Source organism: Condylura cristata, unplaced genomic scaffold (assembly GCF_000260355.1).
Source record: "Condylura cristata isolate star-nosed mole 26May11 unplaced genomic scaffold, ConCri1.0 scaffold00036, whole genome shotgun sequence".
Lineage (NCBI taxonomy): Eukaryota > Metazoa > Chordata > Mammalia > Eulipotyphla > Talpidae > Condylura > Condylura cristata.
In genome coordinates this window covers 9,491,932-9,564,020 of record NW_004567137.1, presented here as the reverse complement: position 1 = coordinate 9,564,020, position 72,089 = coordinate 9,491,932, and the positions used below count along the sequence as shown (strand labels likewise).

At 34.4% G+C, this 72,089-nt stretch overlaps 1 protein-coding gene across 1 annotated transcript; it reads right to left on the bottom strand.

Moving 5' to 3' along the window:
• Positions 1 to 58,343: 58,343 nt before the first annotated feature.
• On the bottom strand, positions 58,344 to 66,771 carry RERGL (RERG/RAS-like). Its single transcript, XM_012732819.1, has 5 exons — positions 66,685 to 66,771; positions 65,596 to 65,652; positions 62,094 to 62,167; positions 61,083 to 61,231; positions 58,344 to 58,664 (listed from the first exon to the last, which is right to left on the bottom strand). The coding sequence occupies exons 1-5, from the start codon at positions 66,734 to 66,736 to the stop codon at positions 58,382 to 58,384; spliced, it is 615 nt and encodes a 204-aa protein (XP_012588273.1). The 5' UTR covers positions 66,737 to 66,771; the 3' UTR covers positions 58,344 to 58,381.
• Between the last annotated feature and the right edge of the window lie 5,318 nt (positions 66,772 to 72,089).

The window sequence follows — 72,089 nt, the reverse complement described above, 5'->3', positions numbered from 1 at the left end:
ATGGATAAGGAAGTTGCAATGGTACACACACTCACACAGATAGACACAAATACTATTCATTCATGAGAAAAAAGGAAATCTTGTCATTTACAATCACATAGACTCAAATGTCCATCAACTTGTGAATGAAATTGGTGTATCCATACAATGGAATGCTCTTCAAGTATAAAAAGGACTGAAGAATGGAGCTTCAGTACATAATGCTAAGTAAATGAAGCTCAAAGGAGTAATGCTAAATGAAATGTCCAAAAGAAGTACATTTATAAAAACAGAAAACAAATCAATGGTGGCCTATGCTTGCGAGGACTGGAACAAAATAGTGACTGCTAATGACTAAAGGGTTTCTTTTTGGGATTATGAAAATGTTCTGAATTAAGGAATAGCGAGGGTCATAAAATTATATGCATATATATTAAAATTTGCAAACTGTATAGATTAAAAAATGTGGAATTTATGGTATGTAAATTATGCTTCAATAAAACATTTATGTTTCTTTAACTTAAGAGAGAAGGTCTTTAACAATCACTAAATTCTATTTTGTTACTTTTATAATGGTTAATTATATTTAACTTTAAACATATACATGCATTCATACTAACAATATATTTAATAAATATCTGTAGAATAAAATGTTTTATATATATATAAAGGCTGTGTGTAACATTCTTCAATAAAGCTTCTTAAACATGCAATTGCCTCCTCTTTTGTGTGTTATTTAAAGGACACTGGTTCCATCTTAATGCTAAATGATTGAATCAACAGAGTCATGTAGATACAGACACAAAATACATTACTTCTCTCAGTTCTATTGCCAACTTCCTTGTTGGTTTGGAGAAGTATCCCTTTTATAGCTTAGTTTCCTTGCCAAAGTTTTATTTCAATGATGCTGCTCTTGACACTGCTTTAAGTGAAAATGTTACTATACTACTTCATAGATATTCAGAACCTTTCAGGTTTTGGATGAAGAGGTTTGATTGAAAATCAGATACAGACACATATGGAGAATTCTAAGTTCCCAGTTGCCTTGAAGTTAACTGGAGTGGGCACTTGATTATTATGAAGGCTAGAATTGGATTGAAGAATCACACTTAAAGGTGTAATAGAGCTCAGAAAGTGCCAGACCTTAGAAGTACCTGGCCCTTGATTGTAGCAGCTGGAAGTGATTTAACAAGCACTTGAGGTGACAGAATCAAATGCTTTATATGATGAATGGGCTGTTTCAATATAGTAAATTATTTTGCTCTTTAAAAATCAGAATTAAATAGTTTATATGGGGTGGGGGAGTTCCAATAGCAGAATTCACTGTCATCTACATAACACATGGGGGTTCAAATCAGACACAGTAACATTTATCTTTGGCCCACTACACAGTTTTCTGCTCCATATTAGCTACATGCTCCAGTATTAACTCAAGGAAATGACAGCTCATTGTTTATCTCACTGGAGGCTCTGTCTTTGAAAGAAATAACATTCAATGACTCGAATGGAAAAGGAACTTAGGACTGCTTAGGATTTCCAGATACATTACTGAATTTTATCTTTTTCACTTTAGCATTTTATCATAGCCTTATTTCATATATTAATATTCTTCCATTATTTTCTAAATCAAAGACTACATTTGGTTATGTGTATATTTGAGTCATTCATTCATTCATTCATATGTTCATTGGGCAGTTGCCAATTCTCTGCAGCTTTCACTAGGCCCAGGAAGGTAAGAGGGTCTTTATAGCTAGAAGTGATTATCATACACACATATCAGTGCCTGTAAATCTTCTTCTTATCAAAAATACCTGTTTTTCTGGATTAATTACCGCTATGAATATTACCTTAAGTTTACTTGAATATTGTACTAAATCTTGATCATTCGTTATCCTTCATTTAATTAGTTGTATGCCAAATAAGCTGCTGCTTTGATACTCTCATTCCCAAGTACTAAGTTAATAAAATAAAATGCTCAAAGGACTCCCCTAATATTCAATAACAACTACACTTTTTAAAAGATGGAGGTAGGTTGGAAGAGGCTTTTTTGAATTACCCCATTTTACTATTAACTTTGATCAAATCAATCAAATCTACATGTGTTTGACCTGAAAAAGAAGCCACATCTTCGTTTGGAGTTCCATTTCTGCTCTAAACTTTTTTTTCTCAAAATTTAGTTTTTAATTCTTTAATTGGAAAGAGGAGTTGCAGGATTAAGTGTGAATTTGCTTTTATTTGGATTCACTGGTTTTATAGTGTATACTATACTCTCAAACATACTATATAGGAGGATGGATTTTTTTTTAATAAATAAGTGTGTGCTTCAAAAGTGATGTTGGTTACTATTAGAAAATAGAGACAAACTTGAAGTTATAGCTATTGATTAGTCATTCTGTACTCTAACTTTCATTATATAAATGTTTATAATTCTGCATTAATCTCCATATTTGTCTGCATATTTGCCTTATTCCATTGCAAGTTGCCTTAGTGATTTTTAATTCCATTTATCTTTTTAAATTCTATCATTCAACAAAACTAATGATACAACAGTTAAAATATATATTCCAAATTAAATATCAAAAATATTTTATATTTTATTAAATACTATGATATTTTAGGCATAAACCCTTTTTCAGAACTAATTCAAGATACATTTAATAGTTTTGCCAATGATTTTCATTGATAACATCAGAAAATTTAAGTAAACATACTGCACATATTTCTAGACTTTCTGCTGTTACATTATCAGGTTTCATGCTAAATTTAAATTTGGGTTCTTGCACTTGAAATTTTAAGTTAAATTTCATATTTTCAATAAATATGTGCCCTCTGAATTTTGTAATGACTTACTTATATAGTAGGTCCAATTAAATGACAGTTTTTTGTAGTTATAAATTCCACCATTCTATTGTTTTTATTTTTTATAAAGTACATTATAACAATGTATTATAACCCAGATAGCTACATTCATTCCTCTGACTTTATTTTCAAAATTATTATAACTGTTCTCAAGATCTCACTTAGAAAACTGATATAAAAATATATAAAAGAAAATAAAAAAGAACTTATTTATATAGTGGTATGCATTGAAGTTCTATTAAGTATATAATTCTGGAAGCTTCTGCATTTTTATAAACACCTAGTTTCCCAGCATGGGAACCAGAAAGCATCTTGCTTCTTTTCCCAAGAATCTAAATATATGTAGGTATACATCTTCATTAAATTACTAAATATTATTAAATAATAATTCCTGCTAAGGGTATATTATTTTTCCTAGTTATATTTATTGCAAAGGCCTTTTTCCATTATAATTTCTGTGATTATTTTTATATAAAGGAAAGCTCCTAAACTTCAATATTTTAATTTAGCCATATCACATTGGCATATTTCAGCTGATTCTCTTAAGTGTTGTAGACAATCATATTTATGAAACTGAAAAAAATTTGCCCCTCCTAGTACTTTAGTTATTATATTTCTTCAAGTGTTTGATTGACTAGGATAATGATTAAAATAAGGTTTTAATCATATAAGAGTTCTTCAAACCACTTCTAAGTGAATTATAAATAAATGATTTACAGATATAAGATCTTTAGGGTGTTTATTGGACAGTATCATAAACTGGAGTGTAAGGACAAATTTATTCCATAGAGGTTTAATTGAGCTGTTTCTTCAGTCCTCTTCAAGTCTTATTATTAAATATAGTTTTCATGACAATAACTTGGACAATATAAAATCATCAGAAAATGTAGTTGGAGTTATTGTTAATTGCCTGTCTAATACTTAACTTCTTCATACTTACCAGCAGATTCCCAATTTGCAGGAGGATGCTTTAGGTAGAGCAAAACACATAATTATGGACACCAACCTGCCAACACCCTTATGTCTATGAAAACTGACTGCTTCATGTCTCTTGAGAAAGACTGAAGGATTCAGCTGACACCTATTTTCTCTTTTGTTCCTGTTCCTGCCCCTATTTTTCATTATAAAACATCAACATTGTTAAAAGTTCTGTTGATATTTTGCTAAGACTATGAGGAGATTGGTTACCTATTTGTTAGCAGACCAGAAAGCTGAAATGTGCCTGGATTCTTCAACATCAGAAGCACAGTATCAGGTTCTTCTTACTAGTAAACTTCGTGTTTACTAGCAGGTTCTTGTCAGGCAGGCTAAAATGCAACAAGGAACACATCTAATTTTTTTTTTTTTAAGATTTACTTATTTATCCATACAGAACTGGGGTACAGGCCAGAGAAGATTTAGCAGCGACAGAGTGGGGAGCAGAACAGGCCAAATGAAGAAGTACACTGCTGAGGGCAGCAGCAGGTAGGTCAGGAGAGGTCTGCCACACCATGTGGGTCACCTCCAGGATGGGGATTGAAATCATGCTGAAGTGGCTTTAGCTTCTTTGTGCTGAGTTTTAACCTACTGTGCCACCAGGGAGGGCTTGGAACATGTCTAATTTTTAAAAGAACTCATTTATTACAACACAATGATTTTTTTTATATTTATTTGTAGTTGATAGATTTTTCATTTTAACATTTGGACAACTGGTCCTCAACTGTTAAACTTTTGGCATCAGAGATGCAATTATCCAGCTATATTTAATTTCTGCCATGGGTATTACTGATCCTACAAAAGAAAGGACTAACTACATCTTATAAATATATCCTACTCTCAGACTGTCTGCTTCTATAGAGAAGGGATTATTTACTGGTTGTCAAGACTGAAAAACTCTCATTTCTCTCCTTTTCTCTTTTATAATTCATTCAGAAGGAAGTAGTTTTTAGCACCCAAGTAGAAGACTAAATGGCCTTTTCCCCATCGTCTTCACAAAGTTTATTATACTACACACCTAAAATATATCACCATGTTAATTTAGTGTACCCTAAACACCTTACTAACTTCAGTTATACCCTGAGCTAGTAACTTCAATGAAGCCAGCCTAGGAGCTCGAGTCCACATTCTTTCACATCAGGATCTACTGTTTGAATGCAATTGAAATGGAAATTTCAGAAAAATTGTCCTTTGGATGACTTGGTTTCTATCTGCAGTAAGAGTGTTCAGATGTGAATTAATGCTGAATTGTCTCATAAGCTATAGGAAATAAACTCTTTGAACTTGGAATGATGCTTCAATTTTTTTCTTTAATGAAGAAATCAGCTTAGTTAAATCTTTACAAATATGTAATCTGAAAGGATAAAATTTAGATACATACCCATTTTTATAATAAACTAAAATTAAAGAATATAAAAAAGTTAATTATCTATTAAAAGGTTTAAAATACTCTAATCAGTGTAATAAAAAGTGGAGTTCATTAATTTATATAGCTGAACATCTGTTCCTGGTTATAATAAAGTTGGAGTTGTTGCAGAGTGTATTTTTGCTTTCAGATTATGTAAAATGAGGTGCTCTGAAAAATTTCAAGCGTATTAAACTTGATGAAAGATACCACTGTCTTTAGGAAAAAAAACTTGTATTTTGTATTGTTTCTATTGTCAATAACAGATGCAGAAAATCCCAAAGTAATTTGGAAGGCAAATATGGCTTTTGTAATTGTGCTAAGCTAAATATAAAGTTTTTATATATTTAAATAAACTTATTCAAATCACATTAAAGAAAAAAGGCATTCATTCACACAACATTCCTCTAACAATGTGAGGAATATGGAACACAGTTACTGGTCTGAGAACACAGTGCATAGATTATCTCTAATAATAATACATATTCTTTATACTAAGCAAATTTCATCCTAATACAAATAAAAAACACTATTGCTATACTGTTGGATTCAGTTTACTAAAATTTTATTTCTGATTTCACCATCTGTGTTCATTAGGGAGATTGGTGTTGGGAAAATTGGACTGCAACATGTAAAAGAATGAAACTACTATCTCACACCATACATAAGAACCACTCAAAATGGATAAAAGACTTAAATATAAGACATGAAACCATAAAATCTATGGAAGAAAACATAGGGAAAATACTCCATCACTTGAACTTCAAAAACATCTTGTGGACTCACCTACAGAAATGAGAAAAAAAAAAAAAGAGAAGATAAGCAACTCAGACTACGTAAAAATAAAAAAGCTTCTGTACAGCAAAAAAAAAAAAAAAAAAAGACAGTAACCAAAATGAAGAGACATCCTACTGAATATGAGAAAACACTTGCACACCATAAACCTAAAAAGGACTGATAACAAAAATCTGTACTGCAGGAGTTTACACAACTCAACAAAAGCAAAACAAGCAGCCCAGTCAAAAAATGGGCAGAAAAGCTCAAAAGGCAATTCTCCAAAGGACAAATGTAAATGGCCAGCAGGCATATGGTGTTATTCAACATCACTTATTATGAGGGAAATGCAAATCAAAAGCACGAGATACCACCTTATATCTATGAGAACAGTTCATAAAAAGCAAACAAAAACAGAAACAACAAAAGTTGAGGATGTGGTATAAAAGAAACGATGCTAGTAGGAATGTAAACTGGTAAAACCACTATGGAAAACTGTATGGAGGTTCCTCAAACATTAAAAATGGACCTTCCATGTGATCTAGCAATTCCACTCCTGGGAATAACTCCAATAGACACCAAAACAGTAATTTGACAGGAAACTTACACATAGCTATATTTATTGCAGAACTATTTGTAATAGATATGATGTGGAAATGACATAATTTGTACCAAAGCAGGTGACAGGAAGAAGAAATAGTATATAAACACACACACATACTTATGTGTACACACACACACACACACACACACACATATGTATATTCCATGGAATATTATTCAGTGATCAAAAAAGATAAACTTATGCTATTTGCAGCAACATGGAAGGGATTATTCTAAGACAGTAAGTTATAACAAAATAGAGTAAGTATCAGATGGTTTCACCTATATGCAGAATATAGAGAAACCAAATAAAGGGATAGGAAAAATGCAAAACTTGCATGCTGATCACAGATCTGAGGCGTACAGCAGCAGAGGAGAGGGAAGGAAAGGAGTCAAGCAGGGAAGAGAAAAACAAAAAGGATTCTGGTGATAGATTATGGGTGTTGTGGTGGTGGGAGAACTACAGGGAGAATTAAAAAACTGTACACAAAGAACAATGATACAAGAAAATAAATAAAAATAATAATTTAAACCCCAGTTCAAATTTAACTCCTTTGAAGCTTTCATTTATACTTCCACCACTTCACTCCTGCATAAAATGAATAACCTGAATGAATGAATGAATGAATGACTAAATAAGTACAGTAATTTTGGAATGTCTTTATAAATGGTATATCAAGAAGATAAAGTGGTTCAATGAGGAAATAATATTTCATCCTTACTGCTGCTTTAACAAGTTGCCATACACTCAGTTGCTTAAAACTTATTATTTTTTGCAGCTCGATAGTAAGAAGTCTGACTTACGTGTCACTGAGCTAAAGGCAAAGCTGCATTCCATTCTTGTTAACTTTAGTGGAAAATCTGTTAGTCTGCATTTTCCAGCTTCTAGAGGCTGCCTGAATTCCTTAGTATGTGGCCCTTCCTCCACCTTCACAGTCAGCAATATGTCACCCCACTAACCACAGCCAACTAAGGCTTTCTGCTTTTAAGGATTTATGAGATTAGATTCGACACACTCAAGCATTCAAGGATCATCTCCCCTTCTCAAGGCCTTCAGCCTTATTCACATCTACTAGATCCCTTTTGCCATGTAAGGTAAACTATTCACACGTTCCCCAGGGAGAAGGCAGAGAGGGAATATAATTCTATTTACCACAAGTAATACCATACAGATAATGCAATACATGAGTTATAAAGACTACTAGTAATAAGTAAAAATGGCAAGAAATTGAACAACTTGTAACAGTCAAGATATTGTAGGAATGTATCTAGTGAAGATATTTTTATATTGATGAGCAATTACATAAACAGATAATTGAGTAGATGGGGTCAATAAAAGTTAAAAAAAAAAGTAGATAAAATAGGTCTAGACCAAGTTTTTTTTTTTTCCCCTACAGAATTGATTTCTTTAGGATCTCAGTAGATAACTCAACTGAAAAACAGCAAGTATAAGAGCTCAAAAGTCTGTTTCCAGAATTTCAACTTCAGTTGTCAGATATCTTATAAGTTTTGAATGCACAGAAAAAAAGTAGATCTTTTGGAATTTCCCCAAAGAGGTCAAGTACTTTTAGGGCATTTGTTCTGATATCAAGACTGTGATTTCATTGGTTCAGTTTCAGTCCATCACTTCTACTTACATTCCCAGGAGCTACCCACTATAATTCCTCACCATCCTGATGAACACATCCGTCAAGTACTACTACTTGTCAATGACATCAATTTAATTTTATTGGAGACAGGGTCAGAAGCAAATATCCAATAGACTACTATCCTCTAAACCAGATCTAAAAATACCCATATTTGTTGCTGTCACCACCATTTATTTGAAGGCGAGAGAGAGGAAAAAAGAAAATTTACCCTTGTAAATGTCACCATTGAACAAAAATATGGATAAAAGGAGTATGGTGAATGTTCAGTGGTTGCTGAACTTAAATATTCAGGTTGAATGATGTTATGATTTTGGTTTTGAGAACAGTCATTTAACTTTTTAACATCTTATGAAACTGCCATTCAGACTATACGCTTTTGTCCATAAGTATACAAAACATGTCTATCTCCACAAATCAAATATTCAGTCCATTTATGTAAAATAAAGTTACAATCCTGTGTTTCATTAGAGGAGCAAAGCTATGCTACTTTCTTTGAATTATTATAAATGTAATAAGAAAATTTCAGGGTAAATCTGTGTTTTAGAAATGACCTCACTTAACCACATACTTTAGAGATAAGAAAACTGGTGATATTTAGTGATTTATGCTAGGTTATACAGTTACTCAGAGGTAAAACACGAAGTTGACTCACTTTAAATGGCAATACTTTCCCTTGTCACCATGTGAAGCTTCCTCTTTCTGCCACACCATCAATACTTGTACTTGTATTGTTCTATAACATACATTTATTCTCCCTACTAATTAGCAGGAACAGGTTAGAATGCTCTTCTTCAATTACTTGTATCTAGATGATATTTGCATGTTTTAAAGATTACTTCTATGGGGGGGGGGCAAAAGAAGAGATTAGAAGAGAGAGAAATAGTACAGAAAGAATAAAATGTTAAGACATTGTAGCACGACAGGAGAAAGTACTGTATTTTTGTCTAGGGGAGTATCAAGGTAGAAACAGAGGATGTGTCAAATTAGTTAAAACTAATAGTACTTGGAGATGAAATAGTCACTGTGAAGAGAAATGGTTAACAAAGGCAATTTCCAGATTATGCATCAGAAATACAATGGTATTATTCACTGAAATAAAAAATATGAGAAGGGCCAATGTATTAATTAGTTTCTGGTAGTTTCTGATGCAGTAGCAAATCATTCTCCAATTTTAGGAACTTTTATGAGAAACAAATTAACTTTTCCAACCATGACTGGAAATGCAAACTCTGAAGAGAGACTATATGATTGTGAATGCCAGTGACTACACTTTGTAAGTGCCTGTTCAAGAGTTTACTTGTAGACTCTATGTACATTTTTCTCATCTGTCAGATAAGAACATCAAATGAAGAAAATGGTGTTCTTAGTTAAATGATTTCATATGCACATACTAAAATATATACAAAATTCCATGCACACATAACTTCAAAATAAACATTTCTTCAAATATATATATACACATATATATGTATATACATGTATATATATATATGTATACTCACTATATTAGCTAATGTTAATATGATGAATACATGGCACTCAATACTGACAAAATTGGTAAACTTTCTATAAACATACTGCTAGTATAATGTGGAAAAATTGGAAATCTGATATATTCTAAAAATGCTGACTCTGCTAAGACTTTATAAAACATCATTGTATGTCAATTTTAAAAGGTGCCAACGTTATGGCCCAGTAAGGCCACTATTAGGCATGTACACTCAATGAAATTTCTCAAATGTGCACCTAATAAATGTATAGGATATCTATTACAGTGCTGTTCATGAAGCAAACAAATCTGATTGATGCTGTGAGGTGAATGCATTTATTAATATATTGTGCTACATTCATTCAGTGGTATAACATATACATGCACAATACTCGGAACATAATATTTAAGTAATAAACATGATGAAAAATTGTAATATTGTTACATACATGAGTATAAAAAGTTGGCATTTGCAGTATGCTTTAAAAGCTTTCAGTAAAGAAAATTCTAATCCTGTTTCCCTAAAAATAGAGTTTTAGCGTGGTTCTTAAGTTCTTACAGCCATCCTATTAAAATTCCGGGATATTGTCTCTAAATGTCCCTTTAGCTATCCCCATGTTTCCCTTACTGATCATGTGCACCCTGTCAAAAAAGACAGATAATGATTCTTGCTACAGCAAAATAGGGCTTTATGACATCACACTTCGAAGAACCAACAAATCTGTAATCTTATCTATTTTGACAGTTATAAAGGGCATTTCAAAAACTGATTGTATCTGCTATGATTTTAAGAGGGTTAGCATACAACTTGGGGGAAAAAATCTTCTTAAAACCTCTTCTCTAGGGAAGGTACTCTAAAAGATGTTATTCTTAATTCGCAAATCCTGTCACCCTTTCCTTCGGATTCAATACAGATTATTATGAAATATGCCATTTTCTACCACTTCAAGATGAAATATCTCATGTTATGCATATGGATTCAGCTATTTTTCACTGTTATATGAAATAAACATTGCTTCTATTTTCTGAAGTTCCAATTTCTTTGTGTTTCTACTCCACTATACAAATTCACACTGTTGATTTTCATATTCATTCATAATAAGTAATACTTAGTGTTTTGAGTATAGGATTTCAATGAGGAGTCAGTTCTATTGATATTTCTTGGGTAAGTGAATTGTCTTCTATTTATATAGAAAGTATACTTAGTTCAGTCATATATTCCTTTGTTCTGCTTACTCTGAAGATATTTATCATAACCCAACTTCAAAAATGCAATTTATATAATAAAATATTTCAGAACTTGAAAACATATTTTAAGTATTGGATCCCTGTTTTTAATACTTGAGACAGTGATCTTTAAATGGAATTTAGGTACTGGCCACCAGCATTCAGTGGAAAAGAAATGTCATTTTCAAGTTAGCTCAGTTTCCAGACTTGCAACTGGACTAAATATTCTGATTATACTTTGAAAAAATATATATTTTGGTGTTGTACATAACAGAATATTGATTATCTCTTAGTAATGTGCTCCTTTTTTATTTTCCTTATATAAATCTTTATTCAATATAGTTAAATCTCAGAGATGTAGAGTGATGATTTTAAACTCTGTAAAACTGAGATTCTTAAATTAGGGTGTAGATTTCATGACAAACAGATTGCTTTAGCCATGAAGCAGATCAGGATGTAGACTTACTGGTGAAGTCACAGAAGGGTTGTAAAATAACATCATTTAAGATGAATAAAACATAATTATATTCTACATATGTTCTGTAGAAATAACTGAACTTGACATTAATGGTCTGAAATTTTGTTCTTCCACATATTCAAAATATTTAAACAATTGAAATGACTCCACTGTTTTTTAGCTGTTCTTTTAAAATTATTTTGGATTTATGACTTTGAGATAGCTGTGTTTTGAGATGTATAAAGTAGTTCTCTTTGCCCTTAAAATAGAGAAACTAAAATTCCATTTTATTCATGTCTGAATATGTTTCGACACCTTAATGTTTTTAGTATTCTAGCTTCTAATATTATATTTAACTACCAAGAGATAACTCTATTTTCACTCATAACTTTGTCTACACATTATTAAACTTCATAACCAAAATTGACATAAAGTGAGGTCTGAATGAAGAACCAAATTTTTATTTTGCCATAAAAGTAACCTTAGTTTTAGTATACAGTTATTTATTACTCATTCTTGAATGGGATTAACTGGATTATCTGTGTCCTTCTACTATTCTCACTAATAAGGAAATCCCCCTAAGTTTTTATAGAGCTTATATCATACCAAATTGTGCTCGTGTCTCTTATTTTACCATACTTCTTTCCATTTCTTGTTTCCCAAGTACAATGAAAGTAATACCATCCATACAAATGAATAATTTCAGATTTGATGAATATCCATATCAGCAAGTTTTCTTTAACAGTATTGTGAAAAGGAGTGAGAGATATGATATGTTAGAGAATATGCCGTAGATGAAGAAATATTGCTATACACTTCAAAGGAATAAAAATGTTCATTGTTTTCCATGACAATGAAAAGAATGCATTCACATGCTCGCTAGCTGCATATGTGACAGAGGTTTTGCTGGTTTCTTCTAGTACTAAATTGATATCTATCACATCAGTTGTGGGCTAGGGCTATCATTTGGTTACCTTGATAGACTTTTCTACCATTTGCTGGTCCAGAGAACACACTGGTAAGCTAATAATGCTATTATATATAATCCCTTTAAATCTTTGAAGAGATCAGTAGTTGTTGCCTCAAAGCAAGATGCTGCATTGCTTTGATTTCCATATGGTTCAACAGTGTGGTTCAGTTTCCAAGGTTTCCATTTGGCCTTCTTTGTAGTGAAAAGTTGAGTCTTACTCCATGGAAAATAAGTGTAATGGTTCTGATAGTTACTAAGTATAATATTCTTATTATGAACACATGAATAGAAAAATGATCTCTAATTGGCGCTCATACCTATCAGATCCATGACTACTAAGAGTCCTTGGATGACCCATTACAAGTCTGAATTATGCTTTTTACACCTTGGTGACATATCAGCCCTCTAGAAACCAGATGTTAATCTCATTGGCTACTCACCACTCGTAGCCCTAAAATATAATGGTTTATTTATATTTATCATGTATATGTGTATGCTGATGCTCCCTGTGAACACCCTTAACCTGCTGCTCATATAATATAATAAGGTCCTCTGGTGGTGCAGTGTGTTAAAGCATAGTACTATGAACTACCTGCAACCACTTCAGCATGAGTTCAATCCCCAGCCAGAGAGGTGACCCACATGGCACAGCAGACCTCTCCTGTCTCACCCACTGTTCCCCTCAGCAGTATACTTCATCAGTCTGCCTGTTCTGCTCTACACTCTGTCTCTGGTGAATCCTTGTACCACCCCTACACCTCTAGCCTGTACCCCATTCTGTATGCATAAATAAATAAATTTTTTATAAATATAGTACACTAAGTATACTGACAAATGCAGTATATTGCAGCTGACAATTACATGTTGCTACTTGATTTCTGCTATTCTAGAATCTTAGCATGCCCATTGATTCATAGGTCAAGTTTCTATGTCTTGAATGACCTCCTTAAAGCTCCTGACTTTTTTCTCCCCAATGCCATAATAAGCATATAATTGTCCAGACTTACGTTAAATTCACACTTCTTTATTACAGAGCTTTCTCATACTTCCTAGTCAGAATTTAGATACACCTATGCTTTCTTCAGCTCTTCTCAAGGTGTTTGTAAGAAGCAGTTATCTATCTCCCTATAGGATAGGATCCTTGAATACAGAAGTTTGTTCAGATTATTTCTGAATCCCTTAAAGCACTTTTCCTATAAACCCCTCCCCTTTTTTGGAATAAAGTTTTCTGAATAAAGGTAATGATTTGGGAAAATATGAGGGACATGTCCAAAGATTTTCTGGATGTTTTACATACATGAATAATTACTATTTGGTTAATATGTAAATAGTAGATAAATTGAGAACTATTCAAAATTGTGATTCTCTATCTTTATGTAAAACAGATGTTAACATAGACTCTATAATGGTATTTATTATATATGAAAATTTCATCCCTACAAAATGGCAGGTGAAATGGAAGCTTATTCATTTTAATGTAGCAACATTATGCTCAAATCTTTCTACATCTAGTATATTACATTTTTCAGTGGCTAATTTAAATAAAGTAACATGATGAAGTGTTTGTAATGATCCATTTTTATCTATCTTGAAATGATTACCAGAAGGAATATAACAATAGCGATTTCTTTATGTTAGCAATTCTGTGCTGGTTTACTTTATCTAAAGATCTCTAAGGCTTTACAAACATTAACATCTCCCTCTTATCCAGTAAGATAAGTATCATTATCCAAGTTTTATAGGCAAGTGATGGAGGCACAAAGAGATTAAGTGATTTCTTCAAGGTTACTGTCAGTTGTGACAGAGAGAAGGACAGAAGTTAGATTTATGAATCTGTTATTTATGAACCATCGTTGGGCTCTGTGTATCTGTCACCCAAAACATGCAGATGAAAAAATGAGTGTACAGTAACAAAGCCATGTAAGTAAAATGCAAATGTTTACATATTTGATATCATATTGATTAAGCAGGTAGAAAATGTTAAACTTTTACTAGACAGTTTTATAGAAAAGCACATTTCCTCATTTGTAATTAAGTAAGACAGAAAAAGACTGTTATCTTGCATGCCCATTTATGCACACAGGAATACCATTTTGCCAGCCCTCCCTGGCGGTGCAATGGGTTAGGACTCAGCACTGCAAACTAGCTGCAACCACTTTAGTGTGTTTTTGATTTCCAACTCAGAGGTGACCACATGGCACAGTAGACCTCTCCTGACCTGCCCGCTGCTCCCCTCAGCAGTAGACTTTGTCAATCTGCCTATCCTGCTCCCCACTGTCTCTGGTGAATCCTCTCACTGCCCCTGTACCTCTTGTCTGCACCCCAGTGCTGTATGCAGAAATAAATCATTAAAAAAAAAAGAATACCTTTGTGCCTTGCAAAAATTCTAAACTTATTTATCAAAGAAAGTATGTTTCAATCGCTTTGAATTTGTTAACAGGACTTGGGGAATCTATACACCTGAAATCACATTGGGTTTTCCTTGCTCTTTAATAATCATCCCTGTATAATTATAATGGTTAAGGTCATTTTCTAAGTGACCTTTCTGTAAAGGAAGAATTCTACTGTAAAAGCAGAACATAATTTATTATTTTATTCTGACAAGTCAGACAAAAGAATTACATATGTAGAGATTGCCTAAGTCATCATAAATCTGCATGTGTAATATATGTGTATTTACCTTATGATTGTACACAAAAAGTGAAATTGAATTCAGGCAACTACTAAAGAATTCTAGACATTCTTTTTGTTTTACTGAGTATTTCTGAAACTTCTAAAGTCAATCTCTTTGCAGATACTAAAAGTTGGGTCAGTGAAATTCTTTCACTATGAGCCATGCTTCTGCTTTTGCAAATGAGAAATATCAGTTGATCCCCTGATATCTGCTGAAGAGTGCTTTTGTAGCCTTGATGTATTGTCTTAATACCAATATTCCAATGCCTCATCTACTCGCAGTCAAATGTGAAAGAATAATAAAGGGAGACAGGATTTTGGATCATGGCTCATGGATTACTTCATCACTGACAGATGCTTTCTGGTGATTTCCTTGAACCGTATCCCTCCACAGGTGGCACATAATAAACAGCACATACTTAAATGTATATTTTCATGGTTTCACATACACCCTTGCAACCATCAGACTGTCAAGGTAGTGAAAGTCCTTCATTCCCCAAGATGGTCCATTATAATTCTCTACTTTTTCCTTCTTCCTACTCTACCTGCTTCCCCAAGCAATAATAGTAACTGTTTTCTGTCAACAGCAGTCTACCATACTTTGCCTAGAAATGTGCTTAAACTAAGTAATGCCACATAAACTTTTTCATGACTTGTTTTACTCAACACAATTATTTTACTATTCACATATGATATCTATATTAAAAAGTTCATTTTTTAATCACTGGATAATAGTATACACATTTTTAAAATGTTCCTTCAGGACCTCCCTGGTGGCGCAGCGGGTTAAAGCACAGCACTGAGAATCTAAGTACACTTCTGCATGGGTTCGATTCCCGCCTGCCCCGGAGGACATCCACATGTCGCGGCAGACCTCTCCTGGCACGCCCACTGCTCCCCTCAGCAGTGTACTTAGTCAATCTGCCTGTTCTGTTCCTCACTCTGTCTCTGGTGAAGCCTCTCACCGCCCCTGAGCCTCTGGCCTGTACCCCAGTTCTGTATGCACAAATAAATAAAAATTAAAAAAAAAATGTTCCTTCAGCCATCCCTTGTCATTTGATAATTTTCAACTTCTGAGTGCTTCATATAAAGGGCTTATGAAAATCTCTGTAAAAGTTGGTATGTATGTATAACTTCCATTTTTTTAGGTAATATTATGACAGGTATACATTTTACAGACTCACTTCCATCAACCATGTCTAGGAGCCTCAATTTCTCTATATAGTTTCCAGTTCTTAGTATGGTGATTCTTTTTTAAGTTGACATATTATAAATACACACACATACACACGTGTGTGTATGTGTGTGTGTGTGTGTGTGTGTGTGTGTGTGAGAGAGAGAGAGAGAGAGAGAGAGAGAGAGAGAGAGAGAGAGAGAGAGAGAGAGATATTGCTAACATCCATGTATCTTCTACAATGAAATGTCTGGTCAAATTGTTTACCATTTTATTTAACCTATATGCTGAGCAAATCCAAAACATGTAATGCTTACACAAGCTAATCACAGAATGAAAGCCACAAGTTTGGTAACGATCTCAACAAAGAGATGACTCTATTTTATTTAAACTACAATTATCAGCTGATACCTATAACTTCATTTTCTCCTTTAGTGTGGTAAGCAACATTGATGAATATTTGTTCTTTTAAGAATTAATCAAGAATTAAAAAGAATTGCTGGTATACTAGCTTTTTTTTGGTTTTTTTTTATGAGCTGTTTGCTTTCACATAATATCTTAAAATTTAAAGCAAATGTTTTTACTAAGTGTGATCACATAGCATTCACAAAGCATTTATTTAGAAATAAATACCCATTATCTGTTGGTAAACCAATTCACAAAAGTCAGGTAAATAAAATATGTATTTATCTAAAGTATTTCTGCTAACTTATCCTTAATGTTTATAAATGTCATGTCTGTGCCGATTCGTGTCAAAAGTTTAGTGCATTATGTTTGGATAGACATTTTTATATATATTTTCTATTTCAAGAACTGTGCATGTCACAGATGTCAAGAGTTTTATAAATGGTGGTGAATTTCTTTTAACACATTTTAAATCTAGTATGTGTCTTTCCTATTGTGTGATTCTTTCTGTAAATTTCCACTGAGTTGATGAAACTTCTTGCTATTTTTTAGAGTATATAAATTCTATAGTTTTTTTTTAAAGATTTATTTATTTGTGCATACAGAACTGGGGTACAGGCCAGAGGCAGGGGCAGTGAGAGGCTTCACCAGAGACAGAGTGGGGAACAGAATAGGCAGATCGACGAAGTACACTGCTGAGGGGAGCAGCGGGCGGGCCTGGAGAGGTCTGCCACACCATGTGGTCACCTCCAGGACAGGCGGGAATTGAACTCATGCGGAAGCAGCGTTAGATTCTCAGTGCTGTGCTTTAACCCACTGAGCCACGAGGGAGGGCCTAAATCCTATAGTTTTAAAAGACAGCAATTCTGTTCTGTGTTTTGAAATATTAGTGATCAGTACAATTTGCACTAATCAAAATAAATTCATAAAACAGAAGAAAACAAAACACATGTTCCATATGTCAGATATTTAAACACATAATATGCTCAATGTTCTATATGCACAATACAATTTTAAGTTGTCTTAGACATGTGAATATTTCCATGTAGACCTCACTTCCATCTGGTAGACTGACAAGCCAAGTTTGGTTTTAATATGCAAGAATCTGAGCGTGTATATGTTTCTTTATGCACACATGGTTATGATGGATACAAAAGCACACATGGGAAAAATATTCTCAATTCATTCACTGTAACTCCTTTTCTTTCTCTATTGCTTCAAAGAGGAAATTTCAAGTAGCATATATATGAGATTCAAAAGTTTCAATAAGTCATTGGTGAATCCTAATTCCTCCCAGTGTAAATTTTGACCAGTTGTTTTTTCTACATAACAATCATTTTCAGAAACAGTAATTTTCAGAAACTTAACATAAAATTTGAGTATTATAACCTTTTTGATGACTGGGCTGATAGTCTGACCAACTTAGTGAATATCTTTAGCATCCCATGAATAAAGTACATACAGATTGATGAGTTTCTCTACCTAACTACTATTTGCAGTGAAGTAAACATCCAGATTTAACCAGTTTTCTTTAACATTTTCTTATTTCTTGAGAATATGCTGTCTATTAATATAACTGCATTATAATCTGTCTCTATAAAATTTTAAATTCTGAGTTTAAGTACTATCTCCTTTTGCTATCAATGTAATTTTTTTAAAGATTTATTTATTTATTCATACAGAACTGGGGTACAGGCCAGAGATGCGGAGGGTGAGAGGCTTCACCAGAGACAGAGCGGGGAGCAGAGCAGGCAGATCTACGAAGTACACTGCTGAGGGGAGCAGCGGGCGGGTCAGGAGAGGTCTGCCACGCCATGTGGTAACCTCTGGGCCAGGCGGGAATCGAACTCATGTGGAAAATGCTTTAGCCTCCTGTGCTTTAACCCGCTGTGCCACCAGGGAGGGCCAATCAATGCAATTATTATAGAGACTAATTCTATGTTGTTATTCTAAGCTTGCAGAAATTAAAATGAAACCATCTTCTTTCAAGAGATGGAGATCTCATAGCTAGAAGAAAATATGGGCAGGAAAAAACTGAACAGCGATAAAGAAGCTCTCTAGCAGTCATATACTAAAGATATTGTTTAAAAACATAGCCAAGGAAGTCCTAGAAGAGGTGATACCTAAACCTAAATGCTAAAGAACAATTAGGCATTGACCACGTTAAGGAAGGACACTGGATGGTTTGGGCAGACAGGTGAGCATGAAAGACTGAGGTGTGGAATAACAGGTACCAGAGAAGGTAAGACTGGACCAGAAGTCAGACACCAGAGCATAGAAAAACCTAATTTTTGGCAACCAGATGCTTCATTTAACCAGACCTTTGCCAATTTGTTCTGGAACTCTACATATTCACTTTCATTCAAATAAATTACACATTTTGGACAATAACCGTAAGGTCACCATAAATTAAAATAACCTCGATTTTTTTTCTTGCAAATAGTAATGAACATTTGAAAGATTTTAAAAATGATGATAAAATCAGAAAAATCACTTTACAGATATTAGGTTAGGAAGGAAGGTCATTCAAAGTAAGAGATATTTCAATAAAAAACATTTTTTTAAAATAATATAACTGTTTTTACATCATTTTGTGCATTTTTCCATCTCACTTGTAATCCCCTTGAACTTCGCATAACCAAATAACCCATTTGCCATCACCAAAGTCCAGTGCATTTCCCTCCCCACAGTTTTTGATCCCATTTCCCACTCAACCCCCATAACTGTCTCTGGTATATAACTTCATTATCATTATTATTTTCTCACCTGGTCCGTTATACTCCTGCTATGAGTGAAAAACCATTCAGTGTTTTGGGTTGTAGGGAAGCTCCATGTTCACCAATTTGAGAAACCTCAAACATTTTTCCAGTGTGATTGTACTGGTTTGCATTCCCACCAGCAGTGCAAGAGAGTTCCTTTCCTCCACATCCTCGCCAACATTTGTTGTTGCTAGTTGTTTGAAGATGTGCCATTCTTTCTCACTGGGGTGAGGTGGTATATCATTGTGGTTTTAATTTGCATCTCCCTTATTATGAGTGATGTTGAACATTTTTTCATATGCTGTTGGTCATCTGCATTTCCTCTTTGGAGAAGTGTCTTTTAAGCTCTTCTGCCCATTTTCTATGGGGTTGTTTACTTTATTTTCGTTGAGTTTCATTAGTTCTCCACATATTTTTGTGATCAATCCTTTATCACTGGTTTTGTGTGAGAAAATTTTTTCCCAATTAGTGGGCTGTCTGTTTTTTTTGTAATGTCTCTTTTGCTGTACAGAAGCTTTTTAACTTGATGTAGTCTCATCTATTTATCCTTGCCTTCACTATCGTTGCATTGGGTACACTATCTTTAAAGATGTCGTGGAAGTTTATGACATGTAGTGTTTGGCCCATTATTGCTTCCAGGTATTTTATGGTCTCTGTTCTTATGTCTAGGTCTTTGAGTTGATTTTTGTGTATGGTGTGAGGTAGTGATCTAGTTTCATTTTTTGCATGCAGCTTCCCAGTTTTCCCAGCACCATTTGCTGAATAAACTTTCTTTGTTCCATTGTATCCTCTTTGCTCCTTTGTCAAAGATTAGCTGTCCATAAGCCTGTGGATTTATATCTGGGTTTTCTATCTGAATCCACTGGTCTGTATGTCTATTCTTGTTCCAGTAACATGCAGTTTTGATTATTATGACTTTGTAATATAGCTTGAAGTTTGGGATTGTAACGCCTCCATTTTCTTTCTTCTTAGTCATGAGAGTTTTGGCTATTCGAGGTCTTTTGTTGTTCCATATGAATCTCATCAATATTTTTTCTATTTCTTTGAGGAATGTCATTGAGACTTTTATTGGGATGGCATTAAATCTGTGTACTGCTTTTGGTAGGATGGCCATTTTGATGATGTTAGTTCTCCTGATCCATGAGCAAGGAATGTCTTTCCAGTTCATGGTGTCTTCTTGAATTTCTAACAGTGTTTTGTAATTTTCTTTGTAAAGGTCTTTTGTTAGGTTGACTCCCAGGTATTTGATTCTTTTTGTTTTAATTGAAAAGGTGATGCTTTTTTAAATTTCTGCTTTTTCTGATTGGTTGTTTGTGTAGGAAGGCCTCTGACTTTTGTGTGTTGATTTTATATCCTGCTATTTTGCTAAACTGGTTGATGGTTTTGATTAATTTCTCTTTGGAGTTTTTAGGGTTTTCCATGTAAATTAACATATCGTCTGCAAATAAGGACAGTTTCACTTCTTCTTTCCCTATTTGGATTCCTTGTATGTCTTTATCCTGTCCTATTGCTCTGACTAGAACTTCCAATGTTATGTTGAAGAGCAGTGGTGAGAGTGAACACCCTTGTCTTGTTCCCAATCTCAAAGGAAAGGCTTTCAGCTTTTCTCCATTGAGGATAATATTGGCTGTGGGTTTGTCATATATGGCTTTTATCATATTGAGGTATGTTTCTTCTATTCTGAGGATTTTGAGGGCCTTAAACATAAATGGGTGTTGAACTTTGTCGAATGCTTTCTCCACATCTATTGATATGATTATGTGGTTTTTATTCTTCTGTCGGTAGATGTGATGGATTACATTAATTGATTTTCTGATGTTGAACCATCTTTGTGCCCTGGGATAAAGCCCACTTGGTCATGGTGCATTATTCTTTTAATGCATTGTTGGATTCTGTTGGCTAAGATATGGTTGAGGATTTTTGTATCAGTGTTCATTAGGGAGACTGGTCTGAAGTTGTTTCTTTTTTGTGTTTTCTTTGTTGGTTTTGGTATTAGTGTGATGTTGGCTTTAAAGAAAGTATGTGGTAGTTTTCCTTTTCTTCCAATTTTTTGGATGAGTCTGTGTAGAATAGGCACTAATTCTTTTCTGAATGTTCAGTAAAATTCATTTGTAAATCCATCTGGTCCTGGACTTTTATTTTTAGGGATCTTTTTGATTACTTCTTTAATTTCCTTGCTTGTAATTGGCCTGTTTAGTTGTTCTGTCTATTCTTTATCTATCTTTGGGTGATTGTAGAGTTGTAGGAATTTGTCCATTTCTGCTAAATTGTCAAACTTGTTTGCAGATAGTTGTTCATAGTATTCTCTGATTATTCTTTTGATTTCTGCTTGATCTGTTGTGACTTCTCCTCTTTCATTTATGATTCTGTTTATTTGTGTTTTCTCTTGTTTTTCTTTGTGAGCCAGGCTAGTGGCCTGTCTACCTTGTTTATTTTTTCGAAGAACAAACTTTTGGTTTCATTGATTTTTGGATTGTTTTTCTAACATCCATTTCATTTATTTCTGATTGACTTTTATTATTTCCTGTCTTCTACTGGCTTTTGGGTTATTTTGTTTTTTGTTTTTTTTTCCAGCTCTTTAAGGTGGAAGACTAGGTTGTTTCTTTGAGTTATTTCCTGTTATATATGTGAGCCTGTATTGCTATATATTTTCCTTATAACTGTTTTTAACGTGTCCCATAAGTTTTGAGACATGTCATTTTTGTCATTCTTCTTCAAGTATTTTCTAATTTCTTCTTTGATCTCCTCATTGATCCTATGGTCCTCCAGTAGTGTGGGTTTCAGAGTCCATGTGGTAGGTGGGTTTCTTGTTTTCCTCATATGTTTGTTTGTTTGTTTTTCTTGTTTGTTCCTTTATGGTCAGAGAAAATAGTTGGTATGATTTTGATCTTAGTGTATCTATTGGTATTTATCTTATGACCCAGTGTGTGATCAATCCTAGAGAATGATCCATGTGGATTTGAGAAAAATGTGTACTAAGATCTTTTGGGGTACAGTATTCTATAGATGTCTGTTAGACCCATGTTGCTTAGGTCCTTGTTCAGAGTTTTAGTGTCTTTGCTTATTTTTTTGTGTTGTTGATCTGTCCATTGTGGAGAGTGACGTGTTGAAGTCTCCTACTATGTATATATTTGCTCTGATATACGGAAAAACAATTTTATTAAAGGAACAAGGGTAAGGCCAAGAAAATTATCCAAATAAGAAAATAAAAAGGATTCGAACAGCAACACTGTTAAAAAGAGTTGGAAATAAGAAGTAATTTCAGGGTCTTCATGGTGGCATGGGGGTTAAGTTTCAGTTCTATCAATGCCATGGCCTGAGTTGACCCTCCAGCCAGGGAGCTGACCCACATGGCGCAGCAGACATTTCCTGTCTCAACCATCACTCCACCAGCAGTGTATTTCGGTAAATCTAACTATTCTGTTTCCCATTTTGTCTCTGGAAAATCTTCTCCCCCCACCCCAGCACCTATGGCCTAATTCCCGGTTCTTCTAATAAGCCTCTAAAAAGAAGAAATAATTTCAGCAAATGCTTAAGAAGTAAAGTAACCATCATTTGAGGATAGTAGAAAAAAAGCAAGGAAGAGACCACCACACTACATATTTTACAGAAGAATAACTTCAAGTAATTGAAAATTAATGGGGAAAACTCTAGCATGAGTTTGTATTTAAAGATGAAAAGTGCACAGAGGCTGCAGTAAGGTAACTCTGACAGAATTTCTTGGCTACAAACACAGAAAACAGTACTCTCTGCACAGTGATATGTGAGCCTAGCAGGGTCTCTCTGGATGACACCTTGGGGCAGTGGGTCCAGGCTTCCAGTTCTGCAATGCTATCCAGGTGTGAGACATCTAGTGAGTTAGGGGTCAGAGCCAGCTGGAATCTGGTAAACAATTCATTACTGAGGCTAAAGGCTGAGAACAAGATAAATGAGCTGAGGCTAATACGAATGAATGGCAGATGAGGTCAAACCAAAGATTCCCTACTGAAGCGGGGGGCCGTGGATAGGTAAGCAGAAAAGGAGGCTCACAGGCGAACAGAACTGGCAAGTACTTTGTAAGGTTGAAAGCTGCTCCTGGCCAGAGAAAATGTGTGTTCATTCAATGAGGTTAAATTTCAATCTCTCCCCCAAAAGTAAACTATCCAGTCCTCTTACATAACAGAGTAAGCTGTATACTATGCAAGGACAGAGTATGTCCCCAAGGCAAGAACTATTTAAACTGGTCTTATATGCAGTGAAATCTACATGCCATTGGAAAAAAAATGAGGTGGTTAGTATTGGTAGCTATGTCAGGTCTATGTGTTTTGCAAGCCATTTGAAAGATTCTAACCCTTGTAAATAGTTTTGATTGCATATGAGCAAAAGAAAACATTAAACAGGTCTAAAACTCATCACATGAAACTAAATTTTAGCAAAATAATTTATCAATAAATATCCCTTCTGAAAGAATGGCTCATCTTATAGATACCATTATTAATTTTCCCCAAATACTCATAAAAATAGTATTTTGTGTCTTCTCCTAAAATTCATTCTTTAAAATTAAGTATGCAATTGAGTTAGAGTCACCATAACTAATAAAGAGGAAACAATGCAGATACCTCATGACACTAAGGTTTAGATAATATTACTATGAATTTTAGATGAGAACAATCTTCAAAGTGGATATGTTACAAGCAAGTTAATGCATCTAATCTTAGTCATCTCTTTATACTAGGATACATCATCACTATTTCCTGCCTTATATATGTACGTAAAAATCTCATTGTATTCTTTTATTATTACTATTTTTTAATCTAAATGAATGTCAACAAAATGGAACCTACTCTGTTGTTGAACAGGGTTTGTTAAAACAAACAAAATAAAGTGCAAAGTTATCCTTTGTACCCGATTGGAATAACTGAAGATCATCTGCTACAGAAATAACTGCCTATGGATCTATAGTCAGAGAAGATTGCACACACTAAGTTATATAAAATATCAATAAAGACAGTAACTCTGAACCTAACCTTTGAAGTGTCAACATAATTATTCATAAAAATAACTTATTTTAAAATTGGGTCACTTCTATTTAAGTGGATTAAATAATTATGAGTTTTGTAAGTAACATAATATGTCATTAAGGTCCAGTGTTAGTTTCAATGAAAATTATCTTTTCATTGCATTTGTCCAGGCTGAATGCAATTCATTTTATTGCCTCCCATAACTCACTTCTTATGGTTTATGAAAACGTATGTAGTAGTTTCACCTCTGGCTCTACCCTGTGTTATATTACATCACACATTCATTCAAATAGCAGTATTAATTATTTTAGAAATCAGTACAAATGGTTGGCAGCATCATTGTCATTAATGTCTCAAAGGAGTCATGCAAGTGAGTTTTATCAGCTGCAGGCTGAGGCATTTGATGAAGTCATAACAAACTAGCTTTGAATTGTCTTTCATTACCCTTTATCTCTCCTAGAGAGAATATAATCTTATTTAAATTATAATGGCCTCTGTTATCAATGTGCTTTACTATTTATTTACCTGCATCCAGACATGCAAATGTACATACTGCTTTTTCAACCTACCTGTAATGAAATTTCTTCACTATCACAATCATGCACAATCACAGACTACAAACCAGTTACCAGGATAATCTGCTTAGCATAAAAATAATCTTACTTTTCTTTTCATATACTTTCTTGATGAAAGAAGTAAAATCTATCATTGGGGTTGAAATACAGTGCATACCAAAACATTTTTCATATATCAATAAGGTTTTTTTTCTGTGTTTCTCAAAATGTGACATTAAACTATGCTGAAGCTACTATTAAAGACTAGTATCCATGCTAGCATGGAACATTTGATATTGAGGTATATATTTTTTGTTTTGGCATTATTTATAACATTCTTTAGAGATACACTAACTAGGTAATTTCAAATAGTTTTCATACTCCTTATCAACTGTACCCCTGTAACCAATCTGTATAAGCAGTTATAATTACTTACAGTTAACAGAGAAAATACAATTCAGAAAAATGCTGGGACATGTTGCAAAGAAAATCAAGACCAAAGTATCCCTGCACTATTTCTCTTTCCTGTTTTCCTAGTCTGTTTTTGACTTTGAAAAGAACTATCTTCATTTTTTCTTAACATACGCTAACAACGCAAACTTTAATTACTTTAATTAATTTTAGGTCAGTGGTGACAAGTAATATTTTCCACATATACATTCATACAAAAAATATTTATTGAATGTTTGCTTTGTGCTAGCTACTGTTCTAGATATGAATAATAGGGCAGTGATTATATATACAAGAAGCGATCTATACCTTATGCAAGAAGTGAACATAAGTTGGTAAATGCTATGGAGAAAAATTATAAAATCATGTAAAGCTAATGAAGACTGCTGGGGTGGTCTTTAATTTTAACAAGTATGACAGCATAAGTGTGATAATAATTGATGAGGGCCTGAAGCAGTTAAACCAACTTATAGGATATTTGTAATAATAACCTCCAGAGGCTTACCATTTCACATTTTGCAAAATATTCTTGATATATATCATAGGATTCATTCGTGCCAGTAAATAACAAAGGAAGCAGTATAATTGTGACTATCCCCATTTTACACATGAAAAAATCATTTGAAGAAGGTGTGTTATAAACTAACAGAACTATATTATAGTTCTGTTATAGCTGTCAAATATCTCATAACTTCAAGGCCATATTTTAACCTTCTCATTTAATACTCTGCAGCTAATGTACTACCTTCATAGTTTCATTAGATACACGAAATCAATGACTCTTCTTAAAATTAAGATGTCAATATGTTAGTCAAAGACATCTATAAAGCAAAGATCATATCTGCCCTAGTCAATAGTGACTTAATTTCATTAAATGAACTAGCAACAGTCACTCTGGACTTCTCCTTGCTTCTAATCCCTATTTTGTTCTCCTTTCTCTGATGGGTAAAAACTTGCTCAAATACTCTCTTCACCCATCTTTCCAGTTTTTATCAGATGTTCTTTGCTCGGATTCTCAATCTTAATTCGATGACCACATGGAGATTATTTATTGTTTACCTACTTCAAAGTAAAATATGAGTTACCTGAGAGTACAGACATCGGGGCCATGATCACAGTGATGTGTCAATGTCAAGGCTTTCCAGAGGACATTGAAAAAACTGTGGTATTTGTTATGCTGATAAATTAATAATAGATAGTTGTCAAATATCTCATAACTTCAAATATGCCCTAACCATCAGGAACTACAAAAAGACATTTGGAATTCATAAAACTAATAATAATTACATCACAGTCTTCATTTGGCACTATATTACTTAAATACATTTTTACAGGTCAGAAAAGTATAGCACAGAGAGCACCCCTAACAGCCAAGAACTCCCAGCCACTAAGTATGAGCATGTCTTTACCAATTCGCTCTATGAAATTCCTGTTTGCATTATCCCAGAAGATTATGTTTCCTTTGAGATTTTCCAATATATCCCCATACATTGCACACACCTAGGGGTGCCTATTCATTATTGTTCTGTGAATGTAGAAGATACCATAAACTAGCTCCCTGGGATGGGCAGCATGAAGTTCATGGTTCTATTTGTAATATGTTACAAATTTCTGTGGTATAATGTTTTTCAATAGTTTTAAGTAACTAGAAGCTCTCACTTCAACATCATTAATACTAGTTATTAGTGAATATGGGGGAGAGGAAGACTTACACAAACCTTTTTGTATTCATAAATGGCATGTTTTTCTTTGCCTAAAAGTGAAAGGGCAGATGGCACACAGAGAAAATATGTTATGATTGTGCGCTCCAGGTAGATACTCGCATGGCATGAAGTCTGAATACAGTCTCGAAGACTGAATACAGACATGGCGGAGTGGGTAAAGATTTGCAGTGACTGTTCTTCCCAAAAGGCTAAGGTAAGACTTTTTGTCAGTATGTCTAGAGTAGGCCTTTTGCAACAAGTATCACCTTGCAATGTGGCACAAAGGTCAAAAGAGGCCTTGATGGATGAGAGAAACTTGACCTTGGATGGGAGAAACTGTTACCAATATCGAAAGAATGCAGGTTATTTTGCAATGAGGGCAATGAAGGCTCTGGAGTTTTAAAGAAGAGCTCAAGTGCTTCCTTCAGTCCTCTGCCCTTCCCAAACAGAACAAAGTATCGTTCCCTAAGCTTTTGCCCCTTCCCTAAACATGGCAGTAATCATGGTTCCTTTTATTGTGAACTAGAAAAATGAGGTCCAGGGTAGGTGTATTGTGAACATGCCCTCTCTATTGACAAACTTACCTTTTCACTCTCAGAATAAGAATTCATCCTTTACCTGTTAAATGAGATCTTCTCTTTTCTCCTTGGGACCCAGACCCCCTTAACCCAGAACCCAAAATTTATGCCCTTTGTCCCTGGTCAAAATAGAGACTTGCCAGTGCATTCAGAAGAGTCGAGTAGTTTCTCCTGCACCAGAAAGTTTCTAAAGTTGTTTTTTTTTAAAGGTCTTATTACACCTAGATGCATATAGAGAGATATAGATAGATAGATTGATAGATAAATGGACAGATATCACCTTCTTACAACTGATGACAGTTTATATTAAATTGTTCAATTAAAATATTACTAATTGCAAAAAGGGTACATATTCTTATAGCCTCTACTTTGAACTAAAGGAGAAATTTAGCTTTTAAGACCTGAGATCATTTCAAGAACAGACAACTATATACCAAGTTCTTAAATGTAGGTGCCAATATATAAAAAGAAGTACCATCTAAAATTCTCACTTTGCAAACTGAGTCAATAAAGTAATAGAAAACATCAGATTAAAATTTACTGGTAGGTCTTTTTCTTGTCTCTGGGCTATGTGACAAATAAAATACTGAAGAGATGAGTATGAAATGTGTTTTTAAAAAAATTGAGTTTGGAAATGAAGAGGATGATACCAAATAAATGAAAGATCAAATGACAAATAAATAAAAGATCAAAGAAATGACAGATCAAATGAGAGCACTGTTACCTCCCACTTCCCACCTGGCCCACAAGCAAGAGGGAAGGCTTCCTCACACTAAAGCCCAGAGCAAATATCTTAAGGGACCTCTTCCCTTAGAATACTGTGTGTGACTGCAAAAATAATTAAAAATAAATGGAAATGCTTGGCAGAGAATTAGAAAGGCTAAAGGCAGGAAGACATGGTGAACAAAGGTGGGTTCATAGGGTTTGACGTAGAAAGTAATACAAAAGTAGGGCTTGGTGAGATTGCTGGAGCCACTAAACAACCATATATATCTTTCAGAAGTACAACATGAATAACAAATGGATGTATCATTAGTATCAAGTATATATCATAAAGAGGACATAACCCTATAACGAACATTCAGGACATTATATAGGATATTACTAAGCCAGGAAAATCCCCTTGAATCCTGCCCAATATGACCACCCCTCCCCATTCCAAAGGAAACATTACAGATTTGTTAGCCTCATCTTTAACTTTATATAAATGTAATTGTGTTCTATGGATTCTGCCTTCACTTGTCATTATGAAATTCATCTACAGTTTGTGATCATGCAATGACTGCACTGATTTGAACTTATTTAAAAATAATTACAAATTAATGGATGGACAAAATAAATCAAAAACAGATGTTAGGACAATAATACCAAATAAGGGTTACCCAGAAGGGAAGGGGGTGTGGGGGTGGGATCAATCAGGTAAAAGGGATCAATTATATTGTGAAGGATAGAAGTGGACTTTTAGTAATGAACTTAACGACATACATCCACATTTTTAATAATGATACGTAACTGAAAATTACATAATGTTAAATAATGCAATGTTACTTCAATAATTATTAAATAAAAACTGAGTTATTATAAATCATAGGAAATTCTGTAAGTTGCCAAAATTTTCAAAATGGTTCTCATTCAAATATGATTCTGATGATTAACAACAAAACAACCACCTTCTAGTCTCTAACACTAAAATGGAGCTATAACAAGGATTAAAATATTTGCATTAACAAATATCTCAGCCAAGGAATTATCTCAAATGTCTTACACACTATTATGATAAAAATTAAGTACATTATCATATTAACATAATCATTTTCTCATGCAGATAATGTAAATATAATATAGAAGGAATAATCTTCCTGTATGCTTTACAAAATTCTTGTAAGTTCTTGGTGTTTGGATAATGGGAATTTTGAGAATCTAGCAATCACACCTATAGTAGAGGATCACCTAATTACAATGTTTCCATAATCACATACATATAATTCACCTCAGAGAATCCACAAATGTACAAAAGATTGAGAACTTTAACTTTAGAATCATACTTTTGCAGATATTTCTTAACAAAACAAAGGCTGTTTAGAAAAATACTCTTATCCATCTGCAAAAAGTAAAATCAAATGTTCTTTGTCATCTTTTAGAGCAGGATGATGAATAGGCAGACAGCCTTCTCTTCTTGGTAACTGAAATCAAAATCAGGGCACTGAGCCTTCCCTACTAGTAGTCTCTGATTTGTCTCCTATCGAATTATTCAGCTCTTCTCTAGCCCTTGAAATTTCATTTCCCTTCCCTTCCTCACCTCCCTCTCTCTTTAACCGACACTATTCTAACATGTACTTTTTACAAAACTCTTCAGAAATTACTAGATTTTTCTTACTTTATCACATTTTGTGAAAAAATTTTCATCAGAGTCCAGCTGCAGTTAAGAGAACATGCTCTAGCTAGTTCATGGGGAAAAAAAAAAAAAAAAACCTGCTAGAAAGATTGAACACTAAACAAAATCAGGATTTGGGTCTCCAAAATCTCATATAGACTTACCACTAACTTGTCTGTGGCAAAAGTGGGAAACTAAAGTGGAATTCTGCTCTCCCAAACTGACTTCATGATCAAAAAAACTCAGCTGGAATCTGGAGATCAGAGAACCATCCCTGCCTACTCAGCCTGCTCCAGGAATAAAGATGATTCAACCCAATGGGTAGCTCCAGGTTCCATGACACCCAAATGGAAGTGCAACCCTCTCTCTACTTAGGAAGCTCTGAATTCAAGTCTCTCTGAGTGTACAACATCAACAGAACCTAAGTTACATGCAGAACTCTAGGTACAATGTAGCCCTGTAAATGGAGGTTTTAGTTTTTCATCATTGAAGTACATAAAAAGAACCACAGCACAAGGAACAGATGCTGAACAAGACAATTTACCTGAAATGCTAATAGCAATAGCCATATTAATAAATAGCTATTATTAACATGTAATAGTATAACCATGTGAAATAAGATTACTGTTGTGTTATTAAGTATGGTATTATCACAAATCAACAATAAGTGTCCAAAATAAACTTGATTTAAAAGGGTTACACTATGTTTAAGCATCAGGTGTTCTAAAAGAATAAAGGAATGGTATAGAACTAAAGCTGTGCTTATTGAATCCTATAGTGTGAAAAATAGATTGTTTGCCACATCTCATTGTACTGAAATTATTTTTGCATTAAATACTGTTTGAAGAAGAGAACTTGAAATCAGCTGGAACTTACCTTTGTTTCTTTCAAAATTTTGAATGTGTGCATCTTCTGCTTACAGAGGAATTTTACACTTCATTAACATTTTTGTAATAGAATTTGATGTGCACATTCCAGATGTCTAGAAAGACAAGAAAATAGCATAACATTATATTTTCTTGTATTTAATTAAACTTTTCCCTGACACAAAGATTATGAAGACTGGTGTATTACAAATGCTACATTTTTAAAATCCTTTGTCTACATAATCATCTAAAATAGTGATACTAAATATACATTCCCCTAAAACAGCTGTTCTATACATAAAAAGAGATCAGAATTTAAAATTTTTTCTTTGAACTTCCAGATAGCTGATCTAAGTATCAGTCTGTTTCTGGAAACTAAAAGAATTGTATGCATTTTTTTTTTTGGTTTGAATTTATATATGAGAAAAATAACTCCAGTTATAGCCAAAAACTAGTAATGTCTGTAGTCCAGCATAGTATATATGGGGAAAATAAATTGGAAATTGTGGTTCTCATCATATGTCAAACATAAGGTGCCAAATATCTCCTTCCAGCTTTCATTTATTAAGATTGAAAATTAAGCTCTTGGTTGCTAATACAAAATTTTTAGGAGATTCTTCCTGGCAAATAACCCTTACCCATTTGTTAATAGGTGGCATTACTATTTATTGTGAAACCTCATTTGACATTAATTTTGACTCAAAAGAACTAGGAAAAGTCACCATACATAAACATGCATGGGGAATAATTAAAGCAAGACCACAAACTGAAATTTAACATACATACACAAAAGGTAGAGACAGAAAGGGAACTAAAGCAGTTAGAGCCTCAAATACAAAATATATTTCTGCATTTCTCAGTTACTGTAAGGAAAATATGTCATCTTCACTCCTGTGTCCCTCCACTCTGACTTTCAGTGATTGCAGTCATCCTACATTCTCCACAGGGGATATGTTCCAGGACCCCCAGTGGATGCCCCAAACCACAGATTGTACCAAAGCCTAAAATCACTGTTATTTTCTGCACATATATACTTGTGACATTTGACTCTATTAGTAAGGCACAATAAGAGATAAACAAGAAGAAATAGTAAGAAAGCAGAACAATTATAATGATACGCTATAATAAAAGTTAAGTGATTGTGATCTCTGTCTCTCTGAAAGTATCTTCTGCTGTTTCATCATTCTCCTGAATAACGATGTAGTAATGATACAATACCTGGGTGGTGAGCAGGAGAGAATAACATTGGTATAGAACATAACATAACACTAATACTGACCTTCTGACGTGAAGTTAGAAAGAGGTTTGTGAATTGTCAACGTCATATCCTTATGCTGTGAGGACATTATTAAATAACATAAAGATTATTTGAGACATGGTAACTTCACAAGTTGATCTAATAACACAAACAGCAATGAGCTGACGGTATGTGCAGAGTGTACATGCTGGACAAAGGGATGAGACATGTCCCGGTGGTATACAGTGGGACAAGGCTAGGTTGCCATGAAAAGGCACCCAGTTCTAAACACATGAATTGTTTACTTCTGTCATATTCCATTTAGTATTTGGTTGACATTGGTAACTGAAACCTCAAAAATTGAAGCCACCAGTAAGGGAAATATGTAGAATAAGCCCTCCTTTCATATGATTTGTAGGTTCTTAGGAACTTCAACTTTAAGTAAAATGATGTGTAATGAAACCAGGAATTCAAATAATCAGCTTCTGTTCCATATGCACTAGGATTTTGTTTTTCCTCATCAATCATATAATAAGACAGCATCATTTGGGACCTGCTATACCCCACCTATAGCCAGAGACACCCACAGAAGACCTCTGGGTAGTCAGGTCTGCAGGAGGGATTCCTTATCCCACTTCTGTCCACTACTACCTGCTCAATTTACCTGGTCTATCTCACAATGACAGTCACTAGACTGTGTGTGTGTGTACTTGTGTCTGTTGTGAAAGGAGAGTCAGGAAGTAGAGGGCACAGTGCAAACTCAATCTGTGTTGTCATAAATTTTCTTAATCACTTTCTACTATTGTCAGGAAATAGGAGCAACGCCTCTCTGGGAGTGAGGAGAGAAGCCTGGGTTGAAATTTGGGCTCCAACATTTTCTAACTCACTACCTGGGACTAATCTCAGCATTTCTGCATGGTTAGAAAGACTATTTCTCCCTAAATAGGGTGGAAAACCACTGTCTTCATAGCTATTAAAAGAAATATACAATACTGGCCCTCCCTGGTGGCGCAGCGGGTTAAAGCATTGCAGTGAGAAGCTAAAGCCACTTCCGCATGAGTTCGATTCCTGCCTGCCCCGGAGGTGACCACATGGCGCGGCAGACCTCTCCTGACCCGCCCGCTGCTCCCCTCAGCAGTGTACTTCGTAGATCTGCCTGTTCTGCTCCCCATTCTGTCCCTGGTGAATCCTCTCACCCTCCGCATCTCTGGCCTGTACCCCAGTTCTGTATGAATAAATAAATTTTAAAAAAAAGAAATATACAATACCATATAATAGGTAAAAAAAAACAAAAACAAAAACAAAAAACACTAAGCCGTAAGGTCTACAGAAAATAGATTTTCAACATATTAGCTTCCTTCTCTCCCTGCTCTCACAAAACTGTGTTTGCTCTCCCCCTAGTGGCAGACCTCCACACTCACCATGTGCAGAAATTACTAAACTCAAACATTGTTTTTAGTTCTAACCATCTTAGCCCAAAAAAGGTCAAAAGATAAGACAACATTATGTCCAAGTTAAATACTGCAAAAAAACAAACAAAATTCAGAACTTATAGTAACCAAGGAACACAGATACTAAATAAAACACTTCCTTTAGCCAGAAGAGAATATAAAAATAAGAAAACAAACATAATTACAGAGAAGGAAGAACATGTGCGGCTGGCCCAGACTGAATATAATTTTTAGTTCCGGTTGTCACAATCACAAGTTTAAGGAGTATTATGTTGTGCATGCTTCATTTATGCCTAAGCTGTTTACAGAATCAGCCCTTGGCTGTTTATGGAACCAGCTCTTAGTGTGTTTGTTTTGTGTCCACGCATCTGCTGACTGCTTCCATCTAAGGTGAAACCGCAGACACTGGTGATAGCTACAGACGCAACCCTCTGCTTATAAGCAAGACAGTTTTCTTAGAAACGTTTGTTTTTACATTGCAAAAATCACTTCTACAATTTCTAGCATTGTAAAACTTGTCTATTCTAGCCAGATTTATCTTCTATAATGTGCATTTTTTCTGTATCAGGTTTTAAGGCCAGGCACAAGGTGATTTCTTTGGCATTACTGTAGTAAGATCAACAGTACTGTCCTCGACCCACTCTCTCATGCTTTATTTTACAAACACAAAATAAAATATTTTACCTTCTAGTGATTTCTAAGGGATTAAAATTTCTATTTACTTATGACTTAAAAGTTGGTTTCTATTAAGTGGAATAAGTTTTTGCCCTACTCTATTTTTGAGATATAAGAGAAATTTTGTAGCACTTTCCATATCTGTAGTCAACATCTCTTAAATGCCCTGAGAAGTTCACATTGATTAAATAAACTAAGACTCACTGGGTAAAAGTGTTTCAAAAATTTTTTCTTCAATGTAATTAACTTTGGAATTATGGAATCTGCTATTCAGTGGTTACTTCACTCTCATTTTCCTCCATTTTTAACTTTGCTTATCTTATTTTGTTGTCTTTTACGGATAAGAAACATTCTGCCTCACCGTTCCTGGTGGCGCAGCGGGTTAAAGCACAGCACTAAAAGCTTAAGCCACTTCCTCATGAGTTCAATCCCCGCCTGCCCCGGAGGTGACCACATGGCGAGGCAGACCTCTCCTGACCCGCCCGCTGCTCCCCTCAGCAGTGTACCTTGATCATCTGCCTGTTCTGCTCCCCACTCTCTCTCTGGTGAATCCTCTCACCCTCCGCATCTCTGGCCTGTACCCCAGTTCTGTATGAATAAATAAATAAATCTTAAAAAAAATCAGCTCAGCAACATCCATAGGTTTTATTACCAAAACAAACCTCCAATGTTATCATCATCTCCCATTCTGCCAATTTAATTAGAAATGTTGAAATGTATTATATCTCTGTTAAGTTTAAGACTAGAGAATAGTCTGTTTTCTAAGTTCTTCAACTTCTTTTAGTTATTAATTTCAAAAATCAAAACAGTTCTCATTGTAAAAATGGGACCAAAGCAGCAGCAAATTTGGACACATTTATTTTTAAACACATAACCTAAACTGTCGATATGGTCTGATCATATTTAACATCAATTTCAATCCTAAGGTTCAAAGCACCATATTAGAGATGTAAGTTCCATTTTCCCCAACAAAACTGATGTCGTCAGTATGTTACAGTATCAAATGTGCTGTCAAATTACAGACAGTTAAAGAGCAAATGGTTTATCTTCATTCTCAAGTAATACTTTAAGACAGTGTGCCCACAAAAGAGTAAATCAAGGACTCAAATGAATGTCTTTGTTCCATCCTCAATTAAGTGACTTCCAATATTTCCTGAGCATTAAGTCAACCAGAAAGGGAGAGAGACAATTAGGCCTGTAAATGAGACAAACATTCATAGAAGTCAGAACTCAATCTCGTGGCCACAAATTCCTGCATCAGAGGAACAGGGAAATACAGTCTAAATTTAACCATGGAAAATGATAACAAAACATAATATATGGTATGTAGTCTGCAACAGTATAACCCCTGGTAGCCAAACAATCATCTATATATGAACTTAATAAGTTGGAAAAATAAGTAGTTTTTAAAAGGGATGAGGCCACTGAAGTCACAAGGTGACAGAAAACCAGTAGGTAAATAAGGAAAGGTTATGAAGCAAGGGCAAAATATGATAGATTTGACTTTATGAAAAGGGAATTAAGTTTTGAGATAATCAGTTTAAACTACTTCAAACCAGTGAAAGGAAGAATCAAGATTTGCCACAGACATGGAGAAGGCATCTTTTTCACTGTGAAGAAGGAGGCCTCCAGGCCCTGGATTGTCTCATACACCAGGTGGAGGGAGTCAGATTAAAGTGAAAAGCAAAACTGAGACTCAGAAAAACAGACACTTCTACCAATCTTCTGTTCATGTGAACAGAAGAACTTTCAGTCCCAGTGGCATTTTTCTTGACCTTGTTACAACCATAACTGACACATAAGGGCAACGCAGTAGCCACAGAAAATGGAATCAAATCAGACGACTAAAAGTTTTAAATTATTATGATGATTATAAGAAAAACTAGTGAAGCAGAGAATTATAGTAGAAAAAACATCCAAGTGTGTAGGGTAAGTTCACTGTAACATTATTCAGTATTTCCATAACCAAGAGGTGGACATAACCTAATTTCCCACTGACAGATGAATGCACAAAGATAATGTGAAACATACATACAACAGAATATCATTCAGCCTTTTAAAGAAAGAAGGGCCCTCCCTGGTGGTGCAGCAGGTTAAAGCACAGCACTAAGAAGCTAAAGCCACTTCAGCGTGAATTCAATCCCCACCCCGGAGGTGACCCTCATCGCAACCCACCCACTGCTCCCCTCAGAGTGTTCTGTGTCAGTCGGCCTGTTCTGCTCCCCACTCTGTCTCTGATGAATCCTTTCACTGCCCCTGCACCTTTGGAATGTACTCTAGTTTTATATGCATAAATAAGTCTTAAAAAAAAAAAAAAGACTAACACAAAAAAAGAAAATCCTGTCACATGCTCCACCATAGGTGAACCTGAAAGACTTTATGCTAAGAGAAATAAGCCAATGATGAAAAAATACATATCTCTTTACACGAGGTACCTAAAGGTCCCAAACTCAAAGAAAGAGATTAGAATGGTGGTTAGTAAGAGCTGGGAATGGGAAAAGAGAAGCTGTCCCATGGACATATAGAAAGGCTTCAGTTTTACAAGATGAAAAATTTCTAAAGATATTTCACATTATTATGAACACTTAACCTTACTGGACCAAATACTTAACCTTAAGAGAGGTCAATTCTGTTGTGTGTATTTATCATGATTTGAAACCAAATGGTAATGGACAGAGGGAAGCAGTGAGATAGCTCACTTAACAGGGATGGGATTTCTTTTGATAAAATAATTTGGAACTTGATCGAGATGGTGGGTACAAAACCTTGTAAATGTATTAAATACCATTGAATTGGTATTTTAAATAGCTAACTTTACTAATGAACAAAACAGTGACTATGAGGTTTATGCAATGTGATGAGAAAGTGCACAGAGACTTTGGATTTACTGAAGTCCAACAAAAATTCCAATGCTCTGCATGTAGGTGTTCCTAGTCTCTCTATTTTACAGAAGAGAAAATCAAAACAGATTTCCAAGCCCTCTCTACCGGGACTGAGTAAAACCTTCTTCACTGATGTGCTGGCTCACTTCTCAGGAGGCAGATGAAGCTGCCACAATGCTTCACCTGTGGAAAGAATTTTCAGGCCAGGTTAAGTCCCCAGAACTCCTAATCATAAACCACGTTTATTAGGACAACTTGAAGGAGTCTCTGCTCCTGTTAACACATGACTCTACCTACAATCACTGGCTGACAAGTAGAGAGGAGAATGGAGTAAGATGGTCCTTTATGCTCAGGACAGGAAACTGGAATCAGGATAAGGTACAGAAAAGGCAAAGACATGACAGACTGGAGAGACTAGGGACCTGGAAAAAACCAATTGGTCAGAATCAAATTGTGTCTGCTATGAGGAGAATATAGTCGTGGCTTGAAGTCAAGTTGAGCCTGACAGTCAAATTGGAACCTCCGAAATTCTAGATGGAACTTACCACCTACTCAGTCCCTGGAAACTAGATTAAATGAAATTTACTTCAGCTGCAGGTACACAAATAATCATATTTGTGCATCTGGGAACATTGTTATTTTGGCTATGCTATTTTTTCTTTCAGTATTATTAGTTATAAGTTTATGGTCAGTCACTCTTCCAAAAATGTATGGTGTTAGAATGGCCAGAGTTCCAATTTACCACTTACTAGTCAAGAAATTTTGACATGTCACTGAGCAGCCGTTTCTTTCAGGTATAATGGAGGTAAAAATATTTTCCTTGACTCATGAAGAAGGATAAAATGAAAACCATGTAAATTGACTATCCCAGTGCCTCATGAGTGAGTCTAAGAGGCCATTATTATGCTGCTACAATGACTATGATGATTATTACATATGTAAAATATAACCATTCACTTTTAAAAATTTCACTCATTGAAAGCAAGTTCCAATATTGTCCCACATATATTTTAAGCAAATTTTCTGATAGAGAAACCTTCAGGATCTCTGAATGTTAACATTAAGAATTCTAGATAACCTTAATATTTAAAGTTTATTGAAACCTCAACTTATTTCCTTATTATCCAAATGCATAATCCTATTGATTATATATTTCTTTTACTTCAGCACAAATTTCATTGTGCATTTTCTGCTTTTTTCGTCACATACAAAATTTAACTGTAGTACTCCAGGGGCCTTACCTGTCTTGTTACAATTCTATAATTAGCTTTTAGCTCTCCATGCCCCACCTAGATGTTTTCCCCAGTGGACTTTTTCTCCTCAGATGTATGTCCTTGCCACATGCTGGATGCCCTGTGGTCTCCTTTTTAGTGGTGGGAAATGGCCTTTGAATGACCACAGTTCTTGTTCTTTACCCCGTGACTTATATTATAAACTCTGAGCATTCAGTTCACCAAACGTTGGTCCTTTATCATCAAAGGCAAGATTTTGGAGTCCCCAAAGAAATGTTCTGGGTCAAGAAGAAAGGAAAAAGCACATAGCCTTGTCAACTTACTTTAAAAAAAGGAAGAAAAGAAAAACCTAGTGTTCTGGTTGCCTGACCTGCAATCTATGAGGTAAATCACATTGTTTCTCTAGATTAAAATAGAGGATGTCAACAGAACAGCCAAAAAGAGGAGCTTGTACTTCATCAGCTTGCAGACAAGATATTTGACTGGAGCACATGTGTATGCAAAATAAGTAAATAAAAATAAGAAGAAAATTCCTGTAATGGAAAACTCACTGTAGTCCTGTTTTGTCTTTCAGCCATAGTGATGGTAATTGTGATGCCATTATAAGAAATGTAATGAAAATTAGTTAATTAATTCTGCTCTGGTGACTATATGTTTTCAGGTGTGATGTTGCTCAATTTGAAAATCAAAATAAAAATAGGCAATTGTAAAATATATTAATGAATACAAATTCCCAAATATAGTACTAGGACAAAGAAAGTTATATTGAAATTATATACAGCATCATTCGTTTATATCCTTTGAGAACTTTGGTAGTAGTTTACATCTCTGAGACTCCATGAAATTAAAAATTTGAATTGTTCTCATCTTTTTATGAAACCAAAGCTAATGATGCTTCTCCATAAAGTGATGTTTAATCTATGTTCATAGAGTGCAGGTTATTACTGAAGCTGTAATAATCACAGAGAAATTGATAATGACTTGAATCAATGTCTGGCTTGTTAATTGTAAAGCTTCTACTATAAAAAGAAATTACTTAACAATCGCACTTAAATAGTTATAAAGAAGCTTTATTAGGAATAGAAATTAATGATTCCTGTGGTATCTAGTAAGGATATAAAATATCATTGTCTTTATAGTAAAACTGTGACATTCAGATGTTGACAATCTTTAAACAGCTAAAGATTTGGAACTCAAATCTCTTTTTTTTTCCAAATTTTAAATATTTAAATGATTTTATTGACAAATAAGAATACAGAGAATGTTGTTTTGTCACTTAAAAGAATTAAATATTTAAATATCACTTCCAAGAGATAACTTACTGGAAAATGTATATTTCAAGTCTACCAGCTTAAACAAAATAATCACTTTTAACATATAAAAAAATACATTATGTGATTAAATATGAAGTCTAAATTTTGAATGTTTTCAAGACAAGCAATTCACTGAGAAAACTTCTCCCATTAGTATAAATTCGGATATGAGATACTTTCAGATAATATATTCTAATGACGAAAAGCAAGCAAAAAGGTAAGAAATACTTGACAGGCTTTTGTATCCTATGCGGTTCACTAAGCTTATATATACTATCCTATTTAATGCTTCCAATTCTATGAAATAGAAATCATTGTTTTCATTTTCAAAATATGACAACTACAAGAAAGTTTAGTAACTTACCACAAATCTTTAAGCTAGTAAGTGTGAAGCTTTAATGTGAAAGGCAGTCATGTCACATTTTTCCACCCAGCAAGAAATATACCCATAGCATAGTAACACAAAAAAATAGAAAATGGAACATTTTAAAGGACAAAAGGAGAATGAATGCCAAAAAACAGCTTTATTTTCTTCACAAGCTTCTGTGGCAGCTATATAAATTCCAGAAATCCAATCACTGTTTGTTTCTTTTTATCACATCTTTTTCTTCTTATATATGGTCCATTTTACTGCTGAGAAGCATCCATTAGGAATGAACTAAGAGGGAGGGGGGAGAGGGAACGAGAAGGAGAATGTACTTTGGTCTATTTGATGGAGTTTATATGACTACAATATTTACTATCACCCCACTTAACATCAGAGTTACCTTCAGATATTCTCAATGGCTTTGCATTCTATAACTAGATGAGGTCCAACCGGTTGAACATAGAGAGCTTAGTAAAAAAAGAGATAATATAGTGAACATTTCAGGTCAGGTAAGGATTATTGACTTTAAGTTTAAGGAAAGTGCTGGAGGAACAGTCAATTTACATTCCACTTCTCTGAAGCCTTCCCTGATCTACACAAAAGGGGAAAAAAAAAAGTAAAGAAAAAAGATATTAAAAAGAGTGTGGGGGGGGGGGAATAGAAAGCTAAAGAAAACACTGAGAAAGAAAAGGGAAAAAGCCCTATGTCCCAGGATGTTTTTGATTCATTAGTGAGACAGTCAAATATCAAACGTTTCTCTCACTTTGCTTTATTGATAATATGGTTTCTGGCTGACACAGATTTCTGATAATGGGTATAAAGATTACTGAGTCAAGGAGTAATTAAATCACTTCTTTAAAACAATGCAGAAAAGTAGGAGATAATATTAGCAAACTCTGTTAATGTTCTCAGAGAGAAACAGATATTTTGGACAAAATTAGAGTAGTAGGAGAGAAAATTTGAGTAATACTTAGAATTTTGTTTTCTTTTTCCTCTTTTTAAAGATTTATTTATTTATGGATACAGAACTGGGGAGAGGCAAGAGGTGCAGGGGCAGTGAGAGGATTCACCAGAGACAGAGTGGGGAACAGGCAGATCGAAGAAGTACACTGCTGAGGGGAGCAGCAGGGTGGTCAGGAGAGGTCTGTTGCGCTATGTGGGTCACCTCTGGGTGGGGGATCGAACTGGCACTGAAGTGGCTGCAGCCAGCTTGCAGTGCTGCATCTTAACCAGTTGCACCACCAGGAAGGGCCCAATATTTAGAATTTTAGGGAGATTAACAATGGTTAACTTATTGTTAGGAGATTTGGCTCTGTGGTGTGATACAATTTCTTTTGCCATTTACTTGAGAATGTTTAGTGAAGTACTAAACTGATTTTCAGTGTTTGGTAAAATTTCAAATGGTGACTTGAATATAACTTGGTTACTAAAATCGGCCCCAAGCTACATAGCTCGTTTACTATCTACAGATGTTATACTAGAATTAGTTGTATGTGTGCTACCAATAGTGAATTTATTGAAAACAAGTTTCAGATGTTATGGTGCCTACATATTTTAATCTCTCTTCTATACTACCAGTGACAGAAATCTCCTTGAAGCCTCAGGTATATCCATGAGTGGCCCTGACAATGACCTTTCTCAACAGGAATTTAAGAACATACCAAAGGTTTTATGTTTATATGTGAGAGAACTGCACCTACATGTGTGACCTGTTGTTCATGTAGAGGGTGCAACCACTTATGTCTTCCTCCTTGTGCAGCTAATGGCCCTTATGTCAAGGTATTCTTTGAAGGAGCTAGAAAAACAGTTAGGTCTAGTGTGAGTGAAAAGTAAACTAGAAAACATGCACAATGAGAACACAAAAGTACTTTTTGCAAGTAATATGTAAGATTTTAATTAAAACAGTGAATATCTAGATTAAATTGAGTTTTTTTCTATTTTTTAATTCCAAGCTCTCAATTTTTAAAGAAATATATACTCCATTAAAAATAAAACTATCTTATTTCAAGACTGCAACTAACTTATGGTCGGTATAGTTTATTTTGTGGCAACCGCACTAGTTGTTCATCTCTTTTATGATTGTGTTCTGTGAGTAGCTGTATAAAGGCATTCCACTTGATCTAAGAGTCCTGTAACTTTAATTTTACTGCAGAAGTGTGAGGTCCCTCTTTAGTTTCAAAGTGTCAATGGACATTACTTGGTGCCAAACAAGAGAAAAAAGTTTTGCTCTAAATACCTGGCTACTTTTTCCCAAACTGAGACAACATCCCCAGTGCCCACAGCATGGCATCCACAGTTGTCCTGCTGTTGAGACACTGTCCCTCCATGCCTCCTCACCTTTCATAAAGATACATGCATCTTTGGATGATTCTAGTAGCACAGATAACACATTCTGCACATCCTGATATTCCTTATAGCTAAGCAATATCAAACAGTCTACAGTGGCTTATCCTGTCTTATACATGGACACCACAGTGAAAGTTTCTATTTAAGAAGTTTTCCTAAAAACGCTGTCATCTTTGTACATGTGACCAGCTGTTTCACTGGAAAATTCACATAACAACAGGAGGAGGAAGTCTTTTATCAGTGATTTAAAGAGATGATTTGGGTGCACCAAACAGATATCAACAATACCACAACCAAAAGATACAAACTCTTTACTCTCCCAGAACAGGTTATGTCATTCAAAACATACTCATGACTTCTCACCCTAAGTCCCAGAACTTTCCTGAGATATAAGGGGGGAATTATGTGAGTGGTTTTTCAAAGATGAAAATGTTTTAAGGTTCTGAACAACACTTACTGTTAACAAAACAATGTCACAATTTTTTATCACAACTTCTAAGTGAATGATATGTCGAAAGTAACAGATTAGTGATAAAATTAGAATCTAGTCCCTGCTTTCCAAAAATACCTTCCTCCTTTTTCTCACTTGCCTTTACCTTTTCCCCTTCTCTCCCATCCTCTCATTTTCTTTCTTTCCCCTTATTTCTTTTTTCCCTATTAGATGTTTAAGCATGCACCAATCACTTCTTAATTTTTTTCTTAACCAACAATTCTATGCAACTAAGAACTGCCATCATTCGAAGTTACAGCTGAGGACACAGGCAGAAAGATTTTGAGTAATCTGCCCAAGATCACAAAATTATACAATCACGGATAGCTTAAATCCACAGCTTGAGCTTATAATGACTACTTTATTGTATATCGGATCTAGTTTCATCATCACTGTATTAATGAACTCTGGAGGGAAACAAACAATAAATAAATATAAAATACTGATCTTTATTTCCATCACCAATCTCCATTTCATTTCCACACGGAAAAACTAAGAGTATATGTTCTTCTGCAGAATTTTCAGGTGTTAATTCATAGACATGAGCATAAATTCACAAAGTTTTATAAAACTCAGTATGCTGAGTAAAGCTAAATACTTGTTTTACATACATGGGATCACTGTATGTACAGTTCTGTACCTTCTATTTTAAATTCCATATATATATTTTTTAGATCTCTTTTTACTAACTTGTATGTCTCTTAATGGACATTTACATTGTTTAGAAAGTTTTGCTATGGGCCCTTCCTGGTGGCGCAGCGGGTTAGGGCACTGCACTGGGAGGCTTGAGCCACTTCCGCATGGGTTCGATCCCCGCCTGCCCCGGAGCAGATCCACATGGCATAGCAGACCTCTCCTGGCCCGCCCCCTGCTCCCCTCAGCAGTGTGCTTCATCAGTCTGCCTTTTCTGCTCCCCACTCTGTCTTGCTATTACTTTACTCAAGTCTTATCATTCTTGCAAACTTAATGCAGAATAGATACTAAAAAGTCGAATTACTGAAGGCATGTTTGTGAAAGATTACATTCACATAGTACATTTACTCCCAATTTTTTTCTTCTGGCCAACAGTGTATGTTATTACAATTTTTCACACAAACACCTAAAAATGCTTATTGTAATATTAGAAAAGTAAGACTATGTCATATGGGAAATTATCTTTACAAAGTCTCCAAGTATGCTCCCTATCTGAATATAGAAAAAACAAGGTTAAAAAAAAAGGCTCACAGAACAATTTTAATAATGTTAAGTCCATTTAATGCACATAGAAGAGAGCGCATGGAAGTGAAGAGTGAATTATCAGGCGTTAGATGTGATAGGAATAGGTAGGTCACCACCTACTTTTAGGGTGTTGCAATGTCCTTACACCCTTGTTCTAATCAGCCTTACCCACTGAAGGTACAGACACATACATAACAACGGATGGCTGAGTATTCCTTGGGCAGAAGACTTGTGAGACCATGAAGAGAGTCATCAAATGTTGCTGAATGAAGATTACAAGAATATTGCATGTTTTGTGTGCATTTAGTGACTCAGAAACATTTAACATCCTGGGTGCCTCATGAATACTAGACCTTTCTGCATTCTCCCACTTATTTTTATATTCACACATACATGATTATCTTTACAGCCAGTATCACAGTTCACTAACTTACTCTGCTTAACACATGAGCATTTCCCATTCACTGTCCTTTCTTCGACAACAGAATTGAATAGTCTCAAACATAGAAAATGTAATTTATAATGTTCTGAGAATTAAATGTAGAAGATACTGAAAAATCAGAGACAATGAATAAGTAAAAGTATTTTCACACAGCACTGGAGAGAACAAAAACTGAAAGACTTGCCTAGAAAGTAATTTGGTGATACATATCAAAAGCCTTAAAACAATGTGTATCATTGGCATTTTTTTCTATTTTAGAATTTTACTTTTATATTATGTGGAAAAAAAATCACATTTTTCATGGCAAAGTGATACAAGTATTGTTACCCAAGACTGAGTTCTGTGTGTGTGTGTGTGTGTGTGTGTTGAATGAATAATGTTAAAGAAAAACAATTTCCCTGTCATTAAAGTTTTGAAATTTGGTTACAGGTTGTACATTTAATCCTTAAACAACCCAGTGAAATAGTAAAAGAGCACACTGGGGGTATGGAAAAGCTCCTACCAAAAGTCAATCTTGGCATTGAAATAAAAATGTGGTATTCCTATTTTCAACAGTTAAAAAATGCAACTGACCAAAAATATGAAAAAAAAATGCTTATATTTTTTTATCCAACAACCCTCTGAATTTGGTAAAAATTAAACTGCTATGTCAGCAAAATTAAGTTACCTAAAATGCTTTGTTTTTAATTTGACTTTATCCTCTCATGATGCAGTGTCATGCATATAGAAAAAAAGATTCTTCATACATAGGTTCTTAAACATATTGGCAAGCTGACTTCCTGTGAAGATGGACCAACGTCTATGCTACAACAAAATATGGGAAATGCTAACCTGTTATACAGGTTTTGGCACTGAATTTAGGCTCATTATAATATCAGGCACCACAATATTAGCCAAACAGAATTTCTAGCATTTTTGTTTTAGTTGTTACTAGGACTTAAACAATTGTTATCTGTTTGTTGGTTATTTATACTTAATTCTTTTGGCATTTACTCACTTTCTATGGAGTTGCTGTTTTTATTTTCCTTTAATTTGTGAGACACAAATAGGTATCATCTTAAATTCACCACATCAGGCCCTCCTGGTGGCACAAGGGGTTAAAGTGCAGCACTGCAAGTTGGCCACAGCCACTTCAGCACAAGTTGGACCCCTGCCCCGGAGGTGACCCACATGGCGCAGCAGATGTCTCCTGTCTAGCCCACTGCTCCCCTCAGCAGTGTACTTAGTCGATCTGCCTGTTCTGTTCTCATCTTGCCCCTGCACCTTTGTATGCATAAATAATCTTTTAAAAAATACCACCTTAACTAAGAGTTATGGAAGTACAAAATTTATGTATTTCACATCACATATCAAATATTTAAATTTTGTTAAACTCTTAAGCATCTTTACCTGTACTATTTTACAGTTTTAGATTTCTGTATTTTGATTTTAATACATCTAAAGTGTTAGAAAGAGTACCTTCTAATCAACTCCATTGCCAAGGATGACTTATTAAAATTCCTTTGGTACATTTTTCAGTATTTCTAATTATATATTAAACTTCAAATCATAATCTGTTGCAACTACATTGTGACCCATTTCAGATTTTAAGAATTTTTACATGGTAACATCCAAAGCTGGCATAAATATAATGTAAATTTATTTATCTTACTATGATTCACTCAGTTATCCCAGATAGCACAACCCATTTTAAAAACCTCCCAAATAATGTTAGTGAATGAAGAGAAAAGAATAAGGCATTATTTTAACATAAAGCACTGCTCTACACAGTGGGTATTTTCTACTACAAGGTGAGGCTATAGAGACCATTAAATATCTGTATCCACTTTCTTTAAAGCATTATTCTCCATCTGAATAATTCGGATATTTCATTCCCTTTGACAAATGTTTTTGAGTATTTACTGTGTATTTATATCACGAACCTTAATATCTTCCACCAATAGAGACTGCACAATAGTGTAGGGATAAAAATAGATACAGCTTGGCCCTCCCTGGAGGTGCAGCGGGATAAAGCACAGCACTAAGAAGCTTAAGCCACTTCCACATGAGTTCGATTCCCACCTGCCCCAGAGGAGATCCACATGGTGTGGATCTCCTGCTGACCTGCTTGCTGCTCCCCTCAGCAGTGTACTTTGTCAATCTGCCTGTTCTGCACCCTGCTCTATCTCTGGTGAATCCTCTCACCCTCCGCATCTCTGTGCTGTACCCCAGTTCTGTATGAATAAATAAATCTTTAAAAAAAACTCTAAAAAAAAATAGATACACCAAAGATCAACTGTTTTCACATAGGTATATCTAAAAACCTACACAAACCTGCCCAAGTGTTACGTAGAAAAGAATGAGAAAGGAGAAATGAGCCTATCTTGTGAGAACGTGCTGTGAATGTTTATGAAGTGTAGGAAATTGAGTCTAAGTATTAGGGACTGGGGTTACTCTTCTAATAAAAGGCATGATTGATCCTGAGAAGATTAAGTCATTGTTAATTTAAGTCACTACCATTTCATAAATTGCTACAGCTGCTTCCACCATCTCTCCTTCACAGAGTCCTTTACTTTGCAGGTAGGATATTTAGAAAGAAAGAAAGAAAAAAAAAAAAACAAACACTGCAAATGCGCATGCATCATTCCCAATTCCTATTTGATGGCCACCCATCCTGTTCAGTGTAATTCCCAAACCTTTTACCATGATGCCTCAGACATTTTTGCCCTGTGCTCTGCTTATCATGACGAATTTTACTTTTCTCAAAAAGATTTCACATTTGAGTGTACTTAAGAATCACAAAAGCATATTTCACCTGATTCCTAGGATACAGTCACAGATTGTGATTTAATAAATTAAAGGTTTGACTGAAAACTATTCATTTTGAAATGACTCTACCCCTACCACACCCACCCAGGGGGGGATTCTGAGATATGGCATACAACCTCAGAAACCTTGGTTTGTGTTGAATTAAGCTTCAAAAGCCTTTTTAGCTTTTTTTTTTTTTTGCTTAATTGTTCTTAACTTATACTCACCATAGAAGTTATTGCTTTTCCAAGGAAGCAGTAAGATATTGTTTCTTTTATTATAATTATATGCAGAAAAGCACACTTCTGGTATTACTTTCACCTCTTTACAGACTTTCCTACTGAGGAGATAAATTAAAAAGCTGTTAAAAGTTTCACTAATGTTCCTCAGTCTACATGACTATATTGTTATTCTAGTGAATCTCTTTCTCATGAGTTTGGTTAGCATGGCTACAACTTTCCTGAAATCTAACCACTACCAGGGAAGGCAATAACACTGAAATAATCAATATTCATAAATACAGAATAGATACTACAGTGGACTTCATCTTATGATGTGTAACTGAAAACGAAGCGAAAAGGACAGGTGTTCATTCTTAAATTTAGCTCATTTCAGGAACATATGGGATAACACATGACCTTTCCTCTTCACATTCAGTGGATCTGGAACTTTTATTTTTTTAAAATGACATTTTCATTTCTGGAAATATTTAGTCATTCAAAACATAAAAGTTAAGAGAACTGGAAAAAGGTGACAAAAAGATACAAACTTCCATTTTGTATGTAGAATATTTCATATGAAATATGTAAGTACTAGGAATGTAATGTACATGCAATGTCTATACCTAACACTGCCATAAAACATAGGAAAGTGCTTGAAAGAGCAAACCCAGAGTTCTCAGCATAAGAAGGAAACATCCATTTTCTTTCTCCTTTGTAGAGTGTCTTTACAAGATGGATGTTAGTCGAACTTATTGTAACCCTTTCACTATATATGTAAAACAAACCAAAAACGCTGTATATGGTTAACTAGTACAGTTATGTCAATTACTTTTCAATGAAATGGTTAAACACTTAATAATTTTATATACTATTTTCGCCTTCAAGAGTAATTCCTTGTATGGTCTTGATTTAATTAAACATCCTTTGTGGTTTCTGCATTAATTTACCTGTAAAGCATAAACAACTTGATAATCAGGTGTGTGTGTGTGTGTGTGTGTGCACATGGGCACCAGAGAGAATTCCTGCGTGTGATTTTTGAAAAACTCTTCTCAGTAGCATTTTCTTTTTTTCACCCCACATCTGACATATAAACACGAAGATAAGAATCATGATAGGCTGCTGAATAGTTTATCTGTTTGTAGTTTAGCTTCAAATATATGACTCTAAAACTCAGAATAGATACATCACTTGGTGTAGCTCAGATAATTGATTCATAAGTCAGTTACATCAGGCAGGTTTTGATGGTATCTTTATAAACAGGCTGGAGCTTTCAAATGCCTGATGGTATCTCTCATGCTGACATGAAAGGCATCTAGAGGTTGGAATATGCTACCAGTACAACTTGTATTCTAGATACAGTTCATGAGGCCTATTAACTTGCTATACTAGAAGTAAAATATCACTGAAATGTAATAAATGGAATGATAATACAAGGAATGCCTCTGTAATTGTGTTTTAAAGAAGCCATGTGGGATAATGACTTTTATATTAGATGTTTAGTAATAAAAAGACAGGCAAATTTAATATATCTATAGCCAATAAAATGAGAGAACTAAAAGTTCAGAGACATGTCAACTTGCGCACACCGATAAGGTCTCTCATCCATGTGAGTTAGACTGAACCTGCCTTTGTAAGTGCATTTATTCTATCAATCTTCATAATCCCAGATGCATGCATGAACATCTTTTATCCTGAAATTAAGCAAGAGATTAGAAATATGCATAGTGAGCTATTTATCAAGTGACTAAAATGTACAAAATTCTGGCTTGGAGTAAAATATTAAACAAATGCCTTTGGCAATTCTAACCAGGTCCCCTGTATACTTTATGAGTTTCTTCACATTTTTTACAGTTGCCAAGACCATGCATTCTATACCTCAAGTCACTATCTTTCCTTTACCTGCTGCCCTGGCCTGACTTCCAGGCCTGTTCTCATGTATACTCCTTCCTTGTTATTCCCTAAGAACTGTGACCCACAAAAATATGATCCTAGAAAAGAGCGATAGCCATTTGAAGGAAACCAGAGTCACCCCAAAATACACTACTTTGGCCTTTTTACTCAAGTCACCTGTACCATCCCTGGTGACACAATGGGTTAAAAGCACAGCATATGAAGCAATCTGCAGCTACTGCTGCATGAGTTCAATCCCCAGCCAGGGACATGGAATGGAGACCTCTCCTAAACCACCTGCTCCCCTCCCCTCAGCAGTGTATTTCAGTGGATCTTTCTGTTTACTAGTCTTCCCACTTTGTCCCTGGTGAATCCTCTCACCTCTCATCTCTTGCCAGTTCTTGTACATTTTTTTTTTTTAAGGATATTACGGGCTCCCACGATGTGCCAGTCACAACAGTCAGTCCTCAGAGGTGGTAGTAAGCAAGGACTACAAGTACTCCTAGTTGCTGAAGCCTGAGGTAATATAAAATAGTGTATTTATTGCATAAAAATTGTTTAGTATTTCTGTTTTTATAAATTTACATTTATGTTTATGAAAAAATAGCAAATTGATTTCCAGCTACTTGGAAAGGAACACAAGGAAGGTTTACAGAATGATAAAACTATTTTTATGATAAAACTGCTTGATGGCAGTTACATAGGTGAATACACTTGTTAAAACTCACTGAGCTGTGCACTTGCAATATGTACAACTTACTGTGTGTAAAATCTTTATCAAAAATACACGTCCTGGCCCTCCCTGGTGGCGCAGCGAGTTAAAGCACAACACGAAGAAGCTTAAGCCACTTCCGCATGAGTTCAATCTCCGCCTGCCCTGGAGGTGACCACATGGCGCGGCAGACCTCTCCTGACCCGCCCGCTGCTCCCCTCAGCAGCGTACTTCGTCGATCTGCCTGTTCTGCTCCCCACTCTGTCTCTGGTGAATCCTCTCACCCTCCGCATCTCTGGCCTGTACCCCAGTTCTATATGAATAAATCTTAAAAAAAAAAAAAATACACGTCCTATTTTTCCAATACACATTCTATTTTAAATATAACACATGCTCTTGCAGAATACTGGAGAAGGGAAATTCACCTTTCAATAGAAATTAATAAATATGGTTATGATATTTCATACTTATTTATATTGAAAACAGATATGAAATTTTAATAATGAGTTATGCAGAGACTTTTATAACCATATAAAAATGGTGACTATGTAAATTAGTCCAACAAACTTTCAATACTTCTCAGTAAGAAATACTCTCTAACAAAAGTAACTAATGATCATGTACAAAATGCTTGGACAGTACAGAGAGAAAATTATCCATGCACTAATAATCAGTAGGCATATTACTTTGCATATTCTAGACATACATGTACATAAATAAAATCACACTTGCTGCACACTTGTGTTTTGCTTTTATACTCACCATTTAAACATAGGTCATTCCCAATAATATTTTTGAATGTAGAAATTATTTTAAATATGTATCTGTGTGTGAATAATAAAATTAAGTTAAAGATGAGATCAGAATATATTCTTTGCGGTGCCTCTTATATTTAATAAAATGTACTTACCCCATACAGCACACTGGTTTCTTAGCATGTTACTCAATAAATGTAATCAATTTATAGTCTCAATACCATCATGATTTTAGCTGTTAGACAACATCATTATTTTTTTTGTTGCAGTAACAAAGTCTATTTAAAATAGTCTGTACTAAAGTAAGCTACAGTCTAGATTTCTAAAAGTATCAGTTTAGGGTGACTAATGATAAATACATAACTTACCATTCTATGTGAAACATCAGACATCACAATTTCTTTCATAATAGTCTTGCAGTTCCTAAACGGTTAACTTGATTATTCTTAATCAACAACTATTAACATCTCTATTGATATTGAAACTTTAATTATCTTATAGTAAAATTCAAGTAAATTTTGCTGAGCACTTGCAAATGTGAATATATTTTTCATCTTATTTCAACATATTTTATGGCTTTATAATTACTCTTACAAAACTTCCCCTGAAAACATTTCTGGACTTTTTGACTTCTCTTCATTGGCTTCTTATACTAAAATTGCAATGACATAAGTACACACCTGCATAAAGCAGTTCTTGGAAGGAGCTTCGCGGAGGCCCTACTTCTTAGGGAACTGCTGCCCAGAGAAGAGCTGCTACAACCCACCCTGGATGTTGTTCAGCTGCTGCCCGTTGCACAGAAGCAAAGTCTTCTAATAGCAGTCAGCAAGAGGGTTCTAATGCAGGACTGTCATAAACACAAAGTGGCAGAACTCCAACTCTCAAAAGGCAGGAGATACCTGTACAAAAACGTCCAAACCACTGCCCCTTGGACCCCTTCCCCAACATTCCAACAATTAATCTACTTCATCTGGTTGCCTCTGCCGAAGTGTATTCAGGTTAAAATGCAGTAATAAGCACTCTCTGAGTTTTCCTATTTGTGCATGTTTAAGGAAAGGAAAGATGGGAAATGTTGGTAGTGCATTCTGATGTGGATATTTTAGAAAGGTATTTCCAAGGAAGGGAGGGACAAAAGCCAGTTTTCTCATTGTGCAAACCTTGTGTGCAGGCTAGGACTTAAGAAAGGGTCTGTGTGATAGCTACCTGTCACCAAGAAAAGTAATAAGCATTTTCAGTCTATAAGATAGCACAACCTAAATTATTATTTTACATTATTTTAATTCTCAACTCAGTTAGCGAGCACATGAAATTTCAGTGATATTATGTAATTTTTCAAATTAAAAATACCATCTTAATGAAATATGTGAAACAGTATATTCAAACCCTTTCAGTAGTCAATGCATCAACTAAGACATGATTTTAAACATTATAGCAATACATGTCCAATGCACAATCCTGAGACGGTATATTCACAGGAAGTTCTATGAAGGTGAAATAAAACAGTCAAAGCCATGTTGCTTTATATGCTCCTCATAGAAGGGATTCCATTTGTTGGATGATAGTTAATAAAAGAAGTTCTCTGCTGAATTTTCACCATCTCTTTACCAACAGTATGTTGTGAGTGTCCACTTCTAGATGATTGACATAGCAGTAAATGTTACTCACAGAAAATAAATATCAGCATGTGTAGCTCTAATACTGATTATTTTGAAATATAGTTTGTGACAGCTCACTTCTAATTATGTTAAACATGAACAGTTGAAGAGAAAAATGATTTCTAAAATTAACCATCCTTTTTGATAATTTTTTATAATAGTTACATTTTATTTACTGTTACAGAATAACAGTAGTAAGAGAAAGGGACAAGAAGTACCATCCCGAACACGGGACCTTATCTCCATGTACCCTCAATATAATTGCTACAAAAATAGCCATCTAGTACTTTTCTCTACCCAATTGTCTTCACTTTTGGGGATGTTGTTCTTCACTAATTTGAATTTCATAAGTCATAATTTAATCTAGTTTTACCTATTCTATGGTGGATGTAATTTCTACTTTTGAAATAGATATATTTTTTAATATATCCATTTCAATACTGTTGAGGTTTAACTTCTAATTTTTTAACTTCTAAAATTTTATTATTTAATTAATAAAATGAATAATTTTATTATTAAATCATTATTTAATTCTTCAAATTCTAATAGTTTCTGGGAATAGCAACACACTGCAGTATCTCACATTCATATACATGCAAACATACATGTGACTATCAGCCTTAGGCTAATAGTTTTGCTTCAAACAATGCTAACAGGAAAAACAAGTTATTTAGAATGGTCAAGGTCCATAACTTTAAAACTGCATTTTGGGCAAATTTTGCTCAAAACCTCTCCTGTTGTAGAAAATCTAAGTAGAATGCAGTCTTCACTTACTTAAGGTCCCAAAATCTTCTGATCTAAGTCAAGGAATTATTTTTTTAAATGTAGGGGAGGGGTTGGGGAGGGGTCAAAATAAAGGAATGAGCAAATGGGACTACAGTGATGGTGCACTGGTGAGCTGGCGGTGGGAATTTTACAGGAACTATACCCAAGGGGAGAAAGCATACATCGTACAGAAAGGAAGAATGATGTAAAATATAAATAAAATGAAAAAAAAATGTTGTTATTGTAAATTATACATTTTACCTCCAGCTCAATCCAAGAATTTTAACAGCCAGATGTGCTTGCAATAAAATTACCCTCAAAATTTGCAATTCCAACTATTAGCTGAAAGCAAATCTATAACTTGAGAAAATGCCAGTTTCATTTGTGTTTTGAGTATTCCATGTATCTAGTTGTTAAGTACTCATCTTGAGTTCTATAAAATCATTTGAAAATGAGAGAGGTAACCATGGTCATCTTTTCAGATAATGAAAACTAAGTCCATCATTATTTTTCTGCAATTTTCATTCTTTTTTTTTCTTAATTCTTTTTGTCTTCTTTGTTCCAGGATTACTAAAATGTTGCTGTCAAATTCCATATTGCAAAGGGCATTTTACAGTCTGCTAATTTCCATTTTTAGAATAATTTATATTTTCATTATTGAAAATAAGTGTACATTATATCTATATCCAAAAGGAAGTAAAATAATCTGTTTGGTGGTTTATATATTTGAAAATTATGAGAGCATTCTTTTTTTGCTTTGAAATAGTATCTTGTCACTGTACAGTACATTTCCAATTTACAGTGTGTCTCTTTTTTTCTTTAGGAATTTAAAATACTTTAAATAATCTGGACTTTGCCTGATTCCCCCCGAATTGTGGGATATGACTGATAACTGCCTTTAGAATCTCTAATAGCTAAATTACAATTATTATGCAAAGTCCTACAATAGACAGTTATATGGATTGTTAAATGACTTTGCCTTTTTTGCAAACTAAAATCATTTTCCTTTATTAGCTGAAGGATTTCATAATTTAAGGAAGATGAGAAACCTATAAGTCACGCTTTCAAATAAGGAACATGGATATTGCAAACATTAAATTCTCCCATAAAAATGTTAAGGCATCATTAAACTAGGTTCAGATTAATACAATTCAGTCAACTCTAGATAGATATCTCCCATAATAAGCTGAAACAATACCTAGTGATCTAAGATGTAAAATATTTTACTACAGCCAATTTATAAACCTATAAAACATACAGGTATCATTCACCCTCTTTATTAATAGTGCATGCCTTGTATTAAATCAAAACGACTTTAAAGGCCCCTCCCCATTGGCATCCTTTCTCAGCTATTGCCCCTTGTTACGTGTTATCTCAATGAAGCTCATCCACGGTGAATGACAGCATGCTTTCACCAGAAGCAGATAGGCAATTCTAGCCTGGTGATATAGCTGAAGTATCTCTGAGATTTATAGACACACTTGCTATCTTCAACCTGCAACATTCTCTGGTCTAATATTGATATATTTGTTTCTCTATAAACAGATGTATTTTTTTCTTACTTTGGAAAATGACGATTTATTACTTTTTGGGTTAGTGCAAGTTGCTTCACCTATGAATTATATTCACAAGAAAACTGACACCAACAACTTGTTCTAACAATTTTGAATTTGTTCAGAAAAAAAAATCCTATTTTATCCTGTTTTTCTCCAATTAAAAAAGCCAAATATTTCACATTGACTGACATACTGAAAGCTTTCGTGAATTCAATGCTCTGGTGATCTACTGCCATGTAACAAGCTGAAACATAATGGTAGGCAAACTTCAAAACAACAGCAACACTTATGCTTACAAATCTGCAACTGAGGCAAGCTTACCAGAGGAACTCAGTAGTCCAAAAGTTAGAGGCTGGGAGCTTGAGACATCTGTCTGTTGGCTGCGTGATCCCAAATACCATGTGGCTCTCCAACCTGGGGCCTAGGACAGCCAGACTCGGGAACACTGACCCATGGCTCCCACTGCTGTCGCCAGTCATGTTTTGTAACCTGGCCTCAGAAGTCCTTACCCATTCTTCCACTTCGTTCCATTTATTAAAAGAGAATCAACAAGTACAATGAAGGAACAATCAGACTCAACATTTTTTGTCAAAAATATATGAACATGTTTTTAAATTGTCACATGATAAAAGGGAAAAATAATCCCAGATTGTTTAAAATGACACTCTGGAAAACAAGTCTCACAGAAACTTTAAAAATATTTTTTAAAGTGAAAATGGCTTTACCTCAGCTTTATTGAGGGATAATTGACAAAAGCGCAATATAAATAATGTGTAAAAGAAGAATATATTTTGGGAAATAATTACTAAAATCGTTAACTCACATACCTATCACCTCTTCTAGACATCTCTGTGAGAGGATGCTTGCTCCTTTTATTATGGTCCACAGACTTTATATAACCATGTCACCCAAGTCATCTTGCTAAGAGAAAAAATCACCATCACAAATCGAATTTTAAATATACACAAACATAAGTAGTATCCTCAACAGGGAAATTTTGAGCTCTGACTTATCACAGATACATACACATGATTAAGTTATAACAGAATTTCTACACCATTTTGACAGCAGGATTCATCATTATAACATAGATAAATACATTGCTTTTAATGCAAAACAGCCTCTGAAAGATCTTCAGTTGGAAAAAGTTTCAAAGATTGAAGATAAAATCTCTGAAAGCATGATCATCCAGAAAAATATTTAAAAAAAAATTAAATTACAAGTACTTAAACCAACTAAAATCAGTATTGAAACAATAGATGAACAGTCTCTACAAGTAATTGACTAAAAAAGTGTTATCACTAAATTTGTTAGAATGGCAATAAGCAATAAAGTTTTCCCATTTAACCTTCAAATTAGTTGTGGGTTCTTAGTCAACAGGAAACTTTTTTACTGAAGCATGATGGACTAGTACTGCTCAAAAGGAGACAAGAGTGTAGCCCACTATGTTTCTACACAGAATAACCATAAAGTTCATTAATAGGAAGAAAGTATCCCACTTGCTAGAACTTCAAGAAATACATTTTGCTTTCTACCTGATACAGTAGGAAAAGCGGCATGCACAAATTTCTGGACAGTAAGCAGTGCTTTTTCCTATAGGTCAGAGATCTATAAGAGTTAAGAGCAGAAAATGAATGTCAAAGAAGGACCTGAGTAAAACCTGGGAAGAATGGAGAACATAAAACACCCAGTTCTTTGAGTGTTATGTAATTCCCGTCACAGAGCACCTATTAAATAGTCATTTCATAATCATCTAGACCTGTCCTATAGGAAACACCTTACCTCTTTTCTGGTTTACCTTTGTGCTTTTGAATGGAACTATGATAACAGCGACTACAGTGGTAGTGATAGAAACAATGCAAGGGCCTGCAATTTGGATTTTGCTTCAATTAAGCTTGTTACTTCTAAGTCTGGAATAGTCAGAATCAGACATAGAACCTCTACCCTGGAAATAGCACCATTTTTTTGTGGGGAGGAGTTGCCTGAGTCGGTGCTTTTGAAGAGCTAATTTGATGGCAACATCCCCACTGTTAATTGTGACCTATAAAACAAAGTCAACTATTTCCTCAAAGTTGTCTGTACCTACTCACCAGGGCACCCCTCACTTCTTTAGCAAACCACATTCCTTACAGAGAACATAATCGATGAGGATTCTTGGGTCCAAAATAACATATCAATTCTAACTTCCTCATTGTTTTCAATGTCATGATCCATATATTTTGTATAGTGCCACACAAATTATGTTGCAATTAATAGTCTTGCTCTAAGGCATCATCAAGGTCAGAGTTCTAAGGAATAGCAAGACTACATAGACAAGCCCTCAACTGTGCTCCTAAGATGCTGAATCTCAACTCTGGGAACACATGTCAAAGAATTCTCTCCGATTCAGCCTAATGCCCCGTGCCATCCCTCCCTACTCTAATTTGCCACCCAAGATCACCTTCACCTTGGTTTGTAGGTTCTTGCCCATACATGTTAAGCATGAGTGTGCGATGATGCTTGTTTTCCTAGGTTTACTCTGATCTCTAATGAGATCAATAATGTGGCTAAGTCTGGCCTAGGGCTGCAACATGAAATATAGCAGGAAATAGGCTCAGGCAAGCCAGCCACAGCGGTGCTGAAATCTAGGAGGTGCACAGCAGTCTCCTCATGGAAACTGTATTCAAAATAATCTGAGAAGGCCCAAACTTTTTATTTAATATAGCATTTTTCTCAGGGCAATAATGCCGTCCAGGTTATACATTTGCCACCAGTTTTTTTGTTGTTTTTGTTTTTTGTTTTTTTACTGAAATAGATAAGTTCTCTATGAACTAAAAAAGACTTAGCTTGATATTAAACAATAAATCTATATAAACTACTTTCTTAATATTAATTATCCTTCTTAGCCTACTAGAAAAGGAAAAGCAGACCTTTTTTCATCATTCACCAACTATTTATTGTACTACTATATGTAAAATTTGTGTAATATCAAATAACCTACTGGATTATTGCAAAGGCTTAACATTAAGTCCAAGCATGTCTACTACATAGCTCATGAATGTTCACAAACTGATAAATGCAACAATATACTTTCTATATGGCTACTATTACATATTTCATCCAAAAGAAATATATAAACTAAAAATAAATGGATGCCCAGGGAGTAATAGTTAAATTATATAAACAGAATTTATTTGGCAAGGTCAGTCTGGGCAGCAACCCAACAATATGCTATACCAAATGCCACTTTTTGTGATAAAGAATAGGCTAAGTGTGTAGTAGAGTGTACAGACAAAAAAAAAATAAATAAACAACCAAGAAGGTAAACTATGTATTTGAAAAAACAGCTGTGGTTCAGAATGAATCACTTCATATCACTATTAGGATTTTTAAAAAAAAATAAAATTTCATACAAAGAGTAAATGTAATTATCATGTGCATGTTTGAAACTCTGATATAATAAATCCCCTAGGATTATATGTCTACTAAACAGATTTTCTTCGCTTTCCAAATACATTATTGATCAATTTGGCCATTGATTTAGATCCACTGGGTCTTCTCTTCTCTTTGAGTTTGAAGTTTGTCAGGATATCCTTGATAACTCTGATAAACATCATTTCTACCTCTAGAGACTGTTCTGCTGCAGACAGTTCAGAGAACTGGCATCGGTAATCACAGGCCAATTTCTGCCCTTCTTCCCAGCCAACTTCTCTCACGTGACAGAGATCTTGCTTATTGCCAACCAAAAGCACTGCTGATTCCACAGTTCTGAAATACAGATTCACAATTATTTGGAAAGATTTTTTTAACACATTTGTTTTAAAATTATAAAGCTTATATGACCACAACTATAAAGCAAAAGAGAAATAAAAATATTGAGTGTGTGTTATTTTGTTCACCTATGGATGCAATGGCAGATGACCCCATTACTTAGAAAACTTAGTTTTGATGGCATGACACAGAGGCAACCAGGTTCTTAAAGGATAGCATATGAAGTGACACAACCCTTGAATTCTAGTTCCTTTTATTAGCAATGCATAATTATAATTTTTCCCACTTACATATGGGAGAAAAAAAGGTAAAATAGATTTTCTCACACAGAATTCTCGTAGAGATTAAATGAAATGATGTAGATAAAAGTACCAAGCCTAATTCTTGGTAATGAAGAATGTTTACTAAGTATGATGTTTCACTTCTTTAGCGCTTGAAAGACAACAAATAATGAATGTCTCTTTACTCAACAGTTACTGCAAATGAACGGTAAAACAGATATAATTTTCCTCAATACTCATTGCTATACTTTGTTAATATCCATTAAAATATGTTCTGGAGAAAAATCACAATCTCATGACCTTGTACAATCTTTCTGCTTATTTAGAAAATACATTTAGTACTATCTCCAGCAAATACCAAATATTGGTGATAGTGAACACCTTAAAGCTAACTTTCATTTGAAGAATATAGTAAGACCTCTATCTCTTAAATGGCATGGAATTCTGCCAGGATATCTACTGGAGGGAAAAAAAAAAAATAGTTGTAGAAACACAGTCTGAGACTCCATCTAAAGGGATCCTGTCCCCAAATTCCAGTAAGAGGTGGTTTCACCTACATGGCAGCATGAACCAGGAGGGGGGAAAAGCATTGTATGTTTTGCACTTTTGATGATATCACTAATAATTTTTTTTTTCTATACAGCATCCAAATTGCTGGAAAAAGGTAATTGGAAATGGTAAGTGAAATAATTTGAAGGTTGAGTCACAAATACTTGATTTTATTAAACAGTATTTTGCTTTCCTAGTTTATCTACAGACTACGAACTGAAATATTCCAAAATTTATCAATTTAAAAAAATTATGTATGCATGCATACAGAACTGGGGTACAGGCCAGAGGTGCAGGGGCAGTGAGAGGATTCACTAGAGATAGAGTGGGGAGCAGAACAGGCAGACTGTTAAGGGGAGCAGCTGTTGAGACAGGAGAGGTCTGCTACACCATGTGGATCACCTCCAGGGCCCAGAATCAAACTCACACTTAGGTGGCTGTGACTGGCTTATAGTGCTGCACTTTAACCTGTTGCACTACCAGGGAGGGCCACTGTTTTCAATTTTTAAGTATTCTCAAGTGCTTCTTTCAATTTGGTAGAATTTCAAAGGAATTTTAATAACGTATCTTACCTAGGTCATAGTATTTAACTACAAGGCATTTAATGATTGAAAGGTTGTTATTCTTTAAAAAAATCAATAACTATATAGTACTTTATTAGATATACATTCTTTTCTCCTGATTCCATGGTTCCATCAATATATAATTAGAAAATGAGGTCTGAAGATTAAAGAAGTTTACCTAAGGTCAATCAGATATAAACAGGAAATTACATCAACTGTCTCTAGGGAAATAATTATTATCTGATGGTTTCCGATAGTAGACATTTAAAATCAATATAAAAAGCACACATGCCAATTTTCAGTAATAACAATGTGCTTTTTGCTTTCTAAAGTAGAATGTATTTTAGACTGTAACAGCAAAACTGCTGAAGAGAAAAAAGAAGCCTTTCCATCAGCCTGTTGAAGAAAATTAAATATTCAAATGGAAAAAACTAAAACAATAAACAAACCTAAAATGGGAAATTCCTATGTTTAAACATATCTGAGTGCCAGAATGGTTTAAGGCACAGATATGTCTTCCTTTATATTTACTGGTCTGAAGGTAATTAACAATAAGAAATTGTGGATCTGCTATTTAAGGAAATGAAATGGAGAAAACTGTATTTTCACATTTAGAATTAAGTCTATTTTCCTTTGATAGACTGAATAACTCAGCTAGGAACTGGATGCCAAATGTCATAAATCTTAACATTTTTGAGGGAATGAAAAGGAAAGGTCAGAAAGTCAACTATCTTATGTACAGAGGACCATTATTTTGCTAGTGAGTGTCATGTTAACAATAGAAGCTGTCTTATAAAATAGCCATTTACGCAGGGCAAGTGACTGTTTATGTCACTCAGGATATAAAGTATTCTCATCTTACTCCTTTTACTACATGTGTAACTCCTGTGGAATGGAAGGTGAATTGTTCAGGGCTGTTAAATTTTGTAATTGGAAGTCTGTATTAAACTCTTCCTAATGATGCTTACAGCTACATGATGATTTACTAAAGACAAAGAGGAGAAGAATGGTAAGCATCTCACCTTTTACAATGACTACTTTGTGGCTCTCTGATTCTGTAGATCAGTGCTTTTGCAAAAGCAAATGAAGACCTGTCACTGATGTCATACACAATAATAAACCCATCCGCCCAGTGCAGTTCACTTGTGAGGGAAAATTTTGCTTTCTGTGGCTGAAAATAAAGCAAGCACATTGAAAATAGTAGGATCTGACTCCTGTATTTTACACTTTAGACAAATAATGGAAACCAATATCACATGGAAGAGATTTCAATAAGCCAAATACTGATGTTGACAAAAATGTATTTATTTGTCTCTCTTCCTTCTTACCCTCTTTGTTAAGTGATTACATTTTTAGAATAAACAGGAACTATAGTAAACTTACATATATTGCATTTTATAACTTCTCTCTAAAGAAATGCTATCCTTTTTAAACATTAGTAGATTTATGATAATTTCCTTTTGAATTAATATACACACATTTCCTTTGAAAGTTACAATATTATCTGTCTATATTAGTAATGGAATGTCTATTGGTTCTGGTATTAAATTTAGGCCAGTTTAAAAAAAAAAAAAACATGGTTTAGCTTAAAAGATTTAAGGGATATTTTAATTTTTTAAAAGAATCTGTCACATCGAGTTCTTTTAAACAATTGGTAATTCCTTATTTTTATCATCCTATTTTAGTTCCTGTAATTGAGTAAAAAAAAAGGAATCTGTACTTAAAATGTACTCTACCCTTTGTCGACAGTGGTTAGTCACAAATACAACTTGTAAAAATAAAATATAAACTGAACTGATAAGCCATTCAACTACTAACTTATGACAGTTATACTGTAATCTAACAGAACCATATAATGATTATAGCTTATTGTTGATATTTTAAAAAATTATGAAACTTCATTTTACAACACTTAAAAATAAGCTCTTAAAATTTATATAATTAAAATTTAGGAGAAACTTCATTTTTAACACCTAACAAATTTTCTTCAAATCACGAGTGAAAAAAATAAGATAGTATTTTGCTTTACTTACTTGAGAGCAAGAGTCATATATTTCCAGATTCAGCTGCTTTCCTTCCAGATACAAATGCTTATTATAGATTGATTCTGAAAAATATGCATATTTTTTAAAAAGGACTCAAATTTAGATTACTGTCTGGCAAATTGGTATTTTAATGGAATGGTACAATGGTTTTCCTTTATCACTAGTGGTTGAAAAACATACACGATATACTGTTACACTAGTCATATATATTTCTTACAAATGAACTTCACCATAAAATTTACCTAAATGCTTTTTGTATTTGTATAGCTTTTTCGTATTTGCATAGCTGCCTTCCAGCCTAGTACTATGGATGAATGCAGCCTCTCTCTCTTAAGGCCAACCTATTCACTATCAACTAATTACCATTTTCTCTCACTTACTGAAATGATGATTCTCACCTTTCCCACCAATGCTACTTCTCTCCTCTGAACCATAAATCTTTCTTTATTATATAATTACTAACAGCTGAATTTCTTCCAATTTAATTATCTTTTGGATTCTACCATCTCAACATTTCCCCTACTTTTCTGTTAGTCTTATGGGAACTATATACATTGTGTGTCCTTACTCTCTCACCCCACGGGACTTTAGATTATAACAATCAGGCTTTAAGTACAATAACTTGACTAAAACTGGTCTCACTAAGATTGTGTTTTCAGACTCAAGGATCTGTTCTGTGTCTTGGTAACTGCCTTATCAGCATTAATGTCATTAGTCGCTGACTCTGCACAAGGTTCCTTCACATGGCTTTCAAGTTCACATGCTCATTTTTTTCCCCTTTATCCTCCTGTTGTTTCATATTAATCTTTATTTTTATTTGCCCCACTAGAGCTTCCCATGCTCCCAACATAATAAAGTTCAAGTACTCTTCTCTAGCAGCACTCACTACCTTGCTGATCACTATCCTGCCAGAAGCCTTCACTATCCTGACTAATACTGATGAACCAATTTGTATATGTATTCCAGACCTCTTCCCAGAACTCTAGACACAAGTAACTTGCTATTAGATGTCTTCATTTAGATACCTGACAGACATTTCAACCTTAACGTAATTAAAAGTGAACCCCAATGCAAAGACTGCATCTTTCACAGTTTTCCATTCCATTGAGAGGCAAATCCGTTAACTCCAGTTTTTCAGATTAGCAATCTTAATAGGTCATCTAAATCTTTCTTTTTCTTACATCCCCTACTAATTTTTTTTTTAATTCTTCTTCCTCAACCTTTAAGGGTATTTTGAATTTGTCTCATTCTCATTACCTTCACTGCTAACATCCTGGTCCAAGCCATCATTATTTTTCACCTCGGTTATTAAAAGGACTTTTAAATCATCTCCACATTATTTCACCCCTACTTCCCTTATATTTTCTCAACATGAAAGCAAAAGTGGCTTTCCCCTCTCACCAGGATAATCCAAAGTCTATGAAGTGCCTGAGAATGTCCTTCATCATCTAGTCCACCACTGTATCTAAGACCACAGGCAACCTTTTCCAGCTACGGCCTCTGAGATTCTATCCATTTAAACTACACGGTCTTCTATAACATTTCTCAAAATTCTCAGAAAGTTCCTCTCTCAAAACTTGGGCAATTATTTCTTCTACCTGGAATGTAAACCCCTCAGATAGCTTTTGATTTAGTCTTCACCACCTCATATCTCCATCCAGATGTCACCTCCTCAGTCTACCTACCTGATTTTAAATGTCCATATATATTAATAGTGCCAATATCCCATGGTAGTTTTTTTTTTCCTTATAACATGTGCCATTATAGAACATAATGTATTTATGATTGACTTCCTTCTAGATTGTAAAATGTATGAGGATTGGATATATTTATATCTTCCTGATTTACTGCTTTATCTGTCTACCTCTCTACCTGACACACAGTAGGTACTCAGTAAGTATTTGCTGAATTAACTAATTAATTGTTCTGTTATTATTATCCAATTCTTTAGACAAAATAATTTATTCTATACAAAATAACATCAGACATAATATCATTACTTATTTTGACAAATGCTCTATTCCTCATGATAGCGGATATATCAGACATTCATGAAACATCCATGTGCAAATCTCAAAAACTGCCAACAGGGGTCACTAACTCTTAACATTTTAGAATTCAATCATTTCCCCATCATTCATGGTGTCATTTATTTTGCTAGACTGTCTTCACACAGTGGTAAACTTCTTGTCATTGGCTTATCTTTTTGAAATATCTCAAGTCTGATAATGAAATGTTTACATATTTTTGCCTTTCACATCTCTATTAAAAAGAAATTTTATAAAAAAAATTAAGGTGATTTTGTTGTGGGTATTAATATTTTTTCAAGTTGCTTTATTTTGCTTTTTAGTTTTGGAACTTCCCATGACTGACTCAGTTTGTGTGTTATTTCAAGGTTTTTGACAAAGATTATAGTGACCTAGAAATGAAACAATAGGAATCTGTCTTTCCTTTTTATATAATCAGCACTCCCAAAATAGTCACAATACCAAACGGGCTGTAATGTTGTTACGCACATGTAGGGCACAGTATTGGACAACGTTTCAGCAATATTTTCTGAAATACTCTCATGAGTGCTCAAGAAATTTTTGTTGTTATTTATGTCCCATGGTAAATAATGATAATGATAATGATAATAATAGTAATAGTAATAATAATTGTAACTACTGCTTATTCTGAATAAATATTACAGAAAAAGATGATTTCCCTTCCTCCCAAACCTTATATATATTTCCTATAAGTCTGTTGTTTTTAATTAAAAAAGAAAACTTTTCTTCTCCATGCCTCCAATCAGGTAGGATATTAGTCCCAAAACATTTATTTATTGCTGAGCCAAAAATATACTCAAAACTCTGGCAAAATTACCCACTTTTTAATGTCATGTATTTGCCATATGTCATGTTAATACTGATCAAAATAACAGAAACATATAGTAGAGTTAGGGAAAGGATTTGAAGATTTAATCAACATGCCCTGGCATCTGTTTTACAATTTCTCTGAAACTTACATAAGCAATCTAGAGATAATTATGAAATGATCTTTGATCAAAGCCTAATTTTCCTGTTCTTTTCACAAGTTTTGTAACAAAAAATAAGCTTTATTTTGTAGTAAATTGTGCTTTTATAATTTGTCCTTACCTTTCAGCAGATGTTGATTTAATTTCAAACTTATTAGTCTCCAATAATAGTACTCACAACTTTATAATATTTGAGGAGGGGGAACACCCCAGTTTGAATGTTTTTCTGCTAACTGGGAAAACAACTGATTTTCTAATTTGTTTTTATTAAAATAAAATTGGATGAATTTTATAAAAAGCAATCAATTCAAGTATTTATTTTGGAATCTCTAACCAGAATCTGTGAACAAAAAAAGTTGCTAACAAGTACACAAAGGGAAAGATTTGATTAAAATGCTGCCTCACTGATCTTAATTGTTATTTAATTGTGCTGCTGATGTTTTAAGGTGAAGAAAGTCTAGAGTAGTGACTTACCAAAATTAGAAGCATATTCTCCAATGAATCGCTTGGTAAAAAACCTCACTATAAGGGCTGCAAAGTAAAGAAGTGGACTTAGGGTCTTTTCTGTTAGGATACAGATAATTAGTTAGGACACGGGCAAGGTTTTATCCTACAGCTCAAAAAATTACCCAGCATTAAAGAGGACTTTAAAACTTTACTCAATTCTGCTCTAAATAAGAGTCAGCAAGATTTTCACTGCAGTCATAAAGATTAGGAGGCTAGAGAGAAAATGATCTTAGGCATGCTGCCTGGTCAAATCATAATGTAATTAATTCATGAATGCAAATACATCAGGCAACTTACCTTTTGTAGTAGGAAGGGATTTCTCATTGAGATGCAAGAACTGTAACATCTCCTTATTTTCTTTATCAAATCTAATCTGGTTTCAAGGCACTATATGCTAATTATGTTAAAGACATCAGCATTTGCAGTTGTTCAAGGATATAGGACTTCAAAATCCAGGAAAAAGGAAATGGACCTCTAGTATCAGTTTATCTTATTGCAGTTCCTGGATCTGACTGGTTCTGGTTCATCAGTTTCAGGTGGCTACTTGTGGCATCTTTATCACTAGAGTAATGTGACCCAAACCAAAATTAAATAAAACTACTAAAATATTGCTGTTAAAGTCACGGCATCTGCCACTCAGTTTCCAGTCATCTTACAAAGCAATGCTCCTCCAAGTTCTTTGTTAGTAATGCTTCATTTACAAAACTAACCCATAGGTCTTAACTTCATCTCAGGACAGAAGAATCTTTTGATGGTCATTATGAGGCAACTGGTAGGTGTGAGGGCAGAGGTATTATCATGAGAAGTAGGTAGAATTCCTATAGATTTTAAGTATCAATAGAACAAGATAAAAAATTAACACTTGTCTTGGTATGCCTGCTATACAGTCTGTAAGTATTTTAATTACTTATAAATATGAAAACTCCTACTGAAAATTAGCATGAGTTAATATAGATCTAACATATGTTACTACACATATTTACAGATATATTTAACATATTTCTCACAGGTTTTGCAGTCTATACTTTTACCATGGTAGTATCACTGACCACTCACCAGATTTGCCTGTCCCTTCAGCACCCAAGACAGCAAGCTTCACATCATTCATCTTGCTTTTCTACTCGTTGGCAGTTCTATCTTCTGAAGTTACACACGCTTAAGTCACACATTTGTTTTTAAAAGTCCTTTTTATAACATGACTCTCATCTCTCTAAAGCCAACTCCACCCTCTATTCCCAGAATCCAATAACAGCTTCAGAAACATTTCCTAAAGTAGTTTTGAACTCATTCCATGTTTAAAAAATGGAGTTATATTTAGATATTAAAGCTCATTAATCCAACAGTCATGAATTTGTAACAGAAGTTTAATTTCCAGTTCACCTGAAATGCACCTACCCTAAAATAATAATCTCTTTTCATTAAGAGATGTCAAGTAAGCATTTCCTGTAAATTACTTTGATTGGATCAGTTTTGATTTTACTTCTGTTAACACTTTGAATCTATATTTTCATAGAATCTTTCTATGAAAGAAAGGGGTACACATTAAGTCAGTCATGAAGACAAAGGAGAAAGATGAGATACTCCAGATGTGCTAATTTGTGGTTATCAGCAATGTACATGGATACAGCTCTTGTCTTGACTCACCTGAGGTTTGCAATGAGTAATATGAGCACTACAGAGTCTCACTTTTTCAATATCTTCTTTAATTAGCAACCTCACTCTTAAGAAAACTAGGTCAAAAGATGACCATAGATTTCTTACGGGAAAAGTAAAGCACCCAAGTTAATGTTGTTTAAAAAGTACTAAACAGGGCCCTCCCTGGTGGTGCAGTGGGTTAAAGCACTGAACTAAGAAGCTTAAGCCACTTTCGCATGAGTTCGATCCCGCCTGCCCCGGAGGTGATCAGATGGCATGGCAGACCTCTCCTGACCCTCCCGCTGCTCCTCTCAGCAGTGATCTGCCTGTTCTGCTCCCCACTCTGTCCCTGGTGAATCCTCTCACCCTCCGCACCTCTGGCCTGTACCCCAGTTCTGTATGAATAAATAAATCTTTAAAAAAAAAGTACTAAACAGAAAACTGTCATATTTGTTCCTATTTTGTAACTCAGAAACAAATTTATATGAGAAGGTTTGAATGAGGTATTCTGACTTACTTCACTTCTAATAAAGAGGTAATTCGATATGCAAAATAATGAGTTTCTCATAGTTCTTTTCATCAATTTTCCTTCTCTACACTTATTGTCTACATTACTTTAGTCTCCATTCCTTCCCCCTTTTAAAATTCAAGACTTGAGAAATGAGTCCAACAACTAATAGAAGAATTTAAACTTTGAATACTACATCTTGTGCCCCCAATGAAGTAGGTTCATGCCCAAAAAAGTCAATCACGGGAAAAATAACCTGTTTGCTTGTTTAAAATACACCTCAATTGCCACTATATATTTAAGTCATTACGGGCTATAAGTCAATGACTAAATAGTAAATCTGTATCTGTGATAGAGTTTACAAAAGCACTAAGAGAAAAATGGAAGCAACTAAAACCAGAATAAATGCTATCATTGCTGAAATAGAGCTCTACCAAAGGCTGGGGAAAGCAGAACAGTAGACAGAAAGATCTTCAAAAAGTAGTGAAACTGGAAACATGACTGTGCCTATATAAGGGGGTAGGACAGGGGACAGGGGCCTAAGAGGATGCCTCAATTTCAAAAGAAGAAACAAAGCATAAAGAATTCAAGGCAAAAGAGAGCATAACTATTTGTAGGATCAACAGCAACAACTCAAAAACTATTTTTATTTTTACTACAATATCAAAAACAAAACCAAGCTCTTGTTTCCCTTTAATTCACAACTATATTAGTTAAGTAATAAACATGCTCTTTTTTTTTTTTTTTATCTGAGGAAGTTTACTAGCTGATTTATTACACTTTGGAACTGAATGTATTTTCTCCAATTGCAGAACATCTATTTTTACCTTTTAGACTTATTTTTTTAGAAAGCTTAGTATATCTACAGATAGGATGGGAAAAGCTAATTTCATAACATACATAATTTTGAAAATAACATATGAACAGTTACTACAAAGAAATGTGAATTCTTTCACTTTATCTTCCATCTCCCTACTTCTGTTATAGATTACAAAAACAAACCTAATAAGACAGCAGCATGGTTTTTAAATAAATGAAGTTGTAAAATCAAATGGAGAAAACAATGAGTGCACAAACTTTCTAAGAAACAAAAGTATCTGTATATATTCTTATATATATATATATGTATTTTCTACCTCAAGTAAAGTATAATATTCTGATAGGTACCCTATACCTAGAATTTTTCATCTCCCAAAAGAAACAACCATTCATGACAAAAATAAAATCACTTTTAATATTTCATTCCTTTATTGAATGGACAAAATTTACTGAATATATTATTATGGACTTTCAATGATATTCTCAGTGCTTAAATTATATCAGTGAACAAAGTATTCAAAAAGCTTACATTCTAGTCATGGGAAATGAATATGAACAATAAAAAAAAAAAGCAACTAATTATATATCAAGCATTCACAAATGGTCCAGCTTTGTTTTTCTGACATCAAGTCAACTACCCTTTCTCCACTGTAATTTCCCTAAAGTTTCTGTTAAGAGCAACTGCATAATTTCTCCACCAAAAGGTTCAGATTCAGAAAGGTGGTGTGATTGATCTAAATCGCCAAGGAAGGCAGAATATTTTCTCCCATAATACTGTTCTAGAATCTTTTAATGATAGAATACTTGCCAACTCAATTTCTGGGTCTACTGTAATCTAAGTCAGAAAAACAACAAAAAGACAATAAATGAAGCAATTCCATTTATGATTACACGTACCCCGACCTTGAGTATATTAGTAAATCAAATTGAGAAATGTATGTAAAGGCCCAAATATCATAAGCTAGTAAAACTTGAAGTCTTGCTAAGCAAGAAACAAATCCAAAATCATGGAGAAACTATTCGCAGAAATCAAAACAACCCTATAATTTGTCACAACTAAAGCAAGCATTGGTTATTTAATCTCATGGGGTTATTTATCAAGATTTGTGCATTTGAGATTCATTATACCAAAACAGATACCTATATACAAATGGGTAACTACTAATAAGGATGGAGATAGCTGCTTAGCCAAATCCAAACATTTGTTTGAACAGAAAACAAAAGTTTTTAACATGCAATTATTTCTACATACTTTTATGTGAAAATATGGAAATCTATCATGGAAGAAAGTCACAACTATTAAGAAAATGTTATTTTTTGAGTCTCACAAAGCATTATATTCTCAAGCATCTAACATTTAAATTACATTGAAAGTTCAGGTATATTTTATTGAGGTAGTCAAGGAACATTGAGGGAATTATTTGGAGAAAAAAAAAAAAAGAGAGAGAGAACATAAATCCTAATCTGGATATGTCTTATCTCTCTTCTGTTCTCAAAGCACTGAAAGTATCAGGCATAAATAGCAAGATCACATTCTTAGTCAGAAATTAGATAACTTTCTCTGTAATCACAAATCCTCCAAAATATCTTCTGAAAAAATATTATGCAAACTTGGACATATATCTAATAAAATAAAAAAGTTGCTACAACATTGACTACTACACAAAACCTTCTATTAATAGGGGCTACTGTGAAAAACTCCTTTAGTCCACAATCCAGTATTTTTTTGGCTATAATATATGTATCATAGGACTAATAATTGCTTAGTTCATCAGTTTATATTCTAACAGTTCACTTATTACTTGAACTATTAGATTTGCTTTGATTACTTTGATAGACTGTTTATATGAAGAAGCCGGTGAAACAGTTTGGTATGTAACAAAGGTATTTCCTACATTACATGGTATATAAAGACTATTTCAGGGTCTACACCTTTTCATGTTATAGTTTATGGCTTATAGACTCTTGTAAGTCTTTACTTAAAATTGAATAAATCCAATCTGAATACTGAATAGCAACCTACTTTATAAGCTGCAACAAATCTAACTCCCTTTCTTCTTCTTTCTTCCTGCCTCTCCATTCCTCTCTTCGTCCCTATGTGTACATATCACTTTCTCTTGCTTGCTTTTTTTTTTTTTCCCCTGGATGTGTGTACGTATTTTCTTTATTAGTGGTGTTCTAAAATTTCACAATACTGTTTCCTGGTGCACATCAATCTTTCTACTCACTGGACTAGTGCTCACTTGGCAACTTTTTATCTGGAGATTTCTGTTGTTCAATTCTAGAAAAAAATTATTGTATTATCATTTATTCTACTCTGTTTTAACTGTACCCGTTGTCTGAAACTCACATTCATCAGATTTTCAACCTTAAAGACTGACTCCTAGTTCTGATATTCTCTTTTTTATTGACATAGCTACATCTTTAACGCCCCCTTTCTGTGTTATTTCTGTAGGCTTCTATGGGTGATTGATTCTACATGCTCTGTGTGTACATATTATATGTAACTGAAAGACGGCTTTCTTATTTGTTGCTACTGTATTCCAATACTGTATATATTAGTTTTCACTTAGAGATAAAAATAAAACTTCTGTAGAATTTGCAACTATCAAATTTATGGGCCAGTATTTTTCTATGCTACAATATATGACTTTTACTAATGTGTGTAAATTGCAACTGAGCAAGGTAAAGCTGTTTATAACATTCCCAAGCAATTAAAAATCTCAGTTGACAATCATTAACAGAACTGACCCATGACAGTCACACCTTCATAATCCTAAATCATTCTTAGAAAAAGCTTTGAAAATAATTTCACGTTTGGATATCATATTTAAAAAATGTTTCATTCAATTTGTAATGTTAGTAATTAACTAAATTACATAGGCCTTTTTTCTGCTAAAGAAAAATGATGAATACCTCACCAATTTTCAAAGATTTTCAAAGTGTTTGTGAGACTAAATAATTGAATGGCTTTGCTAATTTTTCTCAGCATGCATACTTATAATTGCAATTATCTTTTCAAGGCAATGATTCAGTACTTATATTACTCTCTTATTCTTTTTTTTTAAAGATTGTTTATTTATTCATATAAGAACTGGGGTATAAGCCAGAGGTGGGGGGGCCCACCAGAGGGAATGGGGAGCAGAACAGGCAATCCGTTAAGCACACTGCTGAGGAGAGCAGTGGGCTAGGCAGGAGAGGCTCCTCCTTGCCAAGTCATATATTGTAGCATATATTGTAGCATAGTTAGCCAGCTCTCTAGCTGCCTGGGGATCAAACTCCTGCATGTAGTGGCTAAGGACAGCCTGACAGTGCTGTATTTAACCCCTGCTGCACCATGGAGGCCCTCCTTTATTCTTGAGGAGGTGTTTATTGTTTCATAAGGTTTTAGTTTCCCGCTACTTTTGAATTAACTGAAACATGATTGTTAACAGTAATTACAATTTGATTATTCACCATTTCGTTGGTCTTCTCAAAAAAAAATTCTGTCAGTATTTCA

Coding starts and splice junctions, on each gene's coding strand:
- RERGL (XM_012732819.1), bottom strand. CDS start 66,736: ATGAATGATGTGAAGCTTGCTGTCTTGGGTGCTGAAGGGACAGGCAAA. Junction 61,232..62,093: donor TATATGACTCTTGCTCTCAA/GTAAGTAAAGCA, acceptor CTTTATTTTCAG/CCACAGAAAGCAAAATTTTC. Junction 58,665..61,082: donor CAAAGTAGTCATTGTAAAAG/GTGAGATGCTTA, acceptor TCTGTATTTCAG/AACTGTGGAATCAGCAGTGC.